Raw genomic sequence first — 71234 nt, 5'->3', positions numbered from 1 at the left:
GTGAAAGCTGGTTTGCTGTGAGCAGGACGTCCATCGTCTGGCCCGGAGTTATCATGATGTACTCGACGTCTATGGGCTCGACATATGCAGCGTCCACCCCAACGACTGTGAGGTTGTGATTGGCAATCCCAAAGAACAGCTCCTCATTCATCGCGGCATTTATTATTCGGAGGAGGTAGGTCTTCCCGATATCAACCGACAAGCGGTAGATCGAATCTGCAAGATAGATGGTGTCCCATAAAAGATATATAATTAAAGCTTAATATTTATGTTTTTTTTAAGGAAAACGTGCAAGCTCCCAATGGAAACTAAAAAGTACACAAAGGCGGGGTGTGACAAACCTAAGATCGTCTAACAACAAAGAACCTAAGCCGTTAATAACCGAAACTAAAACAGTAACACTAAGGGGGAGCGAAACAGCTTGCCAAGCAATCCAATCCTCGTAATAATTCCCTTCACAGAGCACATGTTGAATATGAACCTTCCGCTCCTTCCAAATCAAACCCATAATACCAGCAATCAAGGGACCGTGGAAGTACCACAAGCCACAAAATAGGCTCATTAGTATAATATAATGAAATAAAATCTTAATAGCTATTAAAGAGGTATGAGTAGTTTTACAACAAGTATCGAACATTTAACCTCTTAATTACTAAGCGAAAGTATACACCACTGCGCTACGTACACCCTCTTTGATATAGCTTAATATTTTTTGGTAGGATAGAAACGGAGCAAGGGCAAAAAATTAATAAAGCTTAATGTTTATTATAGAAGGAAAAATGTTGAACTGTCATACTTACCGCTGGAGCAATCGTATTCATTCCCGGGCTGCCCATTAATGGTCAAGGCATCTGCGAGAGCTGGGAAAGAACCATTTGCAAGCGCGTGCTCAATCATCTCCATCACATCTACTTTGTACCAAGTTCCTGCACTTGCAATATTATTGGCAATTCGTAAGCATAATCTACATATAATGATGATGATGATGATGATGATGATTGTTGGATGTATAGGACGTCATTTCAAGGGGTTGATGTTTGCTCAAATCCACAACCTCGCACCTAATACTATTACTTCATCGGCATCAGGTTTGATATGCAAGGGATAGTTGGTTCCAGTGGGAGGTGAGATTATAATCGCTCCATGAACAGTCGCACGGGTCCAGTCACTGTGTGCGTGCCACCACAGAGTTCCTTCTTCATCGGAGAAAATGACCTCATATGTGAAATTGGTGCCGGCAAGGATCGGACACTGCGTAATGTTCTCGGGTCCATCGTACCACGGATTTCCTGGCTGCTTTACTCCATGCCTACAAAATAATTTAGGAAACTTTCCCCAGATTCAATTAGTTTCCAGATTTTGATTTGCCATCTCTGTGTGATAACACGTTCACGTACCAGTGAATAGTAACACCATATTCTCCCTGATTGTGGATAGTCACGTACGCTGTGTCCCCTCTTTGAACACGGATCTCCGGCCCGGGAAGGTGCCATTAGCAGTTAGCATGCTCTTAGTGCTACATAGTCTCGTAAATTTGGTCTCCTCAAGCTGCAAAACCATCAAAAGAACATTGGCGCCTTCACTCCTGCTATATTATTTTTATAAAACTTGTTTCTGTTCGAGATAGATAGAGTGCTTAATTAAATAAATGGTAAATTACACTGGTGGTCCAAAAAGTATTACAAATATTTCAATATGGTACAAAAAAAATTTTTTGCTACTTGTTGGTACAAAAAGTTTCAAAATTATTTCAGTATAGTACAAACCGTTATTTCGCCATTGACGCCGTCAAGCCGACACTGATGGTGCAAAATCGGTTTTTGTGAGACGTTACATGATGGTGCAAAATATTTTGAAGTTGTAACTTAATGGTACAAAATATTTTACGTAAGTTACATGATGGTGCAAAATTTACAGATCTTGTAAAGGACGGCTTGACGGCGTCAATGGCGAGATAATAGTTTGTACTATATTGAAACAATTATAAAACATTTTGTACCATTAAGTAGCAAAAAAATTGTACCATATTGAAATATTTATAAAAAATTTTGGACCACCAATACAATTTACCCATAAATAAAACCACCGGAACAAAAAAAAACTCTAATTTGGGTTAGCATGCATGCATCGAACTCTTTCATTTGGCATGTAAACTTTGCTCCATTTGGAGAACCCAGCGGTCCTTTAATTTAATTTATTTCCCCTAATGTATGACAGAGAGAGTTTCAGCCAACATGTTGCGGGAATACCTCAAAAAAATAATAAATAAAGGAACAAATTAGTTTCTGGAAACAGACTGAGGAACCTAGAGCCAACTTCCACTAGAACAGATGCAGCTGATTCATGTATGCCACGAAAGCAGCATGAGAATATTTCTCTTATTAAGGGACTACATGAACTAATGCTCATGTGCATCATGCGTTCCACAAATATGATAATTAAAACTCCACATGATTCGGTCACGAACTGCTCCCAGGTATAGAAACTCTTATAAATAGCAAATGCAGAATAACATTTACATACTTAAACATATACTTACATAGATATCAAAGTAAAGTGTTTCGGCTTCGGCTGAGTAGAGAGACCACCCATGCAAGACCACGAAGCACAAGAATGCAAAGATCATGCCTTTATTAGAGCCCATTTATCTTCTCATGGACAGGACAATGTTTCTAGTAAATGCTAGCTTTTTTTGTTGTGATTTTGATGCTCAAAGCTATCAACTGATGGAAGTATTTATAGAAGGATCTATGACAGTTCCCATAAGATGGTGGCCTATACCTAGAGTTTGGATTTGATTATTATTTGTTTTCCCTCTTTGAAATGTTTATCTATTCCTCCACGAGCTCCACCCATATACTAAGAAGTTTAATAGGAATTAACCATGTATTAATGTTAAAAAAAAATGAGAGAGTTCTCCTTTGGGGTTCGATATATCATTTACTTTAAAGTTAATATGTCTACTACACTAGCTTTGGAGACAAAACAATATTGGCTCCAAAAAATTTGATACGTATAACATGCATGAGTCCTTTGCCCCCCCCCCCCCCCCCCCCCCCCCCCCCCCCCCTCCGAAAAATTTGTGTATGTATTAGGCTTATTAAATTATAATCTTGACTTTTTGCCATTATCGGGAGCCTTACCTTCCTCAAGTCAAGAGACAATTGAGGCAGTACCCTTATGCTATTATTGTTATACATGAATAGAAAGGAAAGGAATCGACTATACATAGTGGAAATATTCAATGAATGCGACTTAATGCAGTGATACAAGTCACCAACTCAAAAGTCCTGATTTTTTTTATTACTCACCAATGAGACTTCCGAGCCGATTTATTTCGTTTTTCCTATTCTTATAGTATTGGTCTCAGGAGAAGCATCTTTTGTATATTGTTTGTTGTATTTCACTCCTTTCTATTCATATCGACTGTGGATCCAGTAAGAGTTAATTCATGAGTATATTACAACATGTGCATATGTCAAGCTCATAAATTAAGCGATTGTTTACTAGTTGACTCTAACATCTTCTTTCCCGATCAGCCTCATAATTGATATTTTTTGTTACAAAATTTGCCTCGAAAAATTAAAGAAAATGTCCTCTCTTTAATATATTATTATTTTTCAATAATTTGTCATTATTAGACCAAACTTATCTTAATTAAGTATCTAGCATTTATCTTATTATTGGTAATTGGAATTTAGTATCTATTTCAAATTGATCGATTAACATACAATATATAATAAAAATAGAATTTCATACAAAAGAAAATTTTAGAGTTTTGGTTATTTATATCCAAGCCCAAATAAATAAAATTCAAATAACGGGAAGTTTCACTGGTAAAAATCGAATCAGAGACCTTTTGATTTCAAATCCGTAATGTGTGCCACCGCATTAAAACCAGACGTGGTTGTAGCAGCCACAGCCATTGATTTTGGTTCACTGATTAAATTGGCACTCTTTTGGTTGACGCTGCTAGTATTTGAAAGTTCAATAAACTCCAATTAATTAATCCAAGTTCAAATTGAGTTGGCCTACTAAGAGGAAAACTTTGCAATCGTAGATCTTCTCTATTCACAAGACTCGAAATCAAGACTTTACTAACGGGGAATAGCTGCCAAACTACTTGAGTCAACGTCAGTTAGCGGCCAAAGTGGCACTTAATGTATATTTCAAATTTAAGTCATATATAATTTTTGTGAGTAATTTATGCCATATATCAGCAACATCCTCATCAGTCATCACATTGGCATAACTCATCCTTCAGCAAACTAATCTTGTCATATTCTTTCAATTACTTTTTAACTAATTAATATTAATGTGCAGATGAAGAACAATTGTTTTTTGCATTGGTTTTATAAATTTTGTTATTAAATATGATACAGAAAAAGTCACCATTTGGCACTTCGAGACAGCCGGCTTTTTAACTATATTGTAATAAGTTTTAGGTTTTGACAGAAATTGAAGTCTTTGTTTCGGCTGTCAGCACCTAATTTCGGTCCATCGGATCCGGGGGGGGCAAAATTGTCATTTCCTAATCTATCACATTTTTTTAAAAAAAAATTATTTTTAATTAAATTAAATTATGTATGTATAAAAAACAAAGGAAGAAAAGAAAAGAAAAAAAAAATCTCGGGCAAGGCCGGGCAAGGTCGGGCAGCGTTGACCGGCTGCCCGTGACCCGCCGGCCCTAATTTAAAAAAAAAAAAAAAGATTCGGGCAGGCCGGGCAGCGCTCGCCGGCTGCCCGTGATCCCCGGCCGGCCCAGAACCCCAATATCGCGATTTTCACGATTTTCGTCCCAATCGGCCGTAATCTCAACGGAAAGTGGATGAAATTGAAATCAAAATCAACAGAAATGCAATTCGGGGAGGGAGGAACACGACTCAGTGAAAACAAACAGAAAATTGGCTCTCGATTTGGCGAATTTGGAAGTCGAAGAACTCGGAACTCTCGCCGGAAAACCGTGGCTTTTCCCCCCCGATTCCGACCGATTAAGCGCCGGTGAGGTCTCGATCGACCACGGCGGAGTGCCGGCGGTGTCCAGAGCTATCTCCCGCGTCCATTCCGACCTTCATCGCAGCGTCCAGGGGCGAGAACCGCCGCCCAGAAGCCTTCGCCGCCGCTGTCCCCCGATCCCGACCGCCTTTGGTTAACGGGCCTCGGCCCAATTCGGTTTCTTTTACAGGCCCAGCCCAAGCCCAGAAATTCGGCCCATTCGGCCCAACACTCCAGTCCGGTCCAGCAGCTCTTCTGGGCGGTTCTTCCTTCGGGCGGGCAGTCCAAACCGATCCGATCCGACCTGATTGTCCGGCGATTTTTTTGTTTTTACAGAGAAGCCCCTCAACTTTCCAAACTAGGTAAATTCTCGACTTAGTGGCATGATTAGGGTTCCTTTCATGAATATTATTGCTTGCTTGATGGATATAATGTGAAATGAGTGTTCTTGGGTCGTGTGGGTGATCGGATTTGTCCCGAACTCGATTTTACAAACTTTTCATTTTGTCACATTTCAGCCCAGAGGACTCATTTTATTTTTTTCAGATCTGCCCCGAACTCTAAAATTTATTTGCAACCAAGTCCCGGTCATTTTACTATTTTCCAATTGGTCCTTGGATTTTTCAGAATTTCTCAAGCACCCCAAAGGACTTTCCAAGTTGTTTCAGTTTAGTCCCTGGGCCATTTTTCACCCTTTTCAGATCTGCCCCGAATTTCAAAATTTCTTTTCAATCAAGTCCCAGTCATTTTACTATTTTCCAATCAGCCCTGGAGTTCCCAGAAATTTTCAAGAACCCCTAGGAACTTTTCGAGTTGTTCAGTTTAGTCCTGGGGCCATTTCTTTGTTTTCAGATTAGTCCCGATTTTCAATTTCATTTCAAATAAGTCCTAGGACATTTTCAGTAAATTTTTTTTTACAGTCCCCATTTTTAGAATTTTCAAATCAGTCCCTACTCTTTTAAAATCGTTCAATTCAGTCCCCTGGATATTTTCTAAAATATCCGGCCCTTTTCTACTTGGATCACCCACCGACAATGTATGTGCTCCATTTAAATATTTCGTTTTTTTAATTATGTGACCATGTCGGAAATTAGAGTTTATCGGGCGGTCAACCAAATGGCTATCTCGACGACTCGAAACCCGTAAATCAAAGCATTTGGCAAATTTCTAATTAACCTAAAATTTTACATACGGGGTAATCGGGACGTTGAATTTGGCTAAATTAAATCACTTGACTCTTTTAAATAAATTGTACGAATTGATTAATAATCTGTAATCACGTCAACAGTTCAAGAACTGTTAGCCATGCCCTTTTCAAATTCACAATTTCAAAAGCACCGAGATACGTGCAACGTAATCTTGATTTTCATACACACACATATTTACCGATTCAAGGGTATGATTACCAGTTTTTGTAATGCCGTCACTCTAGTGTAGGTTTGTGTTTAGAACGGGTTAAAACATGGAAAAACGGATTAATCACAAACTCGGCATAATCAACATGGGCAAATAGTCAAGTAGAGGGCTAGGTTTTAGGTTTTAGGTGAAAACACTCTTAATCTATAAAAGTCATATTGCCACGATACAGAATAATCTAAAAATAACCCACACATTCGAGACTCGACCACAAACGTCATGTCTATCGGGTCCGTTTTAAATAATGTCGAATGCTACATACCCTATACATCATCCCTTTTGTTTGTTTTAGGGTAGAATTTGTATGCCAAGATACCCCGGATAATAATTGATTAACTCATGTAAATTCGGCAATAACAAAATCTCATTGTTTGTTTATTTGCGCTTACTTGTTACATTCTTGCACTTATTTGTTATGCGGGTCGAGCCCGGTCCTTTAGGATACGATTCACACTGGGTCCAACGCCAATAACCTTCGATCACGGGGTCCAATGCCCCCATACACCAAGTGCGCATTTAATTTAATTTTCGGTCTTTTCCAAACCATACGGTGAGCACGAGTGGAATAATGGTCGAACGCGAACCGACCGAGATTTAGTCATTATAACTTGCCTTTTATTTATTTGAGAGAACAATGTAAGGTTTTATATTATACATATATTCATGTAAAATCCCGGTCGAAGAGTGGACGGTTAGAGTGTTTATTCGAATTTACGGTGTCAAAACGCATAAGATTAGCGGAACTTAATTAAGCGGTAATTAAATTAAAATGGCAAGTTTAGACAAGCTAGAGTACCGAAAGGGCGTGTGGGATATAGGCCCACACGTAATAGAACCCCCGAATTCGGAACCTCGGGTTTCGCAGACCATATGCCTTAGCAATTAGGTGTACCCCGTACCCCTAGACCCGGGCAACTCACCGGCCCTCGACCTTCGGGTCGTAAACAGGTAGTAGCGACTCCTTCTCACGTGCGTCCGTCGCGCGTCCCCGGGAAGGTGGACACTCCCAAGCCGCGTTGCATTTAGGCGCGCGCATGCGTGCCCGGACGAGACGAAATTCGGATGCGCACATCAGCTCATGTTAATAATATACTTTTCGGTGTTTTAGAAAATCCAGGAACTAATAATGTTTTACTAGCTATGTTTCCTTCTTCTTCTTCTTTTTTGGCAAATTAATAATATATACTCTTTTTGCTGAGTACTTTTCACTGATTCGATATCAAGAAAAGAGGGCATAAGTTCAATAGTTAATTAATTATAGAAATGTATTCTCACTATTTTATTTTTTTGTGAAATATTCACTATCTTTTTTGTAGAAATATATAATTCTGTATCTTCTAATGCAAATTACATTCATTTTGTTCCAGAATAAGTTTGATGACTTATTTATATCTTTTTGTTTCTCTTTCCATCTCGCTCTAAACTCAAATAAAGGCTTATAGAACTAGACATACTGCGCCATGTTGCAGTAGATTAATGTCGTTTAGCAATATATATGGTTCATATCCTATATGATACATGCTTAGAGATTCAGAAATCCCTAGAGTTTATATTAGATATTTATTAATTATATATCAAACTAAATATTTGACATTTTGTTCAGTTTTTTTTCATGCATTCTCTCTGTTTCTCCTTTACCAACTCTCTTCTTTTTTTCCCGTTTAGACGAACGCGAGGAACTACCCTTCTTTTTAATAAAATGATTATCAGAACAAACAAAAGGTCCTTGAGAGGGGGGGGGGGGGGGGGGGGGGGGGGGGGGGGGGGGGGGGGGGTTGGAGGAGTTCGGAATTAGCGTAATTTGTTGTACCACTTCGTTTGCTCTTCTATTTAACATTGCATATTTATAAAAATAAAAACATATCTTTTTTCGGTGTGAACCATATTATCTGGAAATACAACTGGGCCCCGACTAATCCAATCAAGTCGGATCGACCTACTAAAGGGTAAAGCTTTCCTAATCCCAGCGTGGATATTCTGCATTCACAAATACTCAAACCTAAGACATTATTTATGCGAAACAAGTGCCGAACTACTTAAACCAACCTAGGTTGGTAAAAAAATAAAAACATATTAACCAAAATCTTAAAATTCAACCAGATGACAACTGTGTTTTATGAATTGAAAAATTCAAGATTTAATGAGTTTTACTCTTTAAATGGCCGATCTAACTCAGACCTAAATTAATTAGGATCCGGATATCAACTCGTGCAGATCAGAATATGTAGTTAATTTTCTGGGCAATTGGGAACATCTTGTGAACGACAAAAAACTTTATCTAACGAAAATTAGCACGTGGGTTAATTTACCTTCGAGTTGCTTAATTTATTACAGTATTTATTATTATTTATTTAAAGTGTTTAATTTTTTAATGAGTCGGTGATATAAATGCCATGGATTATGTCAATAATTGCTCTTAATCAAAGCGACATCGTAAATGTGATTGGCTGATCTGGTTTAATTAGGTCGTCACCTTACACAGCATGTGCATCACTGCTGAAATTGTCTGACATGTATAAAAAAATGCATTATCCATAACATTACACGAAGTGATCAAATGCGAACATAATTAATTAGCATGTTGGTAGAGTATGTAAATTAGCTCTAACCAGTCACTAAACGTCGTACAGTCCTATACATAAAACTTATAAATTAATTTTTGTAGTTTTGAAACGTGAATCGAAATACAAAAGAACAAAATGTTTGGTCAAATGAGAAAGTAAGTTTCACTGTTGTGTAAAATCTAAATTGTGTGTTCAGTTTGCATATTACGGTGTTTTTCCCTGACTTCTCTGGATAGTTATAAGGAAACGAAGAAATATGAACAAACATGTGGAAGAGAAAATCAACAAAGGCGCGTTGTTGAAATCGGTGGAAGATATATAGATGATTCAAAGTTTGAAAATAAATAAGGTAATTAGTATTATCTTTTCCTGAAATAATTTATTATTATTAATGGAAGAATCGCACCTTTCGCGGAAGCATCTCATATATGCAGATATACATATAGATAGATTGATGTATGTATGTTTTCCCATGTGTTAATATGTATATTAATATATATCTATTGTCAATCTCTATAAACTACCCCAAAATCTTTAACCCTAATTAGTATATTATGCTCAAAGAGCGCTTGCCCACAGTATTTGACCCTTGCCCTACCTTTTTTTTTTCGTGTCGATACAAAAAGAAGTTCGTGAACTTAGTTTTTATAGAACAGGAAAAAGTAATTAAAGGAAATAAAGTGTTGGGAATAAAAAAATTAATCCACATCGGAAGCATAAAAAAAAATATTGTGGTTTATATGGGATTGGATCTCACAACTTATCAACTTGAGTTTTTAAGTTGAAAGTTGAGTCCAATCCCATGTAAGCCTAATAAAATTTAAGATGGTATCAGAGCTCATGGTAATGATCTTGGGGACGCGTATCCGCAGAAGCTCACACTACACCAGTGAAATCTGAGATCAAAAGTAGAAGCTCGGCTCGTAGTAGTTGATCCCCATCGCCCGAGTGTAGAAGAAGAAGCTCACCTCGAGGCAGTTAAGGCCCGAGTTCGGAAGAGAAGAGAGACCGGCTCGAGATAAATTGTTGAGGGCGGGCGGTTAAAGTTCACATGGTCCATGTAGACAAATCATGAGAAAGACCATACAGTATCACGTGAGACGAGTGTTAGGAATATAAAAATCAATTGGTAAAAGTTAATCTCACGTCGAAAGTATAAAAGAAAATAGAATGGTTTATATGGGATTGGGTCTAACAACTTATCAGCTCGAGCTTTTGAATTGAAAGTTGAGTTCATGTCCATGTAAGTTCAGTAAAATTTAAGATAAAATAGTTGAACCCAGAAGATTTCATATCGTATACACTGTACGAACATAGATTGCATTGGACCCATTTTCCAAACTTCACCCTATAGTTAAATTCACGCAGGCTAGCTTGCTAAATCGTCCGTGGCACATAACCCGAAATTATTCATTATCTTCAGTTGCGAAGGTAACTCATTCTGAAATAATTTTCCTATACAAACGTTTTGTTTCTTCTATTTTGGGATTACGTGCTATCAGAATCAGCTTGCACAGTATCAAGTCCACATTCTACACCTTCAAATAAAATCACGTCATAATGGGATTAAACTCTAATTATTAATCTGGCTGTAATCATGAGTGAATGGGTTAATCATGCCGATAATCATCCAATATAAAAGCGAGAACAACATAAATTAACGTTTTCATGAATCGCTTATGGAGGGATAATCAATGGAAAGAGCGTCAGAGCGTGTGCTTGATGATTTGGAAAAGGCACGCGTAACAGTTGTCCCGTTGTGTTTGAATTGCAAATAATAAAATTATAAAACTACGTACTGAAAGAAACATTAATCAATCCAAAAAAAATAAATTCTTCTGTTCCTTAACAGAGATCTAATCACAAATGCTATCAACAAAATTGTAACAAGAAAATGGTTCGTGTTTTGTACTCGTGAATGAAAGAATGAAAACTTCAAGACTTCGATAGATCAAAGAAGTAGCGCTTCGCGCGGACCGTCCTTTTACCTGGTACTCGTGCATCAAGTAAATCTACTTCTGAGATAATTAGCTCGATCGGGAAGGGGAAGCTGATCAAGATCCTTCTCCACACAAGAGAACATTTGTGATTAGATCTTTAGTTTCGGAGTTCGAAATTGTATGAAGGCAAGAGATAGAATGATATATACTTAGGTGGTGTTGTAGAGAAATCATGAGTACAACGAGTTATCGAAGTAAATTCTGTACTTTCTTATCGTCAGCATAATAATAATAATAATAATAATAATAATAATAATAATATCTATATATGCGAGAAGAGCTAGAAAAGTTAAATTTTGGTGCTTTTCTTATCCATATGAAATCAACAATAAGATAATGCATAAGATTTATGTTGTAGATGTGTGGACAATAAAATTGAAATCTATTTCTTTCTTTTTCTTTTTCTAAATTTTGGAAACCCAATATGCGGTAAACAAGTTCGTTTTTTTTTTTTTTATCGCGCCTTTGATATGATATGTAAATACACAACAGAGCCAAGTCTAACATACGGTAATTTCACAGTTTGAACTCTGTTATAATGAATTTAAATATAGCAGTTGACTGATAAGCATGCATGGTTGAGGCATCGATCAATCATCAATCACTAAAGTAATTTTAGTCCCAGCCAATAAAATTTTTATTTTATTTTTTAAAGGAGCAATGAGAAAGGGTAGGACGTCGTATGATTTTAGAATAGCATTATAGCTGCAATCTGAGATAAAATAAGACTATCAAACAATGTGGTCGCGGATATCAAGATGTTGAAATAGTCTTCCTTTTGACACATGCTTTAGATGGAAAATAATATAATTTGTCATTGAAGACTTTGTTATCATCGCCAAGCCCAAAAATAAAAATAATAATAATAATAATAATAATACCATTATGATCAACTTCTATCCTCGGAATACAAAGTTGTGACCGCACTGCTAAGCTTCCTATACATATTTCCTATAGTTATTTATAACATCGTCGGATGTATTATCCCACGAGCTAGCCACTTGGAAGTCAAAGAGATGCAGATATACGTGCCTAAGATGCATAGAAATTTGGTTACGTGTCATAGCCAACCTTATTTTACATACATATATATATATATTGAAGGGCATTTGGTCCTCCATTAGGAACCCGACCCGACTTCGGACCCGATTCTCTTTCTTGTGGATTGAATGCAGAATTTGACCGACGTTCAATTGCCGGTTACAAGAGAATTGATCTCTTGTAACACCAGCCATTAGTGATGCCCTTGACCCATTTTAATAGGATTAAGTGCAGCATAATTATAGTCATATATGCTGCATGTATGCCTGCATATATAGATATACGTGTGAGTATATATGTGACATACACGCTCTTCGGAAAAAGCCCGTGAGAGTTTTTGTGGCAGCGTGCATGCATGTGGCGTGCATAAGGAGAGAGTACCCGAGAGAGAGAATCATTCGAGTGTGTGTGGTCCCATTAGAGATCGTGAGTCGATACTTGTGTTGTGAAATATGATTGGTTCCCCTCGATTATGTAGTGGGAATCCATTGCTGGTGCCGTTTGTATTCGTTCTTGCAGGTTATTCGATACGTGATCAACTCTATTCAACGATTTCCTGGGAACCCGATAAAAGTATGTAGAGGTTAACTCGAAATTTATGTCAATTAATTATTTTGGGTTATTAGCATTCAGGTCATGTTTTTGAACATATATTAATATAAAAAAATATTTTTTCAATTACAAAAAATATTTATTAAAATAATATAAAAAAATTTAAATTTAAATAAATGGGTACGTATTTTTTTTTCTTGATGGCACAGATAATTTTACTGAAATAAAAAAAAAAAAAAAAGAAATGTCTTCAGCTTGGGTGTCATTGACCAGCCGGATAAGGTTCGAAGAAGAAAGTTCCTTAATAGATATGTAGTTCATCTCTATCTCTTTTTATCTCCAGGACATGCAGTAACTATACATACACACACACACATATATATATAAAATATGACCTAGAGTCATGATTTAAATGTGGTGGATATTTCTGAATTAATGTAACAGACACGACGACAATTAGTTGTCGTCACACCTGATATAGTCGTTTAATGAGATGATTATTTTATTCTTACAATGCCCTAGCACAAAAATAAAATAAAAAAATGCATACTCTTTCTTGAGGACTGATCGGTGTTGATGGGCTATGCATTAACGAATCAAAAATCTATACGTATAGAAAAAATGACATTTGATACATGATACACATTCTCGGGTAATAAAATTAAAAAAAAATCAATTCAATTCAATTCTCATGAGTAAAATTTCATATGTCTCATCATTTATCTTTTTATTTCACGTTATTAGATTTATCTATGCGCTTCTCCATTAAAAAAACACGCGCACACACACTATGCATGTATTCTCTATGAAACCGCTTCAATCGGTATCCTCCTTGATGAGAAGGCGATGTTTAATCGTTGATGCCCTTTTCTTTAATTCATCCACGTACGATGATTGAATTCATTAAAAGTGAACAGGGAATTAACTAAAGTAGGCAACGCGTCTTCCATTTTCTATTATCAGCCCAAAGTGTTGAAATCTCCAGCTCTGACTTTGACTTTTGAGGGGTAAAAAGGTTTTAGTAGGTTTGGCGAGCTTAATATGGGGTGATTTTACGAGCTTAAGGTGGGAACCGCAGCAGATAAGAGTATACGAGGACTTACTGGGCTGAGGAAGCCTAATATTCATGGACCAGATGGGCTTTCATGGGCTCTCACTACGGGCCCATCATACAAACAGCTCGACAAAGACAATATACCGCTACGACGACCACGTCGAGCCTTCGCTCTATATTTAATTGCCGATCTTTCTTCATTTCCGATCGTCAACTTTCACTTGATCAAGGATCATCAAAACTATTGTCGATGGGTTATTCCTCGATGCAAGTGATTATACTCATAGTCCATTATTTTCATTTCAGAACAAACACAGAGGAAATCCAAAGGGTCACAAATACATACGATATGCAAGATTCAACCGAAAGTTAAAAAAAGAAGATTAACAGCAATTAGTAACAACAGAGCTAGCAAAAAACTCCAAAACCGAATGGAAAAACCAACTTAACCCCAAAGCATGTCGGAGAAGGGGGAAATGATGATGATAATTGCAGGATATCGGAGAATATGCATATATATTTTTTTATGAATAAGAATATGCATATATGAATTGATTGAAATAGTTGGTTTGTCCACCCCTTCCTGTGTTTATGGTAGGTCTTGTAGGTGTCTGAAATGCAAATGACGTTGTTGCCGGAGAATCATCATCCTCTACATGCGCCATGTACCTTTATATAAAGAGATGGAAGCGAAAGTAAATGGGAGCGATGGGGGGAGAAGGCGTTCAGAGGTTGAGAAGGCACGAACGAACGGGCATTAAAGGAAGGGGTAAAATAGAAAGTTTTAAAATATTGATTACGCATTGTACTTTTACATATAGAGAGATTTGTACCTGTTATGGGTAAGTTTTTTTTTCCCCCTTGATTACTGTGTGTAGAAATAATATCACCTATAAAAGCAAACCTCTAGCTTTTAAAAATAAATATAAAGTCACTTTTTCGCCTCGTACTGTGTACAAGTTTTTCTCATCTTTTTTTCAATCACTATACGATTTGACATAATACGTTTTACTTTGTTCACTATCTATTTTATCTTTTTCTAAAGAGTTATACGTATACATTTTTCTCTTTATAAATTTTCATTCACATACACAAACGTTCTTTCTCCTTATTATTATGTCTCTCTTAAGGAATTATACTAATTATATAATTGCCTTTTTGAATTACAAGTAATCATTTTCTCCACTTATACATATATAAGAATACCCATTAATGAAAAATATTTCATTGTTCATAAAATTTTATAAAACGCGAATATTTTCATTTTTTGAAAATACATAATGTTCTCCTTTACAGGGCATTATTTCATTCAAGAGCCTTCCCCAAGCATGGACCTTAGGCTCATTGGCCGCACATTAAGCTCATTAATTCCAAGCCAATTCAGTGAGGGCATCTCCAACGGGGAAATGGAAGTTCCATTTCGAGTGGATACAGCAAAATGGGCCTGTCCCATTTTCCCTCTTTCCAACTAGAGAGAGCCATCAGAAATGAATGGGACCAGTTCCAATTTGATGGGCTGTCATGTGACCAAGCCCGAGCCCACACGGCCTGCTCTGGTGACGATGAATTTTTCTTAAAACAAAAGAAGGCAAAGAGTCGTCGGCACACAGCCGACTCTCTCTCTATATATAATATAAGCCTGGGGTCCAATATGAAAATCATGTGTGACCAAAAATGAGACTCGAGTTGTGTCAATTAACTTAATACTTTCATATACTTTTTTTTTTTGGGGTGTGTTATCCGAAAGACCTTTCCATAGTATCCACAAGCCCAACAGGTCCCGACTAATTCAGTTTGAGTCGAGTCGGCCCACCAAAAGGTAAAACTCTCCCGATATAAATTTTCAATTGCCCATGAAACAATGAATTCACTTATTACATTAAGCAATATATTCATCAAAGAATAAAGACTTCAACTCGAACTAATTTTAACATTAACTTAAAAGCGATCCCATTGAACAGGACCAAGCACTGCCAAAAGAAACTAGGAGGCTGAACAAGGAGGCGTATAATCAGGTCGTGGGCGCATACTGGTTGCACCCGTCGTACCGTTCTTCACTATAAGCACAGTGTCCATTCCCCAGCTCGAGTGCCTCTCAAGGTGGCAGTGGATAAACCATACTCCTGTATATAAGATAAACAAATGACTCATAATTAAATTGCAAATCCACGAAAAACATTCATATGGAATTAGGTGCGTGCTTAATCATCTGATTGATGGATCTACTTATTTAACAATACGTACCTGGATTATCTGCGACGAATCTAATCGCCTGCCATACACTCTTAGGTACGCCAAAGGTGTTCACTAGTTGCGCATGTGTTAGATTGTAATTTTTTGGGTCAGCTTTGTTGTCGAAATTACCCTGCCCGAAGCCCACAACATAGAAGCTATAACCATGGACGTGCATAGGATGATTCTCTGCAGCCCCCACATTCGTCCCTTGATATACAATATCAACCGTTTCGTTAAAGTCAATCACCCTAACCTTGGTACCTACGGTCGGGTATGTCACGTTTTCCCCGACATCTCCCGTGAAGTTGAAGTTACGTGGTGGCTCGTTGGGAAAATCTTTCTCGAATATATCAGGCAGCTTCCTGCAGCAAGATGATAAAGCTAATTAATAATGAGATGAAAAAATTTTAAACTACAATGAGTCCATAGGCTGGCCTAGTCCCCGTGGTGTCCTCCCTCGATATGAAAGAGGCATGATGATCGAATTGGGACTAAATTGTGTCATCATATAACAACATAAGCTAAGAGTGGAATGGAAGTATGCGTACTGGTAGTATGCTTCTAAAATGTCCACTTTTGGGAAATCAAAGCTGATGTTGTTCAGGCTGGCCGCAAGCCTGTTCCCATCCAGCCCGCCACACGTATCGGATACGCTACAATTGATCTGATTGACCGAAACTGTTATGTACAGACTCGTGTCGACGTGCTGCGGGATATCGATTGCATGCTCATCGTCTACAAGGCTCTTGAGCAGTCCCATGAAGTTCTCCGCTGCGTCTCCGTCATTATAAGCAGGAAGTGATGGGAAAGCTGGCATAGTAGGGGGGGTGTAGACTCCCGTGCTGTACTGCACGATAGCAGTTGTGGTGGATTTGTCGATCGGGGTCATAGTATCGGCAAAAGGAGTCGCAGCCATGTAATAATGGCTCGGAGTCTGGTCTGCTGTGAGCAGGACATCCATCGTCTAGCCTGGAGTTATCATGATGTACTCGACATTTATGGGATCGACGTATGCGGCGTCCACTCCAACGACAGTGATGTTGTGGTTGGCGATCCCAAAGAACATCTCCTCATTCATCGTGGCATTGATTATTCGGAGGAGATAGGTCTTCTCGGACTCAACTGACATGCGATAGGTGGAATCTGCAACTTATCCAGCAAAGCTCAGACGGTATTCCATAAAAGATATATGAGTAAGACTAATTAATTAAAAAAAATTATTAGTGGGAGAAATCAAATGTTACGTACCTCTTGAACATTGGTGCAGATCCCCAGGTTGCCCATTAATGGTATAGGCATCTGAAAGTGCTGGGAGAGAACCGTCGGCAAGCGCTTCGTCTATCATCTCCATCACATCTACATTAAACCAAGATCCTGCGCTTCCAATATAATTGCCAATTCATAAGCATATCAGATATCTGTTCAAACCATATACATGTTTACAATACAAAAAAAAAAATGTTGAATATATAGGAAGTCATGCTAAGCGGACGATGTTTGCTCAGCATCAGGCTGCTTAGTGAAAGGATAGGTTCCGCTGGCAGGTGAGATTACAATCACTCTGTGCACAGTCGCGCGGGTCTAGTCACTATGTGCATGCCACCACAGAGTTCCTTCTTCATGGGAGAAAATGACCTCATATGTAAAACTAGTGTTGGCAGGAATTGGGCACCGTGTGACGTTCTCGGATCCATCGTACCACGGATTTCTTGGCTGCTTTACGCCATGCCTACAAGTAACCAATGAAGTTCTTGTTAATTGTAACTGAAACATTAGTTTTATCCTAATATAGCTAATAAAGAGGCACGAGTAGTCCCACTAAGTATCGAATATGTAACCTCTTGATTGTCAAGCGAGGGTGTGCGCCACTGCGCAACACCCTCTTTTGATAATTTACTTCTCAAATATCGTCTCCTTTTTTATGTCAACGATTTTCTAACCTTTTATACTTTCTTTTATTTTATTTTTTTTGTGTCCACCCTAGTATTCGAAAATCCAATGCACTCCCAACTAATTTTTACAATAATAAGTCTGCCTAGTGATGAGGACTTATTTTTTCACCTTAATTTTTTTTGGGTGAATATTTTCACCTTAATTTTTGCACGCATCAACAAAACCATGAATGCGAAAACACATTTTTTCCATCTCTGGGATGATAAATAATTGCCTCTATGGCATTCTTTTTGCTTCAGAAAATGAAAAAATTATAATACATGACGAAAACTGAGAGAAAACTAAATTACCAGTGAATGGTAACACCGTATTTTTCGTTATTGTGAATAGTCACGTATGCTGTGTCCCCTGTTTTAACATGGATCTCCGGCTCCGGGAAGCTGCCATTAACTGTTAGCATGCTCTTACTTTTGTTACATAGTCTTGTAAATCCGGTCTCCTCGAGCTGTAAAACCATCAAAAGAACATTGGCATCACTCCTGCTGTGTTTATTAATTTATCCCTATGCGATTCTCAAGTGAGGGATCACACGTCCCCTGTATTAATTATATATGAAATGGATATCTTGCGACAAATAGCTTCTTACCTCATAACACATTCATAGTACATATATCTACAAACAGTTTGTATATATATCTTCTGGTTAAATTTTTATCTATGTTACGGGATCTATCACCCTTTAGAACATGAATAGAAAACGATCAACGAGAGGACATCGTGTGTTCCTCCCGGTGCTGGCCAACAACCGAGTAAATTGTTAGATGAAGTCAAGGACCTGAAAACAATATATATTATCAGTCTATTCTCCCCAACTCCTATCACAACGTGAAACTGATTTATGCATGCCATGAGAAGATTTCTCTCTTTATGGGGTATACATGAACCCATGCATCATGCCTTCTGCAGATATATGACAAGAAGCAAAACTCACGTAGTTCGGCCGCGAACTGCTCCTAGGGTACGTACATATAGCAAATGCAGAATAAAATATATATATATATATATATATATATATATATGTATGTATAAGAGTATAAGTATATATATACTTACAACGAAATCAATGTAATGCTTAGTGGGCTCGGCGTCGGCCGAGTAGAGAGACCACCCATGCAAGACAAGCCTCTATTAGAGCCCATTGATCTCCTCATGAACAGAACAGTTAATTTTTTCTACTTTAGCTAGCTTTTTTCTATGCTTTTCTTCTCCGATGTGATCTCAAAGCTCTTAACTGAAAGAGGTATTTATAGGAGAAGGATCTGAGACAGTTATCATAAGACGGTGGCCTAGACCTTGATTATTATTTGTTTCCCTCTTTGAAAATGTTAATGTATCCCTCCATGCGCTCCACCCATGCATATAATAAAAAAGTTTAACAAAGAAACAACATATATTTGTTATATGTTATTAAAAAAAAAAAAGGTGTTACACTAGCTTTGGATGTCTCTGTCTGTCTATCTACTCTAGCTCTGGACTCAATTGGCTCCAAAAATTTTGAAAAGCATGCATATGTCCTTTGCCCCACTGAAAAATTATTGTTAGGTTTTCTAAGTGATAGTTAATCCCTACTTTTATATAATTGGATGCCTTAGCATCCTCAAGTCAGTAGACAATTGAGGCCTTAATTACCCCTATGCTATTACTGGTATGCTAGATAGGAGCAATATTTGAGGAAGACCGATTATTATAGTGGCACAAATCGCAAATCAAAACTAAGAATTCCCGAGTTTGATACTCGCCAATGGAACTCTTGTGCATTTCGTATTACTTTTTCTATTATTATACTAACCTTATGCCTCCTTTATAATGGAAAACCACCTTTCTATTTTTTCACTTCTTTCATGCATGTCAAGCTCACAAATTTATTACAACATGGTGCATGTATATACGTGTCAAGCTCGTAAGTCCATATTGTACCGCACTTACATTTTGCACATATATTTGATGATCATTCAGACATCTTGTATGTTTTTTTTGGGTACGAATATTGCGCACGCACTGTTATCTTGCACGTTAGTATATTTGATGGAGAAACTAACGATATGGTAGATGTGGTAATAGAACAAAATTTTGTGATTTTACATATCGAAAAAATAAAAATAAAAATTGATAGATCATAAAAAAAAAATTGGATAATCAATCATATTTTTTTTTAACTTGTGACTGTCTAAGCTAATAACTAAAAATATTATATTTCATTCTCATTAGTGGAATCTTTTGTACCTCTTCATTTGCTCTTCTATTTCCATACCATTGCATATTAAAAAAAATATTATTCAAAATGTGAAAATTCAACGGCATTGTGAATGGAGAAAATTAACGATTGGAAAAATTTTACTCTTTAAGAAACTGACCTAACTCAAACCTAAATTAATTAGTACCCATTAAACTCTAGAATATCAACTCTTGCAAATTGAAACATTTTTAATTAATTTTCTGGGCAATAAGGAAGATCGTGTGCACTACAAAAAAAAAAAACTTTATCTAACGAAAATTCACACGTGAGTTCATTTATCTTCGAGTTGCTTTACTTTATACATTTTTTTATTTAAAGTACAATAGTTTATAATGAGTCGGTGATATAAATGCCAGGAATAATATCAATAATAATTGCACTTAGTAATCAAAATGATATCGTAAATGATTGGCTGATCACTACCGAAATTGTCTGACATGTTGGAATGTAGATCAAGTTGATTATCCATACGAACATAATTTAGCACGATGGTAGAGTACATAAATGGTCTGTTCCATTTGTTTTTGGGATAATAATCCAACTCAACTCTATTCTTCTCGAAATTCAACAATATAATCATTATTATTTTATATTTTCCTATCATTTAATAATAATTTCTCGTTCATATTTTTTAACCATTTTTATAATCAATTTTTTAATAATAAATTCACCATATACTTATATATATATATACATACATATATATTTTCACGCATTAATATATTTGTAAACACTTACAATCATTGCACAAATCAAGTTACGTTGGATCACAATCCAGCTCAAAAACCAAACGCAAGCTAAACATTAACTAGTCCTATGCATAAAACTAATAATAAATTCACTTTGTACTTTTAATAGATATAAAAAAAGAATGAAATGTTTGATTAAATAAGAAAGTAAATTTTATTGTTTCGTAAAATTCGAATCGTGTGTTCATACGTTTATGTATATGGATACGGAACTTTTCCCTAACTTCTAGATAGTTATAAAGATACGAAAATGAACGTAAGTTGATTCGAGCGATTCAGCACTTGTTTCCCTTTAATAAAGTCTCGGGTTCGAGTCTTGTGAAGGGAGAAAATATAAGTTGTGAGAGTTTTACTCATTAATAGACCGACCCAACTTGAAAGTTGCCACTCATATAAAAGTTTCAGGATACTAGGATAGACATCGAAAATAAATAAATAAATAGAGGAAGAGATATGTACAAATTGTGGAAGAGAAAATCCACAACGCGGATGAAATCGTTGAAGATACATAAATGTTCAAAGTTTGAAATTAAATAAGGTAACTATTATTATTATTTTTTAAATAATATATTTATTATTAATGTGAGAATCGCACCTTTCGCGGAAGCATCTTATGCGTAGATATACATATAGATAGATATACGCATGTTTCCAATGTGTTCATCTGTATTGATATATACATATATATCTATTGTCAATCTCTCTATATATAGGAGATAAACTACCGAAAGATTTGTAATCCTGGTTAGTATATTATGTACGCAGTAGGAGCTGTTGCCCAAAGAAAAAAAAGCTGTTATGCGGTTAGTTTTTATTTGACCCTTATCATATATATATATATATATATATATATATATATTTCATCGTTTCATTATAAGAGAAGTACATGTAAGGACTTAGTTATTATAGAGCAATATGCGAGTATAGCTGCATTGGACCCATTTTCCAAACTGTGTCCTATAATTAAATTCTCACGCAGGCTAGCTTGCTAATCCCTTGCACGTAACTCCAAATTATTCATTATTATAAATTGCAAAGGTTAAGACCTTGCTAATAAACTTATTCTGAAATAATTTTCTTATACAAATGTTTTTGTTGCTTCTACTTTGGGATTATATGATGTAACGGATCAGCTTGCACACTGATAGTAGTCCGACTTCCGCAACTTCAGATAAAATTACGTAATGGGATCAAACACTAACATTATTCTAGCTGTAATCAGTAGTGTGTGAAGGGGCTAATCACATGCTGATAATTATCCAATATAAGAGCGAGTACAGCATTAATTAATGTTTCATGAATCACATTCAAGGAAATAATCAACGGAAAAGGCGTCATGAACTTGATGAGTTGGAAACAGCAGAGCACTCATAACAGTTATGCGATTGTTTGAATTGCAAACAATAAAACTATATATTACAGAAAGAAACATTAATCAAGGCAAAAAAAAATTGTGTTCTTTAACAGAGATCTAATCAACGTGTTCTCGACAAAAATTGTGACAAGAAAATGGTTCATATTCATGAACGTAATGAAAACTTGAAGAATTTTCACGGGAACCGTCCTTTTACCTGTTACACACGCATCGTGTAAATCTACTTTTGAGATAATTAGCTCGACAAGGTGAAACTGATCGAGATTCTTCTCCACACAAGTATTTATATATATATATATATATATACACACACATATATGTAGTTTAGGAATTCGAAAATATATGAATGAAGACGAGAGATGCGGGGTGATATATACCTACGGTGTAGAGAGAAATCATGAGGAGTACAAACAGTTATCGAAGTACACTGTTACCATCCAGAAATAGTTATTGAAGTACATTCTGTACTTGCTCTTGCTCATTCTCAGCATAATATAATATCTACATATTTATGCCAAATAAAAAAGCAAAGCATTTTTTTTTCGCTAAGTAAAAAAAAGAGAGAATTTAAATTGGTGCTTTTGTTATCCAAGTGAAATCAGCAGTAAGATCGTCAGAATATGCACGTTTTCTTTTTCTTTTTCTTTTTCTTTTTCTTTTTCCTTTTTTTTTAATGATTGGGGATGGTGAAAAACTAAGCGTTAATGACTTCAAGGGGTTTTAAATCTAGAACTAAATGGATGCTCGCATTCATTCTTACCACCAAGTCAAATCCCTTGAGATTACAGCAAGATCATGCATATTGATATTATAGATATGTCCACCTTAATATTGAAATCTATGTAATTTTATCAAAATGAACATTTTGATGTGTATATATGATTTTCCTATTGTAGACTCTTCTTCCCCTACATATTAGTATGATTGCATTGGAAACTAATGATGAAGTACATAAGCTATAGTTTCATCGCGTCATTGATCTTATATATAAAATAGTACCCACAAAAAAAAACAAAGAAAAAAAAAAGGTCAACTTCAAGACTTAAATGTGGTACATCTTTCCGAATCAGTATAACAGACATGAGGACAATTATTTGTCATCGCACCACATGTACTCGATTGTCTTCTATATGATCGAGGATTATTTCATTCTTACAACCGAAGCAAAAAATAAAATAAAATAAGTTTCAGAATCTATTTCTTGCGGATCGATCAATATCAATGGGCTACGCATTAACAAATCAAAAACATATGTACCTATATATATGTGTGTGCGCGCACTTAGCTTGTTGATAAAAAACATAAATGTATTACATATGAAAACCGCTTCAATTGGCATCCTCCCATCTTCATCGACGAATCCTCAACGAGAAGACAATGTTTCATCGTTGATCCCTTTTCTTCAACTCATTGCCATATGATGATTGAATTTGTTAGAACTGAACAAGGAATTAAAGTAGGCAACGCTTTCTCTGATCAGCCCAAAATGTTGTGCCCCGTTTAAATTGTTAAACTAATTTTAGAATCATGATTTTGATTTTAACTCAACACACTTCACAACAAAAAATACACGTTTCCCAAGTCAAATTTATAATACTATCTCATTTGTCTTTTTCCACAATCAAAATCAAAATCATGATTCTAAAATCACACTAACAATTCAAACGCAACCTTGAAATCTCCAGCTTTGAGGGGTAAATGGTTTTAATTAGTAGGCCTGGCGAGCTTAATGGGGGTGATTTTGGGCCTGCAAGCCTGTTACGATCTTAAGGTGGGAATCGCTGCAGATAAGAATTTATGTGGACTTCCTCAGCCCAATTTTAAGTGGACCTGATGGGCTTTAATGGGCTCTCACCATGGGCCCATCTTTCAAACAGCTCGAGGAAGGCGATATACCATTACCACGACCACGGAGCGTTCGCTTTATATCTAAGTGCCGTTCTTTCCTCATTTCCGATCAGCAACTTGCATTTGCTCGAGGATCATCAAAACTACTGTCGATGAATTATTTCTCGATGCAAGTGACCATGCTCATAGTCCATTGTTTTCATATCAGAAGGTAAGAAAGTGTACATCTATCTCTACATTCAATGTACGCACAACAGACACAGAGTTAATCCATGGGAACACAAATACATACAACATGCAAAGATGCAACCGAAAGTTTAAAAACGAATAGTAACAGCAATCAGTAACGACACAACGAGCAACAAACTCCAAAACCGAAGAGAAAAACCAATTTAACCCAGAGCATGTCAAAAAAAGGGAAATATGATGATAAGAATTAATCACAGGAAATCAGGGAATATGCATATGTGAATAGATTGAATTAGTTGGTTTGCCCACCCCTTCCTGTATCTATGGGAGGTCCTGTAGGTTTCCGAAATGCAAGTACCGTTGTTGCCGAAGGATCATCGTCCTGTACATACATTGTAGCATATTGTACCCACAAGTTTAGTGTAAATAAGCTTATAATCATTGAAACAAAAATGAAAAAAGAAGAATATAACTAAAATTACCAATAATGTGTATAAAAAAAATAATAGTAATACTCCCATATAATTTGGACCGGGACTCTCTCCGCATATTAATACATGAGCTAAGTATAATGAAATATAAAATTCTAAATAACTAATGAAAAGGCGTGAGTAATCTTATTGTGCTAATCGACTATGAAATTTCTTTATTATTGGGCAAACGAGTACGTCACTGTCCAACACTCTTTTTCTAGAGTCGAGTAAAAGTTTACCCCACCATGAACTGCCATAAATTTTGAACTTTGCATTGATTATATCACCTACCAGGCTACGACTACCAGCTATATTCGGTATATGTAACCAGGAAGAGCAATTGAGTTATTGAATTATGTACTATCAGGATGTCTATATTAGTGCACGACAGACCCATTTCATTTTGATGGTCTCATAATATGCTCGGCGTAAAGATCAAACTTATCGTATGATATGATTCTCTCGGAAGACAAATAATCATCGTTTAGTTAATAGAGAGCTAGCTTAGACAAATGATCAGAGAGATAGAGAGAGATAGGGTTTATATATATACTTGTGCTACAAAGGGTGGATCATCCTCGGCACCAGCAGCAGGTGGATCGCCAACCTCCTCGGATTGTGGGTCATACTCCACCAAGGAGACTGAGGCAGCTCCTCCTCCATCATCTCCTTTACCTTGATCTCCCTCTTCCTTCGGCTGCAGAGGAGAAGATGATTCTCTCTCTTTGCCCTCACTCTCCTTCTCCGCAGAACCACTCAAACCGCTCCCGACCTGTTGGGATGTCATGTTCTCTCTTTCGAACCCTAAGCACCGGAGGATGGCTATCACGGCTTCTTGGAAGAGGTTCCGGGGAGAGCTGCGAGAGCAGTAGTTGGGATCATCAGCCTCTTCATCCTTACTTGATGGAGACGATGAAGACCCCATTTCTTGAATAATTTCTTTTTCTCCCTTCTCCTCTGTCCTGGAAACAATCCTCAGTCTTCTTGGTCTTTGACCATCTTTTAGATGCTCTTAAATGAAACGTTTGGTGTGGTCTGGTCTATTTGCTCCATGGCATTAAATGTGTGAGTGTCTACACGTCAGTTAGTTCAAGTTTCAACACTTATTTCTCTTATACAAGATTTTGAGTTCGAGTCTTATAAATGGAAAAAATTCACGCCGACTCCTAGTAGACCGACCCAATTCAAATTGGGATTAGTCGGGTCTCTTTGGGTATATGGATACCATAATGCATGCTGAAGAAATGTGTGAGTCTCATGGTAGTAACATATCTTTTTTGCTTTTTTGATATCGATGAGGTGGACATCATCGGATAGAGAAATAGTGATCGAAATGAATCTATAACAATACACATGCACAATCTTTAATGAATTCAGATATTCAAAAATTTACCGGAATTTTACGACCCTATTCATGTTCTAAATATGTGTAATTTTTTTGGTTTGGTTAATGAGGGCATTCTATGCTCAAAAACGGAATCAATCTTTCATTAAACTAGTTTGATCAACTGAGTTGTCAATGACGATATAGTCAATGTACTTTATGATTTGTTTTGATATATTTACCTCTATCAAGTTTTAATTTAAATTCAAAAGCATAAGTATCGAACTCCACATCACATTGATCATGTGTTGATCTCATCAATCATAAGTTTTAGGGTAAATTTATGGTCCTTTCTTCGTTTCAGTGCAGTTCTTTCTTCGTTTCAGTACAGTTCTTTCTTCGGTTCGTATCAACAACTTTCAATTGCTCGAAATCATCAAAACTACTGTTGATGAATTATTCCTCAAGGCGAGTGATCATAGCTAGTCCGTTATTTTTACACCGGAAGTACAACTCTCTCTCCATTAACTACACATCAGAAACAAAGAGACGGGGTCACAAACACATACAATATGCAAGCTGCCACAAGAAAAGGAAGGAAAAAGACTAGGAACAACAAAGCATAGCCACAACTCCGAAACGAAGAGAAGAACCAATTTAACCTCGAATCATGTCAAGAAAAGGGAAATATCACGATAATAATGACGAAAAAAAAATTGAGAACATGTGCAGACATAAGCAGATCGAATTAGTTGTGCTGTCCACCGCTTCCTGTGTTTAGAGGAGGGCCTGTCGGTCTCTGAAATGCAAGTGACGACGTTGTCGTTGCCGGAGGAACGTTGTCCTGTATAGACATCACAGCATGTTGTTAATACAAGTGTTCCGTAATTAAGTTTATAATCTAGGAAACAAAGGAGCATATATATATATGACTAAATTACCTAACAATAATGGTAACGATTTGGCCCGTAATTTTGACCATAAAAAATTGCGGTTCAACCATAATTTGGATTGCCTTGGGTGCATGAACGCACTATATTCCAAGTAAAAGTAATTAACCAACCATGAACTCACATAAATTTTGAATTTTCTTTTTGATTATCCCCAAAAGCTATATTTACTATCCATAAAGAGCGAAGATTTATTGAATTATTATGTAAGATCAGGATGTCTATATTTGTGTGCGATGGGCCCGCTTCATCAAATGGTCTCATAATATTCTCAGTGTAAAGATCAGAGTTCTCGTACTATACGATACTCTCAGAAGACGATAACGCTTCATCATCTAACTAGTAGAGGTAGCTTAGATATATGATCGGGGAGATAGAGGGGATCTAGGGTTGTACTTGTGATGTGGCCGTCGATGGTGGGTCATGCGCCGGCAAGGAGCGTGGAAGAACCGACAAGATGGCTGAGGCAGCTCCTCCATCTCCTTTGCCGCCTTCTTCTTTCGGCTGTGGAGAAGATGACGAGTCTCTCTCTTTGCCCTCACTTTCCTTCTCGGCAACAGAGCGAGTAGAACCGCTCTCAACCACTTGGGCCGTCGCGTTCTCTCTTTCGAACCCTAAGCACCGTAGGATGGCCATCACGGCTTCTTGGAGTAAGTTCCGGCTGGGAGAACCGAGAGAGTGGTAGTTGGGCTCATCATCAGCCTCAGTCACCGTCGTTTTGGTCTTCTCATTATCCTTACTTGATGGGGACGATGAAGACTCCATATTACTAGCTTGAAGAATAACTTCTCCTCCTCCTCCTCTCTTCCACTAACCCTCCTCAGTCTCCTTGGTCTTTGACCTTCTTTGACCGTTCATAAATGAGATGTTTGGTGTGGTCTGGTCTCTATACCCCCTATGCATTAAATATGAGAGTCATGGTGGTAGTAACATATCTCTTTCACTTTTTCGATATCGTTGAGGTGGACATGCGCAATCTTTACCGAATTCAAATGTCTAAAAATTTACCTGAATTTTAAGACTGTTTATGTTCTGAATACTTTTTTTCTTTTTTTGGACTGCTTAATAAGGGCATCCTATCCTCGCAAACACGAAATTAATCTTTCATATAGTAAACTGGTTGAGATGAGTTGTCAATGACAATTCTAATCATTCTACTTATATGTTGCTGCATTTGCCTCCACCAAGTTTTAAACTCAAAACACGGAATTAATTTTTAAAAATTTGGACATGGACAGTTGATCGGGATCGGACTCCTCTCCGGTCCAATTGATACATTTAATCTGGAGTGTCTTCAAAATTAATTTTACACAATTATACTTGTCGATCGAATATTGTAAATTGCCCTTCCCCTCATCAAAGTATATTATAACCGAAAAAGTATAAAATAATTTTGGCACAAAACCAAATGTGAAACTAACTATTCCAGGATCCACAGTGAAATTCACAGGGAAAAAAAAAGGATTACTTATAGCTTAACATATATTGTGGATCGACTAATAATATGATTACATACGTATTGTGACGACTGATTCTACGATTCGTCTGATAATTAAATCGTAATTTAGAAAGAACACGACAGATTCATTTACCTGCTCTCGCCTTGAGATCGAGAAGGGATGTCAGAAGACAGGCACGCATTACCTTCTCGACCTCTCCTACCTGTCCTATGCAATATACAGTCGTATTATAATTAACTAATTATCCTATCTTTTTCTTTAGTTATTTTATTTAGGTTTCCTTCGTGGACTGAGATCTTGTATGATCTGTTCCCAATGACTTCAGCATATATATTAAATTCACATCAATCCTCCCTTCAGTTGCCTCTTTGTCCTCTTCTAGTTGAAAAAGAGTTCCTCCATCAAGATTCCATCTTTTCTTATTTATTCCCCTCTTCCGATAAGTATCGAGCAGTTGGAACCTTCTATCGTAACGTTCAGGTACAGCCTTGAAGTTTCGTGAATATTGCATGGGGCCTTCCTATTTCTACCCCTAAGATCCAATGGCGATAGGACTTAAGGTATCGTACTTTGAGCCATAGATAAATTAAATATTTTCTTAATCGATTTGTTAAACAAATTAAGAAGTGACCGCAAACAGTTTGAAAACGCAATTGAAAATGTGGGATCTGTCTTGTGAGTTGGTTCCTCGTATGTTTGGTCTGGGGGCCGAAGTAGTAAAACCCATAAAAAAAAATGGTCCTCTGGCCCAAGTCGATGTCCTTGAAATGGCCCATTAAGGGTTAACTGGGCCAATGAGGTTGGCCCAGCTACACTCCTATAGGATGGCCCAGAAATAATTTGAGCAATAAAAATATATTGGAGTTCTTTGTCCATTAGATGGAAATAAATCACACATGAATTACTTTTGATGACCATGCCGACTACGGAAATTGGGATGGAACTTTGTTTGGATTTGACGTCATTGAAATAACGTAATTTTATCGATCGGGAAAAAAAATCATTGCATATAGATTTTGAATTTGAGGGAGGTGACTAATATTTTATTTTATTTTTATTTTTTTTAGAAGGTGACTAAATATCTTTAATATTAACTTTTTAGGGATGCCAATTTGCCCAATATTAAATTTCCATTGGGATTATACGGGCTCGGGCCCATATCCACTTAAAAGTTCAAGCTGATAAGTGGTGGTACCTAAGCCATATATTAACTCATAGATTTTCCTTTTCTTTTCCGATGTGGGATTTATCCCATTTTACTCCTCAACACCCTCCCTCAGCCCTCAACAATTTTTCCTTTTCTTTTCCGATGTGGGATTTATCCCATTTTACTCCTCAACACCCTCCCTCAGCCCTCAACAATTGACCTCGAGCCGGGCTCATCTTCCGTGCTCGGGCGACCGGCTCATCTTCCGTGCTCGGGCGAGGGGGGGACACTAACACGAGGCGCACTCTTGGCTGCACTCGGACATACTGGGCCTGGCGTGGTGTGAGTCCATGCGCATACGCGCGTAGGCATGCGGAAGTATAACCCGCTCTGATACCATATTAAATTTTCATTGGGCTTATATGGGCTCGGGCCCATATCCACTTAAAAGCTCAAGCTGATAAGTGGTGGTACCTAAGCCATATATTAACCCATGAATTTTCCTTTTCTTTTCCGATGTGGGATTTATCCCATTTTACTCCTCAACACCCAACATTATCAAAACATGGCACACTCCATTGCTTGATAACAATGAGGTTTTTGGTTTGATATTTGGTAAAACTATTCATGCTCATTTATTAGTTATTCATGATTTCTATTTCATTGCACCAGACTAATGAACCTCCCTTGTAATCAAAACTTGTCCCGATACTAGTACGTAGACACGTGCGAGTCGATGGTTGGTTCGACCATTGGTGATATAGAAATTAAAAGAGACATCCAAATCCATCAATGAGATCGATCAAATCATAGGAGAAAGAATTGAATATTGGGGGGACTTCAATTAAAGCAAAGACAGAACTTCACGGTTACGGCACTGGGCAGGTCGCAGATATACCTCTTCACATGCATGTATATGACTATCATTATGTACATATATATATATATATATACGTACATACTTATAAAATACGTTTTCCATATCTGTCACTCTACTAGGAATTATTAAGTGTGTCCACGTGAATCTCCCTCTTGCCTACGTACTTTCTCTCCATTAATTTTTTTTCCCCTCACTTCCATTTTCTTCTCTTTTTTCATGATATATTTCAAACTTCGTAACTTATCGCTCTTTATAATTTACATTTAACAACAGGTTATACTAACACGATATGGTACAATTTTCTGTTTGTCTTACAAAACGGACTCTCTCGCAACATTATACTCTTTCTTTATTATCAAAAAAAGTGCACACTACCGTTCCCTTCGATGGGATATGCTTGTTCTACCTTATAAATGTCGATCCGGGTTCTCACCCAATCATCTTTGATTATATAAGAGATACGTGCATACGTACTAAAATTCAAAATGTATAAGGTTATATATACTTGAGCTCTATATATTGGTGAATTAATTTTGGTGGGCAATTTCAGGTGACCTACGAGATCAATAAATACATTTGAAACCCTTCAAAAAGGGGAAGTCGTGGATCATGTGAATTTCATCAGTTTGTACCCCCTCCTTGTTATTCCTTCTCCATATTCAAATTCAATTTGATTCCTCACTACCTCTCCCTACATGTATATATATATTGTATGTATGTCGTGAGGACCACCTCGCCCACTGATTGAATATTTCCCTCAATCAAACACGAACACACCGACCTCTTGAAGTTTCTCAAGAAATAGAGGAAAAGAAGGATGAAGAATTTGCCCGTTGGAGCCCACAAATCCTTCATCATTTTATTGCTGTTCTTGGCTCTTCTTGGAGGTAAGTGTCCCGAGTGATGTAAGCGTCAATTATCCTACTTGACATGTAATGTTTGCCCTATATCATACGTCATATCGAGATGTATACAAGGCATGCACGTGAGACGAATATCGTCGTATGATTAAGTAAATAATAATTAAGCTGTAACTTCTAACACATCCATATGCATATTTCAGTAACGAGTGAAGTGAGGAGCAATACGCGAGGCCACGTACCCGCCAAGGTATGTTTGTTTTAGTAATTATTAAAGAATGCAGTAACCATATATAACACGTAGTCCGTCACGGCGTGTTACGTACCTTAAAGCACATACAACTTAGCAGGAAAGAGCTGCAAGCATGAACAAAGAGACTGAGAAGGAGCAGCTATACCCGACAGGGTCGAGCCTGCCGGACTGTACCCATGCGTGCGGGCCATGTGTGCCATGCAAGCGAGTGATGATCAGCTACAAGTGCGCCACGGAGTCATGCCCCATCGTGTACCGGTGCATGTGTAAGGGCAAATACTACCATGTCCCTTCCAGCAAATTTTAATCAATATCGATCAATATTTATCCATACCTAGAGAGTCATTAGTCGCAGGAATTTTCGAGGCTTTTCTTTTTTTCGTAGTCTAAATTAGTCTACTTAGAAGTTTATTTATTTTGCGTGGTTGCAAGAATCTGAGTGTTGGCAGAATCTGAGAACGGTACGTTTGTATATAGCGGGGTTGAGGTTTTGATCTGTATTTGCTTTGACCTGCCTTAGTTAACTTTGTCTTCTTGTCTTTGGAAGTCTTCTGAGTTTTTGTGATCTGTCCTGTTATATTCTTATGATCCCATGTCTCGTAACTCCGATAAAGCGCACAATAGCTTTCGTGGGCATGGACTCGAATTGCACTGTGCTTATATCGGGACGATGTGTCATTTTCCGGTCTTCCTAGATATATTATGCTGATATTAGATGGCAACGATCCTTTCAAAGGGAAGAAAATGTGAAAAGGAAAGAACCCGCCTCAGAAAAGCCCAATCACATTTGGGCTTAAAGTCCATATTTCCTGGAACATCAATAGCAAGGTGGCTGATGTTTTTCGAACGGGGGGTGCTGCACCCTTGCAGCCGAACCGGCATTGCCGGAATCTCTCGTACATGGCATCATGCACTTATACAAAAAGGGAGTCGCATTTTTAAAAATATAGGGCGAGTCGAAGGAACATCGGTTGACAATTTTTGCACAAATTTGATAATTTCTCTTTTGCACAAAAGAGAAATATTTCCAGGGGCGCAAAGTCTGAAAACCGTTCTGTTTTGATCAAATGTAGTTTTAATAATAATTCATTTCAACAAATATTTAATTGAGAGTTATTTCAGAAAAGAGTTCATATAAAAGTTGCAGTCTCTACCGATCTGAGTTAGTCTAAACATTTTGTCATTTATTCTCCTTTAAATAAAGTATAATATCCGAATATTGTGAAAAGAGAAAATCCATTATTTAGATGGCTTTAACTCCTTAATGGACTAAACGGACATGTTGAGTTTCTAAATACTATATTGCATTTCCAAAACAAAGAAAAAAGAAAAAATATTTGCAAGTTGCAGCTTCTAGTAGTCAACTATTTTGATATCGTCAAAGGTTTAGCTTGCATTTAGTTTTCGAGTTGGATAATGATCCAATTTAACTTGATTTGGTATAATAATTGCAAGTGTTGGCATATATATTGATGTGTGAGAATATATATATGTATGTATACATAAATGTGAAAACATATGAGAAATTTATAATTAAAAAATTGATATGCATATATATAGATGTGAAAATAGATGAAGAATTTATTATTAAAAAATTAATTATAAAAATAGTTAGAAAAAAGTACGTGAGAATTTATTATTAAATTTGAGAAAATGATAAAATAGTAATGATTGTGTTATTGAATTGAGGGAAAATAAAGTTGAGTTGAGTTGAGTAGCTCTTTTGAGATCATCAAAGGTTTAGCTTGCGTTTGGTTTTCAAGTTTGATAATGATCAAACTCAACTTGATTTTGTACAATGATTGTAAGTATTGATAAATACATTGATTTGTGTATATATATATATATGTGTGTGAAAATAGATGAAAATTTTATTATTAAGAAATTGATATGTATATATAGATGTGAAAGTAGATAGAGAATTTATTATTAAAAATTGATTATAAAAAATAATTAGAAAAAAATATGTGAGGAAATTTATTATTAAAATTGAGAAAAAGCTATAAAAAAATAATGTTATTGAATTGAGGGAAAATGAAGTTGAGTTGAGTTGAGTAAAATTATGATTTGGAAAACAAACCGAGCGATGTTTGGAAAAGCCAGAAGCTGTTGACTGAAAAATTAAACGTGAAATTGTTCCATCGAATTTCACTGGATAATATATATATATATATATATATATATAACTTCTTCTATAATTTTTTTTCAGTAATTAATGTATTTAGTCTTTATTGCAATTTCGGATTAGTTCAAAATTTAAAACTGGCGACAAGGAAATATATTGATGTGTATCATATTGTCTACGTGTCATACATGTTCCAGATATTCCCAGCATCGATAACGCGTTAAAAGTCATTAATCCTATTAATAAAAACATAATTATTAGCTTAAACATTCACATTAAGAGAGCTTAATTCCTTAATGGGCCGATCCAGCTCGACTGAATTAATCGAAACCCAATTGGTTCCCGGATATCAGAATTCACATCGAAAAAAATATAATTATTTGTATTGATATAAGAATAAGAAAAATAGCATAAAGAAAAAAATAAAAAAGGAATAACTCGACTTTTTTTGGGGGGGGGAAGAAAAGAATTTGTATTGCCCTTTTTCAATTTTTCATCAAATTTTATCTGAAAACATTATGCGAGTTTGAACCTTTGATTTTCGACATCAGATAATGGCCGTAGCCTTGAAATGTGAGCAGTAAATGATGGTTCGACAAGGTAACATCGCAGCATATTATACACGTGATATGCTAGTCTATTTTCCAAGTAATAGTGATTAACTAGTAAGAAAAATGGAAGAATGACAAAAGTCAAGCTGCTTATTATTTTGACAAGCAATAATCCACGACACAATTGGTGCACCTCACCTCAAATTATCTTCGACTATTCCAGCCGTTTTTTTTTTCCTTGGATTATACAGTTTACGACGCGTAATATTTCAGAAAACCGACAAGAAATAGTAAATAGCCACTCAATTAGTTCGAGATATAAAGTAAACGAAAAATGAAAAATTAATTAATTTCATTTTGCAACTTGTAGTATATTATTGGTAGATCATCAGGAAACGTCCAACTCGTGTTGCCATATATAAAACAATGGAGCCATTAAGAAAGGAAAAATTCAGAACCTGTTCTTGATGTCAAAACAAAGCACTAAACTTGAATTTCATTATTTTGATAATTTGCATAGGTGGGGCCAGTTAGGGAAGTTATTCATCATCATGATCGCGTCGTTTTCCTTACTGGGGCCCGCCGTTTTGGTTCATGAACCCCTACGAATTCAATATTTAACCTCCCACTGTAATTGGGATTTTCACAAATTATATAAACTCCACGGATAAGTTAATCAATTATATATTGTTCCCTGGTTTAACATAAAATATTGAATTAATACGATCAGAGGCTAATTAAAGTCAAACGATGTGAGAAGTTTTCGCTCTTATCTTCGAATTTAATATGTAATTGCACAATATTATTTAATGGTAATTAGTTAAAGCATGTATAAAAATTACTTGGGAAACATCAACATCTGCTTTTATAGTTGAAATTAATAAGTCGGGCCAAACCCGCTACCTCTTGTCATTATAAAAGGAAAAAAATCTTTAATCTTTTTCACTTTTAGGTAATACGATTTAGTTGATCATTTACATATATAAGTAAAAATATTTAATGAGTATTACTCATTTATTTTACATAAAAATATATAAAGCATTTTGCAGTGGTGTATCAGGCCATGTCAAATAAATCATTTATATCCTCCCTTATGTCAGCAAAAATGATCTCTCCTCTATCAAATTACCTCATCAAACCCATATCGTATCAAGAAAGTCTTTCTTTCCTCCTCCTAATGAGAACGAAACAGCATCAAGGCATAGTAAAATCATATCAATAAGGGGCTTTGAAAATTCTGGCAGGTCACATGGAATAATTCAACTAACTTTGTATGTGTGTGTGTGTGTGTATATATATATATATGCCATGCGGAAAAGAAAAAGGGAAGAGAATTTATACATATGTATCATAGCTATGGATGAACTGAATTAAATAGCTAATATATAGGTAGGGAATTAACTTAATATGTCCGTCCCTTCCCAAGTTGCCAAATGGAACAGCTCTGACAGATTTCAAACAAGTTGAGGTTCAAAATTTTCGGTGAGAGAGACACCAATATTCAAATTTTTTGGTGGGGCACAAAGAAAATAGTATTATTCAATTCAAATTTTACTGGCAAAGCTTCCAATTGGCTGATTACAACTTCTAGTCATGAATACCAAATTGTGGCGATTAATAATATGAATAATTTTCTCCTTTCTTTTTACGTTTCAAAGGGAAGAGGAGAAAAAACATAACCAATAGATGTATTACCTTTCAAGAACTAACAACAAATTATATACGTAATAAGAGATTTTGAATGATCACAATTGTATAATTTTAAAAGTTACTTTTATTAGATACAGTGCATTATATTTATTTATTCTCTTATACTCTCTTTCACGTATGGCTAGAATAATTTTGAAAGTCTATCGCGTGAAATTGATCAAATGAGAGGCATTTGCATGCATAGTTTTGAACATGTGCTCTAATACTATATGTTAAATTTTTAAGGTGATGACAGCCTTTTAATTTAAAGGGTTGACCTTGTTAAATAAGAAATTTTCATTTTGAGTGAGTAGAATGTAGTCTGTGTGTATATTATAGTCTGCATGCACGTATATGAGATTCCAGTACTAGTGAAGGCGTGTAAGCGACCTCGGCAATAGCAACAAGTCCATGGGCCTCGAAAATCATATGCCGCAGGCTTGGTCTATCTTTTTATGTTATCTCCTATAATGAACTGATCGGGACTTGTGAAAGCAACTCGAGGAGATCAAATGTACAACATGAGTCTTTGTTGAGATGGACCTCTATCCGACCTGTGATACATAGCTAATATAGATAAGCGTATATGCATACAAACACGAGGATACATAGCTTTCTCTTTAATTAGAAGAAGTTGTAAGGGTAGGTCCTTCTTGGTAGTACTTGTCCTTTCTCACCCTTTCTGTGTTTGGTTGTTTTCTTTGCGTGACATCTTAGATATATGTTCTTTTGGGAACTCCGCAGAGATGGTAACACCGAGAAAACGGTGGCTTGCCTAATTTGAAAATAGTCTCTCAAGATCATGTTCTCATTAATTGGCTACTTAAATAGAATCCAATTCAACTTTTAATTTTGTTGCTTGGAGATTTTTTTTAAAATTTTATAACGAGAGGTTTCATGTTTCGTCCTTAATTCTCACGATTCACGTGAACGTTCTACAATCCCAGGGAATAAGATCAGTTCGGCCACATGAACCGTGCAAGCGACTCACTGGGGAGTATTTTCCTATCTGGTTTCTGAGGTGATTTGAACCTGGGATTTCTCTAAGAAAGACACATTTCTTAATCACTAGGTCAATTCTATTGGGTTGAGCTTAATTCTCCACTTGCCAAATCGGATATTCCGCTCGGTTTCAGTGTTTCAATGATTATCTCACATAAGAAAAAAGCTCTAGCTGTTAACACAACAATCCCTTGAATTATGGATATATTGACCTTTAACATATTGGCATGAAGAGTTCGAGCAGATTTTGGATGTGCAAATTTGAGTTAATTACGCCAGGGTATAAAAAGTTTGTTAAATGTAATCCAATGGTACATAATGAATTTTTGGTTAGAATTTGGTACAAAACATTCAAATTTGTTGCGATTAGGTACACTCCGTTAGCTGCACTTATGATGTCCGTTAGTTTTCGTTGACATGGCTGATGACGTTTCAAATACCTCGGATCTTTTGTTGAATTAAAAATTTTTAAAAAAATCATTTTTAATTTAATTAAAATTAAATACAAATAAAATAAAATAACTTTTCTCTCTCTTCTCTTTCTCTCACCCCCATCTCTCAGCCTCTCTCTCCTTCCCCCCTCTTTCTCTCTCCTTCCTCTTTCTCTCAATCGTCTCTCTCCTATGGTCAACTGGATCGATCGAGAAGCTTCCGTTCCGGGCGGCTCTGCTCACTGACTTGCAGCAGCAAGCGAAGGTTGGGTTGGGGTTGGGAGTTTAGAGGGGGGGCTTCGTCGTCGTTAGGGTCGCGGTCAGGGTCACAGAGGTCTATGGTGGTGCAGGCCCTATCGAGGAGCGGCTTGAAGGCCATCTCGATGGCCAGCCACTCGAAGGTTGAGGCTCCGAAGACCACCACCGTCTGCTTCCCCTTCCCCCTTTCTTTCTGATCTTCTCCTTCGCTGCTCTTCTCTCTATCATTTTCGACTATGATAAAGGCATCCTTGGAGATGGGGGGAGGAAGAAGAAGATAAGACGAAACAGGAGGAAGGGATGGGCTACAAGTCAGTGAGCGGATGCTATTGCACCTTCGATTGTGGGAATCAATTTGTGGGTATGTTGAATTTTATGAAATGGGAATCTAAGGGCGTGTTTGGTTTAAAAAAAAATTTTAATCTACTCAACTTAACTTCACTTATTTTCAATTTAACAACACAATAATTACTTTTTTCACTTTTTAAAATTTTTTTAACTATTCAATTCAATTTTTATATTAAATTCTCTCAACTATTCATTACTTTTTTCATAATTCAAAAATACAATCATTACAGATTAATTAAAATCAAAACTCAACTCAATTCTAAAACCAAACACATTCTAAATAGTGAAACTGGATGTGTTCGTCCATGGCTGTGGAGAAAGAAGAGAGAGACTGAGAGAGGGGGAGAGAAAGATAGTTATTTTTTTAATTTTATTTGTTTTATTATTAATTCAATGTCACGTTGGATGCATTTGAAACATCATTAGCCACGTTAGCTTAGCTAACGGCGTCAAAAGGTTGGCTAAAGGAGTTCATCTGATTGCAACAAATTCAAACATTTTGTATCAAATCCTAATCAAAAATTCATCTTGTACCAAAATGTTACATTTAATAAACTTTTCGTACTCTTTATGTAAGAATGGACTTCGCCATTAATGGAACTATTCCTACCTCAAACCTATTCCCATGCAATACAAATAGCTCATGAGATCGAATTACACCCCACCCCCCACCAAAAAAAAAAAAACTCGAGAGATCTTCGCCACTTGTTCTCCGAATCTATTCCTAGTTCGTATGAAACCATATGAAACGTGCCGCAAATAAGTTTGTCTTTGACTGAACGGTATAACTACACACCCAACGCTCGACACCTAATTTCACCACGAAAATCACGCTCAAACATTTCTAGTCATTGGTACAACGAAACTACTCCAAACTTTTTTCCATGTACTCAATCATGCGATGATTTGCGTACGATATAATGACAGCAAGTACAATCGAGAGGATCGGATTTGGTCTCTGGACATGCTTTCCACCTTAGTTGGATTTATCCGAGGCTGTGGGCCTTTTGATTTGTCCTCGACCAATTCCCTCCTAAAAGAGGAGCCGATCTTTTCAAAAATTCAATTATCTCGAACGATTTCGAACCCTAGAGTCCTTCTGATTCATCAAAACAATAATTTCATATTTGATTTAATTTGTGGTCGAATCGAATCTCTGGAAAATGAATATTCATTATCGAGTAGGTGGCAGAATTAGAGCGACCACCGCGCAATTATTTGCTTACCGTCCGGCGCACGGACCTTGTCCCACCCCCCCGTTCTAATGATTCAGGCCGTCAGCCAATGAGGCGCCGCCACGTCACTCCCGTTCTCATCCACCTCACGGCATGAGGGGCAATACGGGAATTTCGCACCCTGAAAGGACGGCGGGGGACCTCCGTGGATCCGTTAACGTGGTGGGCTGTGGGGTATGGTATGGGCTCCTTCAATCAACCATTGGAAGTTCCGAAACGGAGCGGCTCCCTCCGGATACGACTTTTGATCGCTGTGATCCCGCCACGTGGATCGCTCGCTCCACGTGGCGGGATCACGGCGGCGACACGGCCCACCGCCATGGAGCGGTGCGTTCTCGGCGCGTGCTGGTTGGCTCCAAATGGAATCTGGGGAGTCGAACTCGGGAAGATTATTATATTTGACTTTTTTTTGGCAATTTGTTCTTGATTAACTGATGATTGTTCCCGAATAATATTATCTCAGCATAATTGTATATATATTTTTCAGAAGCAAGAAATATGAAATATGGAGGCGACCCGGCGATTGATGTGACTATTCTCGATGCGATATTATCTAGTTTCCTCCACGTAAAGAGTTACACTTCAGATATTTATGATTTCTAACCGATTTACATGTATTCGTTTATTAATTGAATTATTGAACTTTTTGCGTAATGGAGTGATTGCTCATATGCAAGTGATAGAAAGGTTTCTAGAATGAAAGATAATTGTGGATTTTAATTATTATGTTTAATTGTGGCTTATCAAGTGAAGAGCGATAATGGAAACGTAAATTATCTATAATGTATTTGAAGAGCTAGAGAGTATTATTCTTGTCGTCGTCAATTTCCGTGTTGAACGCACAAAGAAAGAATATGTTGGTTCAAACCGCTTGACAAACTTATATCGCTGAATCGAGTAGGGGTAAGAATTGAATTTTTCCTTAAACCACTGGACACAATAAATAACTATTGAAAGCTTTGGAAAAAATATTATTCATTTTTTTTTATGAATGTGATTATGGTTATATTAATGGAAATGCCAATTTTCAGAAAGGGATCAAAGAAAAATTTAGAAGGAATTTTTCTACTTTTCCAAAAGAAAAAAGAGGAAATTTTTTCTCTTCTAAAGGTCATATTCATCGAATGCCTTCAATATAACCAAGACAAAACCGTCTTTATTATCCTGAGACAATGGACAAGTGTTTGCGGACAAAATGTACTTTATTACAAGGCTAATGAATTTGTTATCAAAAAAATTACAAGGCTAATGAATTCAATTTTTGAGTTCACGTCCTTCGATTGTACCCGACTTTGGTCTAGCATTTTCATCTCTCACATAGTTTTAATGACTGTGAGGTTAGCGTTTGTTGGTTTTCTATCTCAACATGTGTTTTTCCTCTGGACTTTTTGTAGCTTATATTCGTTTGTGGAAGCACGAATACGATCGGCATTCAGTTGCCAAAGATCGAAGTAGTTGTTTATATCATGTGTTATCGTTTACCAACATAAATTATGTCAATTCTATTGTAAAGTGATACCTCTTTTGACCATCTTGGAAAGTACATTCAGTTCTTTGAAAAATTAATAAAATTTAGTTTATTGAACTTTTACAGAGAAATGTTTTAAATTTATCTCAAGATTTTTTTTCAAAATTATGCTTCATAGTTATTCTTGATCATAAATTTTTATAAAAATTATTTGAGAATCAAGAAAATTATTTCAATTTTTCAATACGACAATTAATTATAATCATTATGGCTAAGCAGTCGAAGAATCAATCAACCACGAGCTGATGATACCAAGAAAATGCTAATGTGGCGCTTTATTAGTACAGTTGAAGGCTTTCATAATTGACTAGTCACTATGCCTGCGCATTGAGCGAGCTATGGTTTTTTATTTTTGTTAATTATCTTTTTTAAATAAATATTAAAAATACTTTGTAATTATTATTGATCGTATATACAATTGATGTATTGTATTTTAAATTAATGAATATATTTTTACAGAGCCCATTCATTTTTCTTTTTCGATAACAAGAGAGACAGTTCATTTAGCATTTAATATTTATGTCTATATATTGTACATATTATGCAGGAAAATGAAAAATTAGTGAACCAGAGATACTCTCAAAATTGCCCGGTGCTGATATGATAGGTTTTCAAAAAACGAATGAAGGTCTCTCATTGTACGATATCATGATGCCTGCTTTATATACCTATAACAGATTGATTGATATGATTTATTCGACTTTTATGGAAAATTCTTTTAATATATTTGGAGAATTCTTTTTTTGTTCTTGTTTTAAATATTTATTCACAGTCGAGAAAATATTGTTAATTTTTTTCAAAAAGTATATTATATTTAATTGAGAATCGAGAAGCTTGCTTTATTTGTCAATATTATATTTGATTATGATCACTATCTTCGAATAGTCGAAGAGTCACTCAACCACGAGTTGAGAACGTTATGGAAAAAGGCTAATGTGACATTTTCTCACTGCGCTTGTCGACTTTTCTTTTTTTTAAGTGTGCACCCAAGTATTTGGAAGCCCAGCGGGCTAGACTAATCCAGATTGAAACATATTGATAAATTAAGGGATAAAACTATCATAATCGTGAATTTTTTTTATTTACAAGACTAAAACCTAAAATTCTTTAAGATGAACAAGTGTCAAATCGTTTAACCTAATCTATGTTGGTAATGTTTAACGGCGCCTTTTATGATTGAAAATTAATTGATTGATATCTTCGTTGCCGTTAAGGATCACATTTATTTCTACGCGTTGGTCCTTAAGTTTCCATTCCATGCGTGGAATGGAATAAATTAGACATATAGATGCCTGTATATTATACATATAGAGTAAAATAGCAAAATATAGGAGTGAAGAATAGTATTTCAAAACATAAATTGACTTTTTCATGCACACTCGCGTGGAAATGCAAGACTTTTTCTGGACGAGCCTCTTCCATGTAGCATTAAAAAATAATATCAAAATCGAGACAATTAATGCATATTAATTTCAATATGATTTTTTTCTATAGTAAAAGGGAGATATATATATATATATATAATATTTAAGATATTTATATATAGTGAGAGTCAAAACTTGGTGCGGGTGCGGGTCTTCGCTTGACGCTCATCCACGGCACGGGTCACAGCACTCCTCCACGACACGAGTCATGAAGCTCCTCGAGCTAGTATGACACGGATAGTGGTGTCGCCCCTGCCCCGCCTCCCTACCTATTTGACCTGTTGCTCTTATCCTCCCCTTTGACGGCGACTTCTCGTCTTCGGCAATACCGCCCCTCATCAATGGCAGCACCCCCCGCCCACCACGATAATGACCACGATTTCTAGCCGGTCTGCTCTTCCCCTCATCAGTTTAAGTCATCTATTTTGTGGCTACTTTTTATTATTGATTTTAACTGGCTCGGTGGCTCCCCTTTGACAATCGCTGGTTTGAACCAATTGATGGAGTTTCAGTTGCTTAGTCACTCTAGTTCCTTAGGTTTTATTATCTTGGGATCGGGCTGCCTAGGTTAAGTTGATTAAGATTGGATGATGGTTACTGGTTTGAACTTATCTACGGAGCTCTAGCTTAGTTCCTTAGGTTTGACTGTTTAGGAGTTGTGATCTGTGATGGGAGCCTTCGCTCGGATACTAACCCAAAACATCATTCTTGCTCTATCTCCCATAACAGATATAGAAATTTACCGTGGATTAATGGACTGGACCGAGGATACCTTTTCCAGTTTTCATTGGGGTCCATGAAAAATTATTGCAAGAAGGTAGTTGATATAGATTATTGGTTTTAGGATGGCTTATATGATTGTAACTTTTTTTTTCTTGTGGCTTTATGCCTATTTTCCTTTGTAAATTGTTCGACGGATCAACCGATATATCTCGTTCTTGTTATTTCTACTTGGGTATTTTTCCTTGTATTCGTTTTTACAGTGGACCGCTGCATCTAGTTAGATATAAATGAAGGATCCTTGTCACTGTTTCGAGGGGAAAAAAAAAGAGTGAGAGAGTCAAAACAATTGATGATGAATATTAAGGATATATATTTATATATATATAATATTCAAGATATTTATATATAGAGTCAAAACAATTGATGATGAATAATATTAAGACACTAATGCCGGTCTTTTTACTGATTTCAACGGCGTATTCAAGATAATAGACAGACCAATGTACTCGATTAATTTGTTTAGATTATTAACTTTGCATAGTCAAATGGGCTTTAATTGAAAGTTAAAACAGTGACATATTACATGGTAAAAATTCTAGAAATTTTAAACAATATATAAGCCGTTTTGATTAAAACATTTGTGCCCCTGCTAAAAAACCTCTCGGTCGTCATGTTCTGACTCATGCAAAAACACAGCTCGATCATGCTGTTACCCGAGTAATTGGGCACTTGCGAACAACTTATACCATGGATCCCGATATATTTCACCAGATACAAGTAAATAGATGCTTAGAAGGGGTCTAGATTGGAATAAAATGGTCCCCGCGGACTGAAAGTCAACTCATCTCCCTAGAGATCAAATATGCAAATTTTCTTTCTTATGTTATTATTATCTCAAAAAGATTTTTGTTGGATTGACTTTTTCTGCCATTTAAGACATTCACATGTCACGGCGAAGAGATATTTATGCATTAATTTTTTACTGTTAAAAAATAATTAGATTTTTTCAGTTAGTTAAAGGCTGGTAGTTTTAAGCTATTTTATACTATTCATGAATATATTATTATTATTATAAATATTGCGTATGCAAGAAGCCGAGAAAAAAAAGGGTATGAAAAAAAAGGGAGGAAAATTCAGCAATTCAGCCTATCCAAACTGTGCTTGAAGTCAAACAATGTCCGAATCGTGCAATTTCAATTTTATGCCGTCTTCTTATCTAGAAAATTGAAAAGAAATCTACCCAAAAAAAAAAAGAAATTTGAAAAGAAAATTAAAGGCTTTTATTTTTTCTCTCCACTAATCTAGAAGGTTTGAAAGAGAGAAGAATATTGGGCCAAATAAATAGAAAAAGATGAATTCAGCAAAAAAATAGAGAACGCGAAATAAAAAAGTTATTTTTATATTTTATCTATTATATTTTATATAGGTATATATATATATATATATATTCTGCAGCTCCAAATCTTTGAATGGATCCCAATTCTGAAGGTTCGTGAGAAGACTATTAAAATTCGCAGATAATTTTAGAATTTAGATAGATTAATTAATTATTTTATATATATATATATATATGTATATATAAGCACACCACATGACTTCATGCAAATATAAATACAACATTTCTATTTGTCCATCACCATTTATACATTTATACCTTGGAGTTTATTTCACATCGCGTGTTATATAGCAGTTAAAATATAAAATGGAAATTTGTACGTAGAAGCACGAATCTCTTCGCTAACATGATGAATTCAAGTTAGAGGCATAAATTTTAGTTGCAACGTCGTGAAAATCTCAATAATTTGAATATTAGATTAGATCTCATTATATGATCTTTTAAATCATCTTATGTAGATGAAATGGCACGCTCGCCCTCCGGTGGCAATACACTTATTGCACGGTGACACCCTCCGCGAGGAATTATCGATCTTATGGATCGGGAGGTCAGAAGTCACTCAAGGAAAACAAAAAAAAAAAGTGGAAATAATAAAGAAAAAAGTTGAGGGGACAGATAAATGCTGAGAAGAAGTATTCCTGTACGAGGTCCGAGAAGAATAGCCGGAAACGACTTCCCCCCTGGAACGTACACCGTATCCACTCGTACGTGTGTCCCCCGACATACTCCGTATATACACATAGTTGTAAATGTTTTTAATTAAAGGTAATAATTACTTAATTAATTAAAAATATTTAAAAAAATGAGAAAGAGAAAGGAAGGGAAAAAAGAAGAAGAAAAAAGGCAAGAGTTTTCACGCTGTGGAGGTATTGGTCGTCTACGGTGGGGTTGGTCCCCTGCCTTTCAAATACCTTTCTTTGCCTTTCCCTTCTCTTTCCTCTCTCTGTGTCTGCCTGAAACAAAAGCCCAACTTGAGCATTGTAGATGAAACTCTCTCTCTCTCTCTCTCTGCGCTGCGTACACACTTTGTGGACTCCTCCTCAGCATATACAATTCCAATTTCCAGTTGGTTTGTCCCGAACCAGACGTCTTCTTCTTCTTCTTCTTCTTCTTCTTCTTCTTCATCTTCTGCTACTGGGTCTGTTTTGTTTTCCAAGACAGAGAGAAAAAGTGCTGTGAACAGAGATATCTTCAGGGGCAGGAAAGCAGCAGTGGGGGGGCACACATGGCTTCTTCCTCCACCAAATCTTTGTTCCTCCTTTGATTGCTTTAACAGTAAGTCATTCCCCCATTTCTTATTCCTCCCTCCTCTCCTCTTCCATTTTATTTCCATTTCCAGCTCGAGATTTTTCAGTCTTGACCTCGTGATTCGGATTCAGATGGAGATGGGGTTCTGTTAGTTGCGGTTTTTTAAGTTAAAGATGTGATTCTTTTTCTCCCCTTCCTTCGGATTGAGCTGATCTAATCTGTTGGCACTGTGAAGTGATATCAGCTCAATTGAGGTCTGCGGGTCTTCGTTTTTACTGGTGTTCTTGCCACCCGTTTTTTTTTTTTTTGGGGGTGGTGGGGTGGGGGAATGGATTCCAGTTTGGTAGATTCTTGGCCGTGAACATGGAGAATGTTCTGGTGATTTATATGAAGAAGACAAGATTTTTCTGATCTGAATGAATGGGGGAAAGCTTTTTTATCTTCCTGCTTTTCTGGGCACTCAACTATGTTTTCGGATTAAGGGTTTGCTGGTCCTTATGGATTCAAGATTTTTCTGAAAGCAATATAGATATAGATCGGATATAGATCAAGTTAACCTAACTTTCACTGATTTCAGTATGGCCTACAGCTTTCATCTCTACCGTGCTGATTTCGGGTGATCATAAGTTTTTGATGTGAAGCTTCAACATCTCAGTTGAGTTCTGATGATTCTTAGGTTATATTGAAGTGCTTTTACTTGCATTTTGGTCACGCCCTATGGGGCTTTTGCTTGGATATCGAATTTCACTAACTTGTGGTTCAATGACGGGGGAGATTCTTGTTGATTTAAATGAATTTGCTTTCCCATTTCCAACTTTTGCTGATAATTGCTCCGTTTCTTAGGGAAAAAAGAAAAAACAGACCACAAAATTGTGTTTCGATCAAACCGTTGATTGCTTTCCTAATCCATTGTTTGTTGTTGAAATGGTAGGTGATCAGGCGCGAACCATTTACAGGAGGAATTAAGCGGTCAGATGTGCGCTATGTGTCATTCTTGCGGTTCGGAGCTTGTAAAGTTGGAGAATGGTGAGAAAGTTACACATGACAGGAGTGTCTTGAAATTGGATGGTGGGACCAGCCTTTTCTCTTGTAAAGTTTGTGGAGAGACACAGTTGAGTCCTCAAATGACTCCGATGATCAGCCCAACAAGTTCCTTGTCGAGCAGTGACAGCTCTGTCTCAAGTAGCAGTAAGTTTCAATTTTCTTCCTATGCTTTTAATTCATGCATATATACTGAAGGGACTTTAGGAAATAGAGAAGACTGAAGAGAAATAGAAGAACAAAATTAGACGAAGAAGAGGGAATTTCTCAGTACAAGCTTTGTTCCTCTATTGGTTTTCTTGCTCGATGACAACTTATAATTCAAAGTCAGCTTTTGTAATCGCTATAGTCCTCTCCCCTAGATTTTGCCTATATTTTAAGGAAAAGGTAAAGGCTCATATTAGAGTTGCTAGAAACATATTTAGTTGACAAGTATGTGGATAAATTTTTAATTGAGTCAATTACCTAATATTTCAGGTGAATTTTCGGTGGATGTGAACTCATACTATAGGTAATTCTTTTTTGTCTAAGTTGATTTGTTTTGTAAAAAAATATACTTCAACAAGGTTTATATTTCTATCTATATGTTTTGGTAAATCTTCTTTTGTGTATTTCCAGAAACAACCAAGAAGAGCACTCTGTGTCTAGTAGCCATGGAGACTCCAATTGGAGTTGTGTGAATGGACAATTGGACAGTAATTTGATGTATAATAGGCGTGAGGATTCCAATCATAATCCAGACATAGATCGTAGAAATTTCGAGAAAAATGGTGAATTTGTTGAGGAAGTGGCCGACAATTCTCGTTATTTCAACGATGGAATGGGCGGCCTGATGTGGGACCCGCCTGAGCCAGAAGATGTTGAGGATGATGTGGAGGGCAGTATGACTTATGATGATGATGACGATGAAGGCTGTGGGGATGGCATGAACTGGGGCAAGCCGAGCTCTTTGAGCACTTCAACCGATGAAGGGAGCGGGAGCTATTGGTTCAAGGAGCAGAAGCAGAGGGCACTGCAGGAGGTGGTTAATGGGAAGTTCAGGGCTCTAGTGACCCAACTTCTTAGGTCAATCGGTATTGCTTCTTCTACAGAAGATGGGGAGAGCTGGGTTGATATCATAACTTCGCTTTCCTGGGAGGCCGCCTCATTTCTAAGACCGGATGCTGTTGATGGGAAAGGAATGGGTTTGGATGGGCACGTTAAGGTCAAGTGTATTGCGACTGGGACTCGGAGCCAAAGGTAGAAAATTTTCTTAAATCATTAAATGGTTTCCAGACTTTTGTGTGTTTGGTGGTAAACTGGGGAAAGTTCCGCTTCTCTGTATATCTCTTTTGAAAAGATGTAGAGAAGAAGAAGGATGCTACATTGTCAACCATAGGATCCTTTGATGATGTCCGAGATATCTTATGATTCTATGGACTTTCTCATCATTTTCTTCTCTTTGCAAAGTCAATAAAATGCAATCTGACCCATTCTTTGCTTCGTTTCCATATTTTTCAAAATTGAAAATAGAAAAGATGATGACTTTTTTTCCAAAGAAGAATGACTTCTCAACACACAGATTTCGAGCTACAGGGGCGTACAAATGATTTGATGCAGAATCAATAGATTTATCTCTTGGCCTATTGCTTTTCTTTTTAGTTTTTGCTTTCTTATAATGATATTCTGTTTTGCAGTCAAGTGATCCGAGGCTTGGTTTTTAAGAAGCATGCAGCTCACAAACACATGCCTACTAGATACAAGAATCCGAAGCTGCTCTTACTACGTGGCGTGCTCGGTCAATCTTCCAATGGGCTCTCCTCGTTTGATACAATGAAGCATGTAACACCTCATCCAAGTTTCTGTAAAAGGATAATAAATAAAGACATCATCGTGATAATTTGACGATTCTCTGTTTATGCAGGAGGCTGATCGTCTTAAGTCTGTGATTGAGATGATAGAGATGTGCCACCCGAATGTAATCTTGGTGGAAAAATCTGTATCTAGGGATGTCCAGGAGTCTATTCTTGCAAAAGGGATGACTTTGGTGTTTGATATGAAGCTTCACCGATTAGAGAGAATTGCTCTTTGTACCGGTTCACCAATCGTATCAACCGAGACCTTCACAGTTCAGAAGCTAAAGCAGTGTGACTCCTTTTATATTGAGAAGTTCGTCGAAGAACACGCAGGTCCCAGTGAAGGGGGAAAGAAACCTACTAAGACATTGATGTTTCTTGAAGGCTGTCCTACACGCTTGGGCTGCACAGTAAGTTCTAATATTTTAATCTCCCTAAGCTTATGTGGACAGAGACAATCTTTCCATGATAAATTGATAGGGAATGGTATAATGTATGCTCTTGGCCTCCTTTCATATTTTCAAAATTATTTTCACTCTTTATCTTCTGAGTGGGCAAGATCTGACTTTCTGAGGCAGAGCTTGCCTGAATGGTGTATATTGCTGTTGTTTGTTTTCCGTTTATTTGTCTGAGGTCGACCACGTTAGTTTGGGATGCTTATCTTAATGTTAATTTGCTGTTCCTTGTAGATTTTGCTGAAAGGAAGTCCCAGCGATGAGCTGAAGAAGATCAAGTCTGTTGTGCGGTGTTCTGTTCTAATGGCGTACCATCTGATTCTCGAGACCTCGTTCCTTGTAGATCAGAGGTCTATGTTTTCTACTCTCTTCTTTCCAGGTACAGCTAATTCACCGAAGGATCTTAAGGCGCGAACGTCAAAATCGATTGATCTAACCCCTCTTAATGGGTTCGAGGAGGAATCTTCTACCATGGATATTCCCATATCCAATGGTTTCCATGATGAAGTTTCCCATCAACCAAACTCGGATTCTCCCTCATCCCATGAACCATATAATCCCATTATATTCTCCGGATTCTCGAGCCTCTCTGCCTCACTGAAGAAAGTCATTGGAGACAGTTTCCCTCTTGCCTCCACCTACCCTTCCCTGTCTGCCTACTTTGGGATAAACAAGAGCGAACCCAATGCGCACATATTAGATGCTGCAAATTCAGAGGAAGCCGTCACATCTGAGATTGAAATTAGTGATAGCAACAATGAGTCAAATTTGGAGGCTGTGGCTTCCACTGAAGCCCCTGACACAGTTAGACCTGAAGATGACCACGTCAATGAAGATACCGGAAGCAGGAATGAGGTCAACTCAGTGCTAGACTGCCAAAGTATTTTGGTCCTGATGTCACGAAGGAATGCCATAAGAGGGACTGTGTGCGAGCAAAGCCATTTCTCCCGTATCACATTTTATCGGAACTTTGATGTTCCGCTTGGCAAGTTTCTTCGGGACAATATACTAAATCAGGTATGATTTTCAGAATGCTTGGTAGTCTAATGTCTACATCAATAATGATGTGTTGATTCTCATAATAAATGTAAAATTATTGCTCTCTTGCACAGAAAACACAGTGCCAGTCATGTGGTGAACTGCCCGAGGCCCACTTTTACTACTATGCACATCATAACAAGCAGCTTACTATACAAGTGAAGCGACTTCCTGGTGGCAAGCGCCTAGCAGGGGAAGGACAGGGGAAGATTTGGATGTGGGGCCGGTGTGGAAAATGCGGACCGGGAAATGGAACCCTGAAGTCGACGAAGAGGGTGTTGGTCTCAACTGCTGCACGCGGCCTGTCATTCGGAAAGTTTCTCGAACTCAGCTTTTCCCATCATTCATCATCAGTGGGACTGTCGAGCTGTGGGCATTCCTTTCAGAGGGACTTCCTCTACTTCTATGGGTACGTAGCTTATCAGAGGATCTCTTTGGTTGTAGAGAACTGATTCTCAACTAAAGCTTTCTGCTTTCTATTTTTCTTATCCTGAAAAATTATGAAAGTCACGAGCTTTGTAATTCAATTTGCAGACTAGGGCCCATGGCTGCAATGTTCCGATACTCTCCAGTGACAACTTACACTGTTTCTATGCCTCCTCAAATGCTGGATTTCAACAATCCAGTCAGACCGAAGTTACTCGTGAGAGAATCCGACAATGTATCTCCATCATCACCAATGCTTCTTATGGATCATCTGTCAATATTGTGTATGTTTTACTTTCTCCTTATTTACTTCAGCTGAGAGTTACACTTCCTTCTTCTCATTAAGGTATACTCGAAAGGGATGTTACTCTTCTCAGAAGTTGGGGAGTCACTTGACAAGATAAGATCGAAGTTCGAAGGCTCAACTCCACGTCCAGGAATGCAGTTCTCCGATATCGAAGAGATGTTGAAGCAAGAACGTGATGAATTTGAGGTATAGTTCCTTTACCCTGTCCCAGATTTTTTGACAAGTATCTATCATTTACCTGTCATTTTCCCTCTTGAACTGATGATTTACATCATTGTGATGTGATTGGAAATAATAACAGTTCTCTCTCCAAAATACAATGAGGAACGTGACTCAAGGAAAGGCCGTTCACAAGCTCCTTCACTTGAATCGGTTATTGTGGGAGATTGTACTTGAATCAACCATTTGGGATCAGCGTATTAATTCCCTCCTCTACTCCGATTTAACCTCCACGTCCATGTCTATGAGATCTGCAGAAGAGCAATCCAACTGGGGCCACCGAGAAAATGATGGGGATTCCTGTACCATCGATGTGCCAATCAAGGAGGGCCCTATTGAAGATCATGCCCAAGAAGATGTGAATCGTTCCCTCAATGAAGTTCCGATTGAAGATCAAAGGAGAGAAGAACAAGATGATTCATCCAGCACGTCAACTGTGGCTGACAACATTGAGAGTCAAGAGCTTGTTTCAAGAGCAGTATCTCCGGATCTTCATCACAGTGAATCCTCCGTAAGTTTAGGTCTATTGAAGAGACTCGCTTCCCAGAGTTCACTTTTGCGCACCTTGAAGGGATTGAACGGATGGTTCTGGAGACCCTTCTCCGAAATTCGTCAGATCTACTTGGAGGAAATTTGGGGAGGTTACTCCTCGAGAATTGAACCTCTCAGTGGGAAAACCTCAGAATACCTACCAAGAGTTCACCAGTTGATCTCTGAGGAAGGTGCTAGGCTCCACATTCCCCTTGAGAATGGCAATAACTATAACTACATAGTGTCAGACTATGAGGGTGAGATCTCGAGCATTATTGCTTGTGCCCTGGCCCTTTTGAAGGACCAACCGCCTGAACTTGAGGTTGCTACTGATGAAATGCAAAATCTGGTTCGTGTTCCTTCTACAACTTCGACTTCTTCCGAGTCGGAACTGGTTAACTCTTCGTTTTCAGATGAGTCCCGGTTATCGAGCTTTGATGGGTTGGTGCTGTTGGACTCTTTGCTTGCTTCTGAGAAATGCAAGGCAGAGGTCTCTCTTGGGGTCACAAAATCAATGACAAAGGGGAAGTATTCCGTGGTTTGTCTGTACGCAGACCAGTTCCGGGACCTCAGGAGCCGCTGCTGCCCATCGGAGGTTGATTTTATTGCCTCACTGGCCCGGTGTAGGAACTGGGATGCCAAGGGCGGGAAGAGCAAGTCAGTGTTTGCGAAGACCCTAGATGACCGATTCATCATAAAGGAGATCAAGAAGACTGAGTTCGAGTCATTTGAGAAGTTTGCCCCACAGTACTTCAAGCACATGATGCAGTGCTTTGAGATTGGAAACCAGACCTGCCTTGCCAAAGTTCTCGGAATCTATCAGGTTTGATAAGTTTTTCTTGACTACTATTGGTTATAGTTTCTTTCCTTACGATTTTCAACTGGCAATTACTGAAAAACTTGTCGTTATGGGCCATCCTATGGCCGAACAGGGAGATATCCTTTAAACAAATCGATGGGCCACAAACAAGAGAATGCCATTTTTGTTTAAAATGAATGTCGGTGCAAAGTATAGTGAAACACAACCAAACACATCTGTCCTAGAACAGCTTCTGTTGGATATTTTCTCATTACCTCCTTAAAATTCCTAACATCACTTTTCCACAGGTAACCATAAGGCAGCCGAAAAGTGGGAAAGAAGTTCGGCATGATCTGATGGTGATGGAGAACCTTACTTGCGGTCGGAATATTACTCGACAGTATGATTTGAAAGGTGCCCTGCATGATCGGTTTAATTCGGCCACTGATGGGACAGGAGATGTTCTGTTGGATCAGAACTTTGTGAATGACATGAACTCATCTCCACTCTACATCAGCAACAAAGCGAAGCATTTCTTGCAACGTGCTGTGTGGAACGACACTAGCTTCCTCAATGTAAGTCAGAAAAGTTCTAATCAGATCGTTATGTGCATTCAGTATATAAATATTATTTTCGTTTCAGCTAGTGCATTTTTTGGACGGAAACAGATTTTATGAACAAACTTAAGGAAATGTTCATGAACATTTATGCGATTCTGTTTCGTATTGGAATAATGTTTTCAATGTTCTGTTAACATGAAAATAATGCTTCTTTCAAGAAGCAGAATGAAAAAATTTCACCATCGAGCGGACTTTCTGGTCACTCGTAGTGTTCTTAAAGATCTATCCTTATGCGTCTCTTTGGGTTTTGTCTGACCAATCATTAACATTATTATTCCTCTCTTTCCCAGTTAATTAATGTGATGGACTACTCGTTGCTGGTGGGGGTCGACATTCAGAAGCGGGAGCTCGTATGCGGGATCATAGACTATCTCCGTCAATACACTTGGGACAAGCAGCTCGAGACTTGGGTCAAGACCTCCTTATATGTCCCGAAGAACGTCTTGCCCACAGTAATCTCCCCGAGAGAATACAAGAAGAGATTCCGCAAGTTCATGTCCACCAATTTCCTCTGCGTCCCTGATAACTGGTGCTCCAGTTCTTGCGAGATCTGCGCCCCTGCTGATGATGGTTCCTCCAACTCGAGAAATCTCAAGATCAAGGAGGTTTAATCCGTTCTTTCATGTCGCTTATTCTTTTAATCTTTACATATGATTTAATCTTATTTTGGCAGTCAGTCCATTTACTGTACATATATAGTGGCGTTATTGCTCTACTATACGCTTAACCCGGTAATTGTGCAATTTTTAGCAAATTTTCGGGCGGATAGGTTCATGCCTATAGGCGTCTATATATATATATATATATATATATGTGATGAGATGCATATATTTTTTTGGTGTCTCGTTGAGGAAATGTAGAGCTCTGCGCGATTGTAAACAAAAGTCCTTTTGTTCCATTGTTTGGAAGTATATTCAAAATGATGAGTTGAATTACTTCATGTGGTGATTGCTCTTCAGACATGGCTTCGTCGATTTAATGTCGGCTTCTGGAATCGTATATCATCAGTCCAAATTCTTTTTAATGCAATGCACGCGAATGTAAGTTTTAGACTTGAAAATACTGAACAGAACTGAGGGCAACTCAGTTTCCGAGCATTTCGGTTTGGTTACACGATTACAGAACTGCAGCTGCAACTGCCAGAACTCTTGCAGAGATCGTGCTGGAGCATATGAATACCATTCTCGAACCCCAAACTACGTTCGAGCATCGCAACCAGTACACGGAAAAGCCATCCACTTGTCGGAGTCTTGCTACAACTAAACATGAGATGGAAGCAAAGGTAAGGCTGTGAAGCAGCTCTAGTTAGCTGATTTTCCATGAGAACTGAATGCTACTACGGACATGCCCTGAGCGATTTGCATAGCTCAATCGAATGGTCTTTACAGAGCCAATGAGCACAGATTAACAACTTTCGTTCTTCCCCGAACGGTCCCCTGTCCTGGCTAGGCGTAGACCCTGCCCGGCTCTATGGGAAACCCTTTCCCGAACCATGTCACCCAAAAACTAGATACGGTGGCTGAACTCGAAGATTGAAAATTATAGAATACATCTCAGGAAGATCATTATCGAACACTAACCAAGAGCCGGTAATCCGGATTTTCAAGTGCCAAGTATAATGGCAGACACCGGGGGCATTTCACCGGAGAATTATGCGGCCTTCTCACCAAACCATGAGATTCGAGTCGATCCGATAGATAATAGCTGCAAAGAGAACGACATTTGCAACCTTAATGAGGAAATGAACAATCAGCTGCTACATTACAAAGATCAATGGCACAGCACTGCCGAACCGATCGATTTCAATTCCGAGGAAATGTCGATCGCCCGGCAATTTCTTTTCTTCCTTAACATCTGATTGATTTCCTTGCTTTTCATCTACTTCCGAGCTGTCTATCATTAGTCCGCTACGAACGGAGCCGGGCGAGAGCCTCTTGGGCGTCTGATAGGGCCGGCTGGATCCTCAGGGCCTCCTCGTAGGCCTTGAGAGCTTCGTCCTTCATCTTCTTCTTCTCGTAGCAGTGCCCCAGCAGAGAGTAGGCCTTGGGGCTGGGGCTAAGCTTCACGGCCCGATTCAGATCATCCAAGGCCGAGTCGACCCGGCCACGGCTGCTGAGGGCGACCTTGATCTCGGCCCTCTTGTACAGGGCGTCCCCGATCTCCTTCTCGCCGAGGGACTTGATGGCGAGCGGGGAGAGGGCGGTGTCGAAGGAGTCGAGGGCGGAGGTGCGGAAGCCCTGGAGGTCGAGGGCGAGGGCCTTGAGTATGTGGGAGGCGGCGTCACGGGGGTCGACGGAGATGGCGAGGTCGGCCTCGGAGGCGGCCTCGCGGGCGAGGGAGGCGGCGGAGGAGCTGGAAGGGGCGGATCTGGCCTTGGAGAGGAGCTGGGCGCCGAGGACGAAGTGGCGCTTGGCCTGGAGGTCTGAACGGCTGCGGAGGCGGAGGCGGAGGCGGGAGAGGGCACGCTGGGGGATGCCGTAGATGGTGAGGAACATGACGACGGTGACGAGGAGGAGCACAGCTTGGAGGATCAGATCGTACCACATCTTTCTTCTTCTTCTTCTTCTTCTTCTTCTTCTTCTTCTTTCTACTTTCTTCTTCTTTTCGATGAATTCGATGATGATGAGTCTTAAAGCTTTGCCCCCTCCTCAGCTCCGACTTGGGGGATCTTCGTTTCTTCTGTTACGGGAGACTGATAGATATGTAGTCACGAAGAGAGGGAGGGAGGGAGGGAGACCGTCGAGTTTGACTGGGAATCAATTTCAGTGTGTTCGTTAATGGCGGCCGCGGGGGTTAAAACACCGGAGAAAAGAAAACGCGGTTGATCTGATCGGTCCCATGAGTGAAAGTAAATCGCGATTTCATTTTCTTTGCATTGCGGGGTTCCATCATAGAAGGTTGTCCTACGGTCGTGATCATGGAACTATCCCTATTTTTATATTCGATATATAAATTTTAACGAATTTACGTGAATTTAGATCATCTCCTATCCAAAAGCTGAATATATTAGATCGTGGAATGATAGGCCCAGAAAATTCACCATTTGCTGTTGGCGTGGAGGAATTCTCTCTTTTCTCACAAACCTCAACACACGTCCCAAGTAGCAACGAGTGATTAATTCTTCTCGCCTACGCGTATCACATACCCTTGAATATGATATGAGTTATTTTCCTCTCGACGGTGAAATTTATCCTCCATCATCATTGTCGCGATTCAGGAACCTACGCCTTTTCATTTAAGAGTATGATGTTCTGGTCTCTGAGGCTAGCGGAACTATACCGGACAGGTCCCTAAGAAATAGACTAAACTAATGCAGTAGGAAACTTTATGTTGGATGCTTCTTAAAGAAAAAAGTCCAGTCTCCCGCACGGGGTCAGCTTCTACACTGCATGGAAGAACAAAAACATGGGAAATTCCCAACTTTAGGTTTCTCCATTCATTTCTTTGAATGAATGTAGCATATTACAATTCGCCTTTACACCTGAAGGCGCCGCAATTACATCAGTTGGAATGCACGTACAAGACCACTAATTGTTGCACCATGGAAGCAATATGAAAACCATGCGAAATAGTAGGGATTTATTGGCAATCAGAAGATAAAGAACTAAGCCGATCATACATTATTTCACGAGAAGGAAAGGCGATATATATATATATATATATATATATATAGCATCTATCAAGCTTATTGGATCAGCAGCTACTGTTGCAAGGAACATCGAACGTGTCTTAAGAATCTCATCTTGCTTACAGCTTGCAAGGGATTAAAAAAAAAAAGAAAAAAAGGCCGGCTCAAAGTCCTAGTAACAACCCATATGGACCGACCAAAGCACTTATAAGTAGCTTCACCTTGCAGCGGACTGCATTCAAAATGGGTTAGGAGTCTTTTGAAGGATCGAATTTCTTTTACACTTACCCAAAAGTGAGGAAAACCTCTTGGTTAGCATACAAGAGAGCAACTCTAAGCAATCTCGGGGTTACGACGTGCCAATTGTAATAACTTGGAGCTTACTTAGCTAAGAGTTCGGTAGGAGCGAGATGAACGTACTGTTCATGGCCCGCCCATCTGTATGAACTGCATGGGGGACTTCAACAGCTTCTTCAGCGACTCGACTATGCTGGCGAAAGATGGCCGCTGGGTGGGATCACTGTCGAGAATACGACGGGATATCAGCTTTAGTGGCAGAGGAATGGAATCAAATAACTGAGTATAGATCTCATTTTATAATTTGAAATGATTCAGATTGTTCATCTTGACGTGTACCTATGCAAATATTCCCCAAGACACTACACAAACAAGCGGCAGATTCCCGTGTTTATGGAAGCTCTAATGCATTAAGTCTAGATCGCTTCGAGCCGTGATGCAAGTAATGTCAAAGAAAGTCCTGTTGGTACACTTACTCGGCCCAGCAAGATTCCATGATGGAAGACAACAGTGGAGAGGTATTCTGTGGGATTACCAATCTTCTATTCTGAAAAGCAACAGCTCCAACGACCTAACGGAATGCACCATCATGTCAAAAAAACAATTAATTAGGGCCGATGAACGGGTTAACTGCTTTCTCAATGTAAAAGTACTTCTGGCTGCACTTCGTGTTGTTCTTAATGATATAACACGATGCGATGAAAGGAATGCTAGAAGGAAACGTAGATATATAGCAAGTGACTAGGTTCAAACCTGGGCAGGGCTAAGTCCACTCCAAGGTTGTTGCAAGGTCACAAGCTCCCATAGAATGACCCCAAAAGAGTAAACATCAGATTTCTCATCTGAAGGTTCTCCCCGGAGGAATTCTGGAGCCATCCACTCGGGCTGAAAATAAAAGGAAGAGGGTCACATGCTGATTGATGCACTTTGGAGTAATTTTCTACCTGCAAGATTTTGATAAGAGAAACTAACTTCCTATATTAAGGGCCAGAAATGTTCTCCATGGTTAATATATATAAAAAAAAGGGGCCAAAGTTAATACTACAAGAAAGTCAAGTCAGTAAAAATTCCCCGGCATCACAAGATACTCGCTGAATAGGAGAGAATGAGATAGACAGATACATAAGGGGAGAGGGAAAAGAGGCTCACTGTTCCAGCAACAGATTTTGATGATATGAATGTGTTCGCCTTGAACCTTGACAGCCCAAAGTCGCCCACCTGAACATGAAATGCCAGACAAATTCAGACATCTAGAACCCTACCCATTATAGCAATCTTAAACTAACAATAATATTTGGATAATCTTTCTCTATACCTTGACAGTCCAATTCCTATCAACCAGTAGATTGGGAGATTTAAGATCCCAGTGAACTATGGGGGGACTGAGATTATGAAGATAATTTAAGCCCTTGGCCTGTTGGAAAAAATTATAAAAAGGAATGTTAACAGCAAATCCTCATGGAAAGAAAGATAGTGTAAAGTTAAGAGCCTATACAAACAACCAGAACATACCACATCTAATGCCATGCGCAATCGCCTCCTCTGATCTAGCATCTCCCCAGTAGCTGGCCTGTGAATTAGACGATATAGACTGCCCCTGTTCCCGAGAATCAGAAAAATCTTAGGATCAGACCCTGATCTTATTTGGACTTAGAGTACATACTTGATAAATTTCAGTGATTATCACCTAGGAAGATACTCTGTCACAATTGACAGGTGAGGACACCTTGTGACTGCACCCATGAAGAGAACCACGTTGGGATGCCGCACACGCTTCATAATTGCAACCTTCACGGAAGACCGATTATCACATAAGTAAAAACCACTAATTTGAAATTATTGAGATCTTCCCAAATTAAGATTTCTTAAGGCAAACTTAAGATAATAAGGTCACATTCTGCAGACCTCTCTCAGAAACTCCTTCAACTGATCATCATGAAAATCCTGCACACTCAGAACCTTGACTGCCACATCCTACATCATTTACGTCGGGATAGTGTGAGTAATTAATCGCGTCCTAAGAAGAAACTGATTGCTGACTTCTTGGTTCTCCAAAGTGTAACTTGAGATTCTAGATAGTTTGGGGTGTTCTAAAGGAAAAGTCATTGTACTGTACAAGACTAAAACAACAAAATACTCTTCACCAAAAAAAGAAAGAAAAAATACTAACCGATCCATGCCACTCTGCCCGATGCACAGTCCCAAAGGAACCTGCCAGAGCAGCGCATTAATGCATTGCAACAAAAACATTCCTGCTGTCTAGATAAAACTAAGGGTGAGAGCAGAGAAAATACCAGCACCAACTCGCTCCTTGATATGTAACTCATCCCATGAGATCTCAAGCCAGTCCATTGCAAGAGAAGGTTCAAGATTCAAGTATCTAGGAATGGTGGCATCAGGAAATTTCACAAGACCCTTGGCATCCTTCATATCTGACTGGCCAGAAGCACAGAAAGTACTTGGCTCACAGATGCTTTTTGGACTCAGATTCTCAGATGTTGTAATCTCTTCTTTGTATCTCTGTTGGGCAATAAGTTTGGATCCACCCTGTCTTGGAGATTCAACTAGTTCACAAGAGTCACCCAATGTTTCAGAGACATTTCTAACACGGAAGGTAATGCCAGATTTCCAACACTATAGTACTCAAAAATACCTTGTAACTCCAATGGCATCGTGGATAATTCCCCCACAAAGGGCACCTTTTTCGACTCATCTCCTTTCAAGTTGGCTACACAAGATAAATAGTAGTCAGTTTTCTACCCAACGCTCTTATAGCTGCAACGCAGACACGCAACAAAATAGCAAAAAACCAAATGTGTAAAGGATATCACTGCAAGAACATTAGAAAAGCTGACAACTTGAGAGAAACAAGCAATTATTCAAATAAGTCGGTCAACATCATAGGATGACCCCAAGGAGGCAATAAAGCACTATAATAGCTTTTTGTATTCCTGGTCTTTAAGAGTTTGGTAAACAAATCATGGCAAATTCTCTTCAAGCTAGGAATGCAACTCATATTAATCAAACAATGAGCAGCATAAGCAATCGATTAAAAGCATTTTAATCAACCAACATTCATTTTCTTTCACACATAAAAAAGACACAGGAAATAGACACTTCACTGCTTCAGTTATGGTGTTTACTGCAAATGGTACAGATCTCTAAACACCAACTACTCATATCAAATGGAGAAAAACTTTCAGAGTATAAGCTTTTTCACATACAAAGAATACGAGCATTTGCGCAGACAACTTTCTCTCTTTTCAATGAAGTTATTGCAGGAGGTACAACAGGTATTCTTAGAAGTTGAATTCTCTGTGCTATTCTAACTAGAAGAAATATGATATGACTATAAGGACATGAAATCTTTGAGCCATGGTGCAAACATATTAACATGCCAAACAAATTTTCATCCTAATAGATATATCATACATGAATACCGGTAATCATCCGGACGAGCTTGTGAAATCTCTGCATTCAGAGTTTGATGAAAGGATGCATCATCCACATAGGGCTGCTGGAATTCTTTCAGGTACGAAACTTGGAACGGTGAGGGAATCAAAGAGATTAAACAACCATTGATCGATGAATCTGGACCACACACATTCCCGGGTTCACCAACCAGATCAACTACATACTCCCTGTGAAGAAAAACATTTATTAAAAAAACAAAAGAGAACCGCATGAAGTCTCTTCAGAGATAAACTTTTGGCCAACCACAACAAAAGCTACATTCTGTCACCAAACTATCCTGCTCAAGCTAATTGCCTCAACTACTTTAATTAAAAAAAAATGTCTCTTTGAATGTATTACTGCTTGAAATTTCTGTGCTTGAGATAAACACGGCAGAAGAAAAGGTATCATACGGAAGTAAAATTTCCTTATCAAACATCATATAAAGTTTTGTGGCCTGTGAACTTACTGAGCCAAATCAATCGGCGAGCACAGATCCAAAGAAAAAAAAAAGTGAAGAAAGTATAAAATAGTTTGAATAACAAGTGAATACGTGGTAAATAATTTGTATAAGCTCGTGAGATATAAAGATTAGATCAATCAAGTGGAAATTTCTTCCAGCTGGACTAGACTATGATACCTTGATAAATGCCTGTCATCTTCTATCTTAACAAGGCAAGAGGATTGGTGATCTGCTGTACAATACTTGCAGCCTCGGGCGATCCGGCATGGCAAACCGATGTGGTCTGCCAATTTCTGAAATTGCAAAGGTATATTACATCACCTACCAAACCTATATAACTTTTAGGCACATTCTTGAGAAAGTGAAGTTGATTTACTTTATAGAGAAGTAGAATTCAGACAGTCCCGGTACCTTGAAAAGAATGGCCCGATGCCGGCAAAGGCCAGTAGATAAGCTGCCAATGGGAAGGACAATGCACTTATGAAAGTCCTTCAATCTCCTGCTGACCACTCTCCACCTTCTGTGGAGGTCACCTTGCTCCAGTGGAAATGTTCCCCTGACAATTTTAACGAACTCAACCATCTACCGAAGGACTAAAAGCTATTGCAGTAGTTGTTGAGCGAGAAATTTGGGAAGCTTACCCCATGGAAATGGCAACAAGCTTGCTGAGTTTCCTGACCAGGATTAAGGTATTCTCTGAATCACAATGCAATTCTTGTGCTTTCTCTTCTAGCTCCTTGAGGCGCAAATCCTCCCGTTTATCGAGGAGGACAACCTCCATGGATGTCTCACTGGGTTCAACCTCTCTGAGTGAAATCAATGAGGGTGGCCTGCTCCCCTCCTCTAAGTCATTGCACATAACCCACAGAGATGGATTCATTCCCAGGATATTGTAGAATCCATCTGATATTTTGTCGGCATAGGATAAGCAGCCGCTGACCTGAATGAACAGAATTATAGCTTGAAAAGCTCTTATGCATGAAATGTTATGAGACATGGAAGACAGTAACATAGACAGTAACATGGGTTTACTCACCCAGAGACGAAGAGAGACAGCTTCAACGTTAGAGCGACCCTCAGCGCCATTGCATTGCAAATGCAGCTGGAGGTCAAAGGAGAGGCTTGCTTCGGAGGCAAGTCTCTTCGCCAAACTCAGCTGCAAGTGGTATTTCTCCCTTGTCTGCTTCGACAGGCTATTCTTCCCTTCCTCCTCCTCCTCCCCCCGCTTGGTAGAAGCCGTGGTCGACTCCTTCACCCCGCCCGAGAACAAGCTCCGGTCCACAGTAGTAGTCGTGCCGGAGAACAAGCTCCCTGCATAACTGCTCCCGCTTGAAAGCCTCGGCAGTGACACCTGCCGGTCGAAGTTCCGGTCAATGCTCCTGTCCGGCACCGGCGCCGGCGCCGGAGAAGGCTCAGGCGGGAGGAGAAGAGGTTCGCGATCGTCATCGGTGGGGGCGGACAGTCTTGGTTTCACGTGGAACGAGGACGAAGGCCTCTCTCTCTCCCCCTTCCGATCTACGAACCAGTAGCGGAGGTCGGACAGTTGCTTCTTGGTTTGGTGCTTGATGGCGAAGTCGCCGCTGCTGAGAGGGACGGGCTCGGTGTCGCCCGTGAAGAGATCGGATACGGGGGAGAACTTTGACAAGCTGTCGTCCTTTTTGGACGAGAAGGACTTGCGGTCGCTTTCAGGATAAAAGGCAGTACAGTCCTTGAGGACGCTGCCGGTGGTGGTGGTGGTGGCGGTGAAGGCGGCGGTTGGAGGGAATTGCTTCCCGTGATCTGACAGCTGTTGCTTGGGAGGAGATGAATCGAATCCACCGGGATGACGGTGGTGGAGGTCGGGGAATTGCCTGGGGAAGAAGTAAGTCGTCCTGTGAGGCATTTTCCTCTCACGGGGGTCACGAGATTGATCAACCTCCCTAGACGCTCGTTCACTATCGCTCCTTCAGCCTCTCTCTCTCTCTCTCTCTCTCTCTCTAGCCGTCCAATCAGTGTCTCTCTCCGCCGACCAACTTTTTTAGTTGAACTCGCAATCAATCACAGCTCTCTGCAGCTCACCTGCTTGCACCACTTGCCGTACGGACGCCTGCAAACTACCCTATTCCTCCGGTGATCGACGCCGTCAAAGGAAGCAAACGGGAATCGCAGCTTTCCTTCAACCTCTACACCTCACAGCCAACCGTACGTCCAACCGCACTCTCTCTCTCTCCGTCAGGCTACGCGAGAGCTGCAAATATCTCTTCCTCGCCCGACGAAATGGAGACGGACAATCAAAAGCCGACGATCTGACAGAAGCCCTGTTTCCGACGGGTACACAGCTTCGAACAGCTAGCGCGACCTTCACTGGATCAATCAAACAAGCAAGCTCCACGTGAAGTTGGAGAAGATTCCTGTTACGGAGGACTGAACGAGAGCAGAAGCACTGTTACTGCTGCAGCAAGGCGAAACCATGGCCGGGAGTGGGCCGTATATATCCCAAGGCGCGAGGGAGAAGAGAGAGAGAGAGGTGGAAGGAGGATGCAGAAAGCGTTTGCTTCTTATTGTAGTAAAGAAATGGTGTTTGGGAGAGCAGAGCAGAGCAGAGGAGAGCAGCACACGTAAAAATTTTAGTACTGGGTCGTTGCGACACGTCACTCCCACGGAAAAGAACGCCGGCCAGCGCGCATCTCGGCGAGTTTTATGTTTTATATGAGCCGGGAGCATGCGCCCCCCTCTCTTTCTCACTTCCTGGGCACGTGGGGCCCACTGAGGAAGTGGGACCCACCCACCCTCACCTCGGTTTTTGAGGGAGAGGAGAGCGTCAGATAATATATATGTAGCACCAGGAACTGTTTGAAATTTGCCCTTTATGGATAGGATAGGATAGGATTATTTCTTCTTATAGTATGTATATATAGTATAGTATAATACGTGGGACGTGCTTTCCCAAAAGATAATATGATATTTTCAATTTGCCACCTCGGGAGTTTTACCTCGCGGTGGTGCTGCCCTTTTGAATATCGACATACATCAAGTCCACCCCACGAAAAGTTAAAAATCTGTCTCAAATTGCTCAGGATAGTCGGCGGTGGTCGAGTTGTTCGCGCGGGATTATGTAAAAATCATAATGCAAGCGGATGCGATCGGCGTCAAGAGATTAGATTTTTATGTGGTGATTCGGACTTTGCTTTTACGGATGGGCTTACGGAATTCTCCTACCTCTCTCGACTCTAATCTATTTGAAACGAAAATAAAGAAAATATTTCGAGGTAGAAATTGTGTAGACACTTTTGCAGAGCTTAGAATTTACATATAAATATAAATAATCTATAGCTTTGCTAGAATTTAAAATCAGAAACATCCTTGTGAATTAAAAACTTTATGTCTATACAATGAATTTCAACCTTTTCCTCGACGAAGAAGAAAAAGAACAGAGTTTGTGCGACTGTCGTGGTTTATCTCTCCATTGTAATTCTTATTACATGACAATGAACCTAACTCTCCATTACATTTCGAGGGCGATGATTTCATTATATTGGGGAATAGTGGCGAAACCCTAAAGACCTTGCTGTTCAGAACTGTATGATGCCTCCTGGCTCTCTAGTTTTATCCCATCTTGAATTGAATGTCATTTTATCATGAAATGGGCGTATATATGGTTCTTTATGCTAATGCAGTGCTTGAGAATGAATGAGCCCTTGGAGAGAAGCCATTTTGATTGATGCCTCATTAGGATACTTTTGCTGCTCGAGTTTATATAAATATCATGCCTCCAGTTTCTCTTAAGTTACGTTTAGTTCGATGGAATGGAATTGATGCAGAATATAATAAACACTGATTAGAATCGAGAATGAATATAATTGAAATTCTGATCAAATTCATTTTATTTGGTTGGACATAATAGAAAAAATGGCGAAAATTGAGAATACATCATAAACAAAATAAAAAGATATATATACCCTCATATATTAAAATAATATATTAAATTGGAAAAAAAAGTAGACGTTCACCGTTGAGAAGAAGATGAACAGTGCTCAGGAGCTGGCTCTGGCTTGCGAGCCCTACAGTGGGTTTGCGTTGGGCTCGCGAACCTATCCTGGGAGTCGCGAGGCCTCGATCTCGACGAACCCAAGCTCGAGAGGTTGGGTTCATAGAGAGAGAAACGCTTTCTCTCTTTCTCTCTCTACGAGCCCAGGCATCCCAAGCTTGGGTTTGTCGAGATTGAGGGCTCGTGAACACAGGAGCTTGGACTCGCAAGCCTTGGGCTGCTCAGGAGGTCAGATCTGGGGCTTGCGAGCCATGGGTTCGTGCGGTGGAGTTGTGGCGACGACGACGACGATGGACTAGCGGTAGAGCGGCGACGACGATGGACGGGCGATGGTGGCAGCGGAGGATATTTTCAGCTTTTCACATCTATTCGTGATAGAGAATAGCTATTACCCATAGACATGGGATGAATGGGCATTTCGAATCAATTCTTGATGGGAGGGCCAATTTGGAATGGCTATTCCGGATCTGAATGTTCCCAAACAACGGAATATGTATTCCGCATGGAATACATAGGGAAGGGAATGGTTGTTCACCTTAATCAAACATGCCCTTCAAAGTTTTTCAATGAATTGTTGGTTATTTATATCTGTGAAGCAATTTTCGTATTTTCATCTTAACAAAAGCATGTCTACCTTGTTTTCTTCTCTAGGAAAAAGTAGTCTTCTTTCAGTCTCTTGAGTCTACGAAAAATGTTTTTCTTATTAATTTTAGAGATCCTGTTGCATTTGTTACGAGTACAAATATGAATTTATGGTTTTGGCCTCCTTTTATCATGATGAGAGAAGAGTTTTAACTTAAAAAGCATATCTAAGGAGGAAATGGGAAATTGTTTTTCTTATCCTCATCGCATTCAAATGTGCACAAGAAAGCTACTCCACAGGGCTTTAATGAATGTTGTCAGCATATTCTTTCATTTAAAAGGTATCCTTATTTGACAAAGCATGTGTTCTCTTGTGCATCCTCATTCCAATTTCTGAATGTAGTAATATAATTTCCTATTTAAAAATATTATCTCAGTGCAACAGTGAGACCGTTATTTGATTAGGAAGGAGCAAATCGATATGCCACCAGTTTATGCTTTTATTTAAGTTTTCATTTTTCCTTAATGAACATTGTCAATGGATGCTTTATGCTTAACTATTGGCCTAACAAGTTTTTTTTCTTTGACCTTGCATAAGGGAAGTCCTAAGATATGGGGATAAGCACAGGATATTAGTGGTGCTGCTGATGGTCGTGTCATGAAATCAAAAGTATATCTTCCATTCAAGCATTTTGCGGTGGCTTTTCTCGATTGGATCCTTACAAGGTGTCAAACCAGTCTCGACTTTGGTTTCAAGAAATATTCAGATTTGCCTAAATTTGTATAATTCGGTTATTAGGATCAAATTGAGATTGGTTAAATCTTAGCATGTGTATTTTGTTAATATTTTTCCTTTGCTTTTTATGTGGGGAAGCATGAGGATGATTCATTGGAAGTAATAATATTACAACCCGTGGTGCTTCGAGATGCACCAACAAACTATTTAATGATGATAGGTTTTTCCATTAGAGGCCAACATGAGTTCACTATGAAATATTTCTTCATTCGTGCCCTAGCGTGTAGATCATCATACAATCAAACCAGCGCTGGTCTTCTTCCACAACATTACCTTAAAACTGTCTTATTATTCATCATGAATTATCATGGGATAATTTTTTTTTCCCGTAATTTGAGATTGCTCCATTCCAATAGATACTCTTTGCTGGCATTACATGCTCCACATTCTGTATTGAGGAAATGTAATTCAAGCTTTTTTGAATCTACAGTGACATTCTTATCGTTAAAGAAAATTATAAATACGGACAATCTATGGAGATGTACACCACGCGAAATGCACGTGCCCTTCCAACTAATATCATTAAAATCAGGTAATCCTCTTTCTTAAAGAAAGAATGTTTAATTCACAAAAAAGAAGAAGAAGAAGAATGTTTTAGAACAATCGTAAATTAATCCTCTGTTATTGAGCTCAGACTAATATAGAAGGAGATTACTAATCATACTGAAGTACGTATTGATTTAAATGAAATACAGAAAATTATGTTAAATTTCTGCCCTTTGAAGCACAGGTCTCACCACTGGAATCCTTAACCGAGTCGTTATATATGTTGACTTTGCTCTTGTAATGGGATACACATTACGCTAAAGAATACGATAGCACTAATTTGCCAGACTGAGATGACTCAGATCCTGATGGGCAGCAAGCCAAGAGCTAGACACTATGGGGGGCTGAATTGACATTTTCCCAAACATTGTGTTTCTCGGTGAACACATTTTTCCATATGAAAAGAACTACACTGACAAATGATGAATACGAAAGAAATGAAAGGATAAACCTCATTGGGAAAGGAACGAGGACAGAGATCCAAATACCCTTTTTCTTTCCTTCGGTTATAAGCGAAGTTAAGAACTATAAAATGACATTAATAATTTCACTACAAATATCAATTCAAAATCTTTTAATTATTATGCGAATGTGTGTCACAATATGGCACTCGATCGCCTTTGGGGCCATAATACCGTTTTATGTGGCAGCTGCTGCCTTCACAGCAAAGTATCTGTGGGTCATGTGGGTGCACTGTTCCTGCAGAAAAGAACCATTAGAAAACTTGTTTGAGACATTGTAAGAAAATATAACAGCAAATTTAGCAACAGCGTATTTAAGGGGCACCGGTTTTTCTTTTTTTAATATCACATCATTTATTGGATGCATTAATATTCATGCATAATCCTTAAGTAAAGAGATTGATTTTATACTTCAAAGAAGGTAAAAGAAAATCTAATAGCAGCCCGAATTGAATTAGAGACTCTTCAATAATTTTATTCCATGCGTAAGAAAGCGCTATTAGAATCATAACAAATAAATGAATTTACTTATTAACACGCGGATAATGAACTTTAAATTTGTGTATGAATAATCTGATTGGCTCTTTTTTGTCACGCCATTATGAGAAATCATTTAAAAAATTATTTGTTTGAATTGTTTGTAGCCGATAGCTGCATGCACCAACTATCCCCTTCTTAATTCATATTCAGATGTAAGATATGACAATGGACATCAAATGTAAGTTTCCACTTTATATCTGTATACGTAGGCTATCACTGGCCATTTTGGAAATCAAAATGTTGCATTTCTTAATTATCCAGTCGCTTGAATTTTATATATGAATTCTTTTCAGTTTTGGTGTTTTTTTATGTCGGGTGTTACCAGAGACTTTGACGCTTTTGGGAATTGGGAGCATAGAAAGAGATGCCTGCTTGAAATTGATGAGCAACTCGTTTCTTATAATCTTTTCTCTTTTCCTTTTATAGTATTTTGTCTGTTGCAATCTCATTGAATTTCTATAAACAATAATAGTAGGTAGTAGGAAGTTAGCTACCTATATATAATACTGATAATATTGACAAAAGAGAGAAGTTTCCCGATTTCAGCGATATAATATGTTACCGGTAAGGAAAAGTTTCAGTATTCACTAATCATCGATTTTCCTTGAGACCACATGCCACGACTTAATGCCTTGTTTATTGTCCCGTGTGTCGCAAGGCCGGTACATGAGATGAGGTTGGTGAAATCTGACCAATCCCGAAAAGTTATTAGGTGATCCTATTTTGCCACATGACGTGAGTAAGGACCAATCAAAATGTATGAAACTAGAAATTTTGTGCTAGTTATTCAGACAATTGCCATAATTATTATTCATTAAAGTATTATTATTGGTTCTTATTCATCACGTTATTTGAGGTATGATCATCTAAAATTTTCTCAACAATCCCGCTCCTTCAAAAAGAAAAAAGAAAAAGAAAAAAAGAAAAGCAATATAATATGTTATCACTTGGAACTCAGCTTGCAATTTAAAGCTGATTTGGCTTCTAATGAGTAGGGCTGGCTTCATTTGGATTGCTTGGATAAATGAGGATATAATCAAAGGTGGGAGTTTATGGAGCGTAAAAACCCCTAGTTTGTGTTCTTATGGATGGAGCAAAGTACTGAAGTTAAGAGATAAAGCCTACCCTCTAATTAGACATGAGATTGGGGATGAGTAACTGACTAAATTTTGGTTTGATAATTGGCACTCCAACTGCCCCCCCTCATTAAGAGCAAGAATAGTAAGAGGTTTGGCATCCCTTTACATTCTACTGTGGCTGAAGTTCTAAATGGAAGAAGATGGTTGCAGATGAATTGCACGGATATGCACAGTTAGGAGTTCAAACCATAATCACTGGTACTCATTTGTTAGAGGATAAAGCTGATAAAGCTGTGTGGTTGGCAGATGAGAAGGGGAAATTCACTATGGCTAGTGCGTGGAATGTTTTGAGACACAAGGAGAGTCGTGGGGGTTGGCACAACCTTAATGTTCAAGATTCAGTTTTATCAGTTGGCTAGCTGTCAAGAACAGACTGGCCACTCTGGACAAGATTGCTCGTTGGAATTTGGGGGTGGATTAAGTCATGCTATTTCTGTAAGGATGAGGAAGAAAGCGGGGATCCTGTCGAGCTGCTCTTCTCCGACTTGCGTGGAATGCCTACGTCTACTTCATATGGAAAGCCAGTCTATCGAGAAGACGCGGGGAGCTATTCGCAGCACTGTTCAGGCTTAGACTGCTTAGTTGCAGTGTTTTACTTAAGAAAAAAAGGCCAGCATCAGCAGGAAAATCTGCTGAGGCAGTGGGGTTTAGTTGTTAGCTGATATGGTGGGGTGGGGAGTTAGTCGTATCTTTCCAGTTTTGGAATGTCGTGGGTTGGGTCATGGTCTGTGGACCTCTATTGTAATGTTGGATGAAGTGCTGGTAACTGCCGGATCTTATTAGGCCTTGTAATTTGTTGAGTATGAATGAAGAGCTACGCTGGAGTTCATAAAAAAAAATAAAATATATATATATATATATATATATTATCCTTTACTACTAATAATGACGTACGGACATTGATTAACTGCACTACATGTGGACAAACTTTAATTGTAGTGAAGGCTCGAAATCCACTGGTGTATCTCGTGATCAGGTTTAAACTTATCTCTGTCAATCGACTATAAGGATACATCTTATGAGGAAAATACTAAGACCCACCCTTTAATTTATATAATAATATAATGTTATTTAATATTATATAAATAATATTTATAGTGATGGACTTATTTACACGCGCGCCATATCATATATGACGAATCGATTATGGAAATATATAACGGTAAAGTAACTGGAGATAGAAAATCGCACTGCGGATTGATTGCACCATGTTCAGGAAGATGTAGAAAGACTCTAGTATTAAATACTTTCTCCCGGAGCTGTCCAGATGAACACGAGATGATTACACGTACGCGTGAAACTTCGAATTCAAGCTATCGATCCCGCATGAATTCAAGCAGCCTCTCCATATCTGTCCTCACCCATTTTCAAATCCTCATTACTCTGACCCCATTGGAGAATGCTTGCTTGAATTGATCCAATCATAATGTAGCTCAGTGACCTTACACTAGTTTCTTTAATTAATTGCCGGATTTATTTGTGTTAGTATAATGTTTTTTTCCTTGTAAACCTATTTAAAACTCAATTGAGTCCCGACTAATTTAGTTAAGTCGGGTCGGCCTACGAAAAGGTAAAATTTTCATAATATGAATTTTTTGCATTCACAGTCACTCGAATCCAAGACCTTAGTTAAGCGAAACAAACGCCGAACCGCTTGAATCAACCTATGTTTATTATTATTGTAATATTTTTTGTTATAAAGGAAACTCGTAAGTATAGTACAAGAAAATCGAAATCTAAAAATAATGACACGTATGACTTCGCTAATGAGAATTTGACTTGAAATTTTTAAATTCTAAAATGAGGGCGCATGTCATTACAGTAGGAGCTATTTTCTCGTGTTATTATAATATTTTGTGGTAACCACTTAAAATATAAAGTATAAAAATTGCCCACTTGCACATGACGTAGAGTGGCTTTTGGGGACAGGAAAAGCATCGCGGGGGCATATTCTATGCGAAAAAGAGGACACTATACTTTCCATATAAATTATATAAGAGGGGAATTTCCCCCTTTTATTTTCGTGTAATTATTATAATAATGTTCATTAAATTATTTTATTAGCATAGAATCTCTCTCCCCTGATAGGGCGAGACTTTAATTTTTTACCCAATAATAAGAGGCACTTATCATTATATATATAAACTAATCTTTCTTGTCGTGACTAATCTTAGCTCACATTGAAATCGCCAAAATTCTATCCAATCAAGTTATCTTTGGTTGTTACCACTAGGTGAAACGTCATTCATGACCAGGGTAAGTTGGGCGTTTAAACGCGGAGATCCACATAATATTTGACTATATATATATATATATATATATATATATGCATGGATGGATGGCAAACGAGAGATCTTGCGGAAGATCTTTCGATGTGTATATTAGTTCAAGGATTATTGACGTGTGCACATAGATCGTGTTCTGTCCCGCATTGAAGAGCCAAATAAGGGAGGCTTATACGAAAAGATTTTAATGTGTGTACTGGCATTATTTAGCTTTTTTCTAATGACATAATAGAG

The 71234-nt window shown here is 38.3% G+C and overlaps 6 protein-coding genes and 2 pseudogenes across 8 annotated transcripts; 2 read left to right on the top strand and 6 right to left on the bottom strand.

Moving 5' to 3' along the window:
• Window positions 1–1560, bottom strand: part of LOC116202986 — a 2912-nt pseudogene extending 1352 nt beyond the window's left edge.
• A 13877-nt stretch (window positions 1561–15437) lies between these two features.
• LOC116202978 lies at window positions 15438–18408 on the bottom strand (annotated as a pseudogene).
• A 5784-nt stretch (window positions 18409–24192) lies between these two features.
• Window positions 24193–25682, bottom strand: LOC116206260. Its single transcript, XM_031539080.1, has 2 exons — window positions 25234–25682; window positions 24193–24589 (listed from the first exon to the last, which is right to left on the bottom strand). The coding sequence occupies exons 1-2, from the start codon at window positions 25603–25605 to the stop codon at window positions 24500–24502; spliced, it is 462 nt and encodes a 153-aa protein (XP_031394940.1). The 5' UTR covers window positions 25606–25682; the 3' UTR covers window positions 24193–24499.
• A 745-nt stretch (window positions 25683–26427) lies between these two features.
• LOC116202937 lies at window positions 26428–27831 on the bottom strand. Its single transcript, XM_031534575.1, has 2 exons — window positions 27351–27831; window positions 26428–26848 (listed from the first exon to the last, which is right to left on the bottom strand). Exons 1-2 carry the CDS (start codon window positions 27717–27719, stop codon window positions 26753–26755), a joined length of 465 nt encoding a protein of 154 aa, XP_031390435.1. The 5' UTR covers window positions 27720–27831; the 3' UTR covers window positions 26428–26752.
• A 3031-nt stretch (window positions 27832–30862) lies between these two features.
• On the top strand, window positions 30863–32100 carry LOC116205434 (protein EPIDERMAL PATTERNING FACTOR 2). Its single transcript, XM_031538046.1, has 3 exons — window positions 30863–31328; window positions 31505–31551; window positions 31652–32100. The coding sequence occupies exons 1-3, from the start codon at window positions 31259–31261 to the stop codon at window positions 31859–31861; spliced, it is 327 nt and encodes a 108-aa protein (XP_031393906.1). The 5' UTR covers window positions 30863–31258; the 3' UTR covers window positions 31862–32100.
• A 13082-nt stretch (window positions 32101–45182) lies between these two features.
• On the top strand, window positions 45183–53741 carry LOC116204586 (putative 1-phosphatidylinositol-3-phosphate 5-kinase FAB1D). Of its 2 annotated transcripts, XM_031536741.1 has the most exons (14): window positions 45183–45539; window positions 46090–46166; window positions 46444–46700; window positions 47031–47064; window positions 47172–47792; window positions 48230–48374; window positions 48457–48798; window positions 49078–49860; window positions 49956–50290; window positions 50416–50542; window positions 50654–50800; window positions 50916–52187; window positions 52472–52738; window positions 53074–53549. In XM_031536741.1, exons 3-14 carry the CDS (start codon window positions 46487–46489, stop codon window positions 53392–53394), a joined length of 4608 nt encoding a protein of 1535 aa, XP_031392601.1. In that variant the 5' UTR covers window positions 45183–45539; window positions 46090–46166; window positions 46444–46486; the 3' UTR covers window positions 53395–53549. The 2 variants fall into 2 exon arrangements, with proteins under 2 accessions (XP_031392601.1, XP_031392602.1); XM_031536742.1 differs by lacking the exon at window positions 46090–46166 and having other exon boundaries at window positions 53074–53741.
• Window positions 53742–54252: 511 nt separating this feature from the next.
• Window positions 54253–55601, bottom strand: LOC116204588 (small glutamine-rich tetratricopeptide repeat-containing protein 2). The gene has a single exon (XM_031536744.1). It carries the CDS (start codon window positions 55327–55329, stop codon window positions 54691–54693), a length of 639 nt encoding a protein of 212 aa, XP_031392604.1. The 5' UTR covers window positions 55330–55601; the 3' UTR covers window positions 54253–54690.
• A 735-nt stretch (window positions 55602–56336) lies between these two features.
• On the bottom strand, window positions 56337–63213 carry LOC116204587 (serine/threonine-protein kinase CTR1). Of its 2 annotated transcripts, none has more exons than XM_031536743.1 (16): window positions 61661–63207; window positions 61266–61564; window positions 61036–61180; window positions 60802–60917; window positions 60141–60349; window positions 59362–59436; window positions 59003–59272; window positions 58879–58919; window positions 58614–58682; window positions 58396–58496; window positions 58221–58305; window positions 58024–58122; window positions 57858–57926; window positions 57462–57593; window positions 57185–57279; window positions 56337–56931 (listed from the first exon to the last, which is right to left on the bottom strand). In XM_031536743.1, the coding sequence occupies exons 1-16, from the start codon at window positions 62504–62506 to the stop codon at window positions 56835–56837; spliced, it is 2748 nt and encodes a 915-aa protein (XP_031392603.1). In that variant the 5' UTR covers window positions 62507–63207; the 3' UTR covers window positions 56337–56834. The 2 variants fall into 2 exon arrangements, 1 of the variants encoding a protein (XP_031392603.1); XR_004156374.1 differs by having other exon boundaries at window positions 56679–56931; window positions 57462–57652; window positions 61661–63213.
• Window positions 63214–71234: the final 8021 nt, after the last annotated feature.

Source organism: Punica granatum, chromosome 4, assembly GCF_007655135.1.
Source record: "Punica granatum isolate Tunisia-2019 chromosome 4, ASM765513v2, whole genome shotgun sequence".
In the NCBI taxonomy this organism is placed as follows: domain Eukaryota; kingdom Viridiplantae; phylum Streptophyta; class Magnoliopsida; order Myrtales; family Lythraceae; genus Punica; species Punica granatum.
The sequence above is the reverse complement of the archived record's forward strand: the minus strand, read 5'-3'. Positions and strand labels throughout refer to the sequence as shown.

What these genes read in the sequence shown, in the direction of transcription:
- LOC116206260 (XM_031539080.1), bottom strand. Translation starts at nt 25,605, where the DNA reads ATGGGGTCTTCATCGTCTCCATCAAGTAAGGATGAAGAGGCTGATGAT. An exon ending in ATCCACCCTTTGTAGCACAA is followed by an intron (nt 24,590 to 25,233) that starts GTATATATATAA and finishes ATGTATGTACAG; the next exon opens with GACGATGATCCTTCGGCAAC.
- LOC116202937 (XM_031534575.1), bottom strand. Translation starts at nt 27,719, where the DNA reads ATGGAGTCTTCATCGTCCCCATCAAGTAAGGATAATGAGAAGACCAAA. An exon ending in CATCGACGGCCACATCACAA is followed by an intron (nt 26,849 to 27,350) that starts GTACAACCCTAG and finishes ATGTCTATACAG; the next exon opens with GACAACGTTCCTCCGGCAAC.
- LOC116205434 (XM_031538046.1), top strand. Translation starts at nt 31,259, where the DNA reads ATGAAGAATTTGCCCGTTGGAGCCCACAAATCCTTCATCATTTTATTG. An exon ending in GTTCTTGGCTCTTCTTGGAG is followed by an intron (nt 31,329 to 31,504) that starts GTAAGTGTCCCG and finishes TGCATATTTCAG; the next exon opens with TAACGAGTGAAGTGAGGAGC. An exon ending in GAGGCCACGTACCCGCCAAG is followed by an intron (nt 31,552 to 31,651) that starts GTATGTTTGTTT and finishes ACAACTTAGCAG; the next exon opens with GAAAGAGCTGCAAGCATGAA.
- LOC116204586 (XM_031536742.1), top strand. Translation starts at nt 46,487, where the DNA reads ATGTGCGCTATGTGTCATTCTTGCGGTTCGGAGCTTGTAAAGTTGGAG. An exon ending in GATGTGAACTCATACTATAG is followed by an intron (nt 47,065 to 47,171) that starts GTAATTCTTTTT and finishes GTGTATTTCCAG; the next exon opens with AAACAACCAAGAAGAGCACT. An exon ending in AAGAACGTGATGAATTTGAG is followed by an intron (nt 50,801 to 50,915) that starts GTATAGTTCCTT and finishes AAATAATAACAG; the next exon opens with TTCTCTCTCCAAAATACAAT.
- LOC116204588 (XM_031536744.1), bottom strand. Translation starts at nt 55,329, where the DNA reads ATGTGGTACGATCTGATCCTCCAAGCTGTGCTCCTCCTCGTCACCGTC.
- LOC116204587 (XM_031536743.1), bottom strand. Translation starts at nt 62,506, where the DNA reads ATGCCTCACAGGACGACTTACTTCTTCCCCAGGCAATTCCCCGACCTC. An exon ending in GGATGATTACCGGTATTCAT is followed by an intron (nt 59,437 to 60,140) that starts GTATGATATATC and finishes TATCTTGTGTAG; the next exon opens with CCAACTTGAAAGGAGATGAG. An exon ending in CAAGGAGCGAGTTGGTGCTG is followed by an intron (nt 58,920 to 59,002) that starts GTATTTTCTCTG and finishes CTGCTCTGGCAG; the next exon opens with GTTCCTTTGGGACTGTGCAT.